This window comes from Chenopodium quinoa, unplaced genomic scaffold, assembly GCF_001683475.1.
Source record: "Chenopodium quinoa cultivar QQ74 unplaced genomic scaffold, ASM168347v1, whole genome shotgun sequence".
NCBI classification, from domain to species: domain Eukaryota; kingdom Viridiplantae; phylum Streptophyta; class Magnoliopsida; order Caryophyllales; family Amaranthaceae; genus Chenopodium; species Chenopodium quinoa.
In genome coordinates, this window is record NW_018744187.1 from 1600499 (window position 1) to 1672587 (window position 72089).

Sequence of the window (72089 nt, forward strand, 5' to 3'; positions counted from 1 at the left end):
CGTCCTTGGCTGATTGCATAGCCAATCAATGGCCCTAAATTCTAGGTCACTTACCCTAAAGGGCACAAATCCCCACCCCAATAAATACCCCATCATTGCTGATGGGAGGGGTGGAATGTGACATAAAATTTAATAGAGCACTAAAAGCTCCCACTTCTCTATACTTTCTCCCTGTACATTTATTCCGTTTCCGGTCACTAACTTGATCGTCGGAGGCGAATATCCGATCACCAAAGATTCGTATTTTACAGGTGTCCTTGTCGCGTTTCCAATCAGTGCGTGACCAGTATTTCGAGGGATTCTTAAAAAAATCCCAAAACATTTGGCGACGTCTGTGGGGATACTCGTCCGTTAGGGCAAGGATGGCCAAACACCAGATGTCGGCCCTCGCCCTGGTGATGAAGGCTTTTTTGAGAGTATAGTCACAACAATTTATTTTAGCGACCCTCTGACCGCTTTATTCCATAAGGCAGAGGATCGTCTAGTTACTAGTAGTTCGCTCTTGCTCGCTTTGAACAAACTCCGAAAGGAGATGGTGGGTAAGCGGCCATCTTCTTCTACGCAGCAGCCCAGGGGAGAAGGAGAGGGCCAGCAAAAGAAGACCCAGAGCAAAGCGACCAATGCTTAAGATGCTAGGAATACCACATACCACCGGCATGAGCGTGTGCCAAGGATTCCAAGGGTAGATATGACTCGGCCCCTTGATAGGATGCAGTTGACTAGAGGGGCAGGCCAGACAGCATTAGAAAGAGATTATTGTGTCGTCTCGTCGTTGGAAAGATGATAGGGATTACCTTCGGCACAAGAAGCGTGAATGAATAGCTTATTCGGACATGACCTCTACACCGTCAATGCCGGATGATTTTTCAAACCATACCTCCTCCAAGCGTACCAGCATGACAAGGACCAATGGAAGCCAAGGTCATCAGACTCAAACGCCAATTCTAATTGCTCCAGTGCAACCGTTTCAATATCCACCATTCCAGAATTTTAATACCTTTCCGCCGACTAACCATGTTGTCTTGGGACAATAAGGGCTGTTCGGTCAGCCGTTCGACTAAGCTGCTTACTTGGCCGGACCATTTGCTTAGCCATATCCCATTGAATGGCAGATTCGCATGCTAAACCTATGAGACAAGCCGCCTCTGTTTTCTCAAGAGATCCTTAACACTCCTCGGCATGCAAAGGTGAAAAGTGTACTTGTGGGTGCCTATGATGGTACGGGCAACCCAGAAGAGCACGTCACTTCGTATTGGAATCTTATGTATTTGCAATGTGTGGATGATGCCACTTGGTGCAGGTGCTTCCCGACCACCCTCAAGGGTGTGGCGTAGGACTGGTTCAACATTTTACTGGCCGGATGCATCAACTGCTTTACTACTTTAAGCATGTTGTTCGTTGGAAATTTTTCATATAACATCCCGCTAGGAAGCCTAGTCTTAATTTGGCTACGGTTGTTCACTCCAAGAATGAAGTTTTGTGTTCATACGTCTAGAGGTTCCATCAAGAAAAAGCCCAAATTCATAATCTACCGGATGAAATGGCCTATTCGGAATTTTTTCGGGGATTAAGGCATAATGGCTTCAAATTTGACTTGGTCCGTAAAAAGGTTCGGACATACGCAGGTGTTCTACGAGAAATCGAAGCCTATATTGAGGCGGCAGACTTCTGTTCAATCACTAAAGCTAAAGTACCGGCCAAGGGGGCTAAGAAGAAACAATCTTCTCAGCAAGACTCGGCTGGGAAAAAGAAAGAGGGAAAAACAAAAGAAAGGAAGACTGGTTATCTGACGACCTAGAAACCAAGTCAAAGAAGCCAAAGACGTACGAATCGCAGTATGAGTTCAACAAGGATTCCTATTGAATTTTGATGGAGATCAAAGATAAGTTTGAATTTGAGAAGCCTATGCCAATGAGAGGATCTGTCAAGTATAGAAAAAAAAAAAAAGAATTATTGCCATTACCACAAGGATGTAGGGCATGATACAAACGAGTGCAATAATTTGAAGAGGTAGCTAGACAAGCTAGCCGAGAAGGGCATGCTCAATTCGTATGTGATGAAGTTTATACACTCGGACAAACAATAAGTTTTAGAAGAAAAGGAAAAATGAGAAGGAAAAAGATGGGAACAGCGCGGACTCTAGTTTCGTAGCTGTCACATTAGGCGGATTTGTTGTAGGCGGCCCAACCATGAGAGGAATTAAGCAGGATGCATGGAATTTAGGAAAAGAAGTAATGCACGTTGAAGAGGTTAAGGTCGAGCCTTTCCTAGAGGTAATAGTGAGTGAGGCTGACCGAGGAGAGGTCAAGGCCGTGGTATTTATTCTGAAGGTTAAGAGGATACTGATTGATACAGGCAGCTTGTCCGACATTATCAGCCTCGCTTGTATGAAAAATTTGAGGTTCCCAAAGGATGCTCTAAAGGACGTCTTTCGCCCGTTGGAGGGACATTAATCCACCCAGTCGGCCAGATTAACTTGCTAGTCTGGCTGGGGAAGGAAGGGGCAGGAAGTGACATGGTCATCCGCTTCCTAGTGGTCAAAGAGCTAACAGGCTACAACGTCATACTCGGCCGCCCCACTCTAATGACAGCTAATACAATCATTTTGTCGCACCTTATGTTGATGAAGTTTGAAAGATCGGACGGGCAGATTGGCTCGATCTAGAGAAGTCAGAAAATGGCAAAATAATGTAATTAATTAGCTATGAAGCCGACTATCCGTGGTCGAGCAAAGTCATCCGAACCAAACTCAGATGAAGGATCACACCAAGCATACCAGGTCGGCCAAAAGAGAAATTGGCCAAGAAAGAGCAAACATAGTAATTAATGACCGTCGGCCAGCCAGAAGAGTTAAGGCCCCAGACGGCCGACAATCACCTGGATATAGTGCTAGATCCTGACCAGCCTAATCGGACGGTCAAGGTAGGCACTATAGCCGTAGGACTGCTTGAGGACGACCTAGTCAAGCTGCTAAGAGAGTTTAAAGATGTGTTCGCATTTGAAGTGAGTGAAATGCCGGGTATTAGCCCAAACTTTGCTATGCATAAGTTATCTGTTAATCTGCTTGTTAAGCCCGTCCGTCAGAAGAAACGAAATCACGAGGAAGAAAGTAATCTGGCGGCCGCATCTGAAGTACGAAAGCTACTGGACGCCGGTTTCATTCGTCAATGTTACAACCAAGATTGGGTAGCCAATGTAGTTCTTGTAAAGAAGCCAAATGGAACATGGAGAATGTGTGTTGATTATACTAACCTCAACAATGTTGTATATTTGGAGTAGCAACTCGAGATATACAAGGGATAAACCAAAGGATAGTTAAGGCTAAAGAACCAAAGGCTTCTTAGATATAGTCACACCACTAAGAAACAGTTTGGATTCCTAAGATCACAAGCCAACTAGTAGCCTAAACTAGCTAACTAAGCAAAGGAAACGAAATTCCAAATCCAAGAATTTCAGGTTTGTTTCTAATCCAAGAAACGAGTGTAAAACAAAGTTGTTTGTTCGAAATAATCTGATTTTTTCATTCACATTTGCTTGCTATTTATAGTAAACAAGCATCCTTAAGTACAAGCTAACTTAAGTGACTTTTCAGCTCACTTGTTACACTCCTAAGCTAAGTACAAGATCAGCTTTTTTTTTATCTAGATACATTAATAAAAGAGGCTTTATTTAACTAGATACATCAAAGAGAAAATGGTGGTTTGTAACCTCCAAATTAAGGCTGAAAATAAAATCAGAAATGAAAGCATAACTCCCCCATGATTCTTACCCAACAAAGCAGCAAACAGAAGTGTAACAGCTCCATTGTTTACGCCCAATTCAAACAGCAAAAAAGAAGTGTAACTCCTCCTTGTTTGAAGCCCTGAAATAAGCTTGAATGTATGTAGACAAGAGTGTATCCGGATGCCTTTTAGATGCTCCTTTGCTGACTGAAAAAACGCCCACTTGAAGGCTTAATTGAAAGCTTGTAACTCCTCATTGAAGATGATTGTAACACCCAAGTTAAAGCCTTGAAATTCCTTTAAAAGGATTTCGGAATCTAGGCTTCTTTCACAAGCTTAAATGGCTGCCTTCTTGATGTATCTTGCACTTGTGCTTTGTGTGAATGTGACATTACATTTTCAAACTTTAATTAGCTAAGAACTAAAGAAAATATAATTAATATGCAAACTTAAAATAAGACTAAAGTTTACAATTTATTCAAAGCATAAAATGAACTAGAATGAACTAGTTAATAAGAACAACAAGAAATTCAAGGGATTGAATATCTTGCTGCACATAGATAGAACACATAGCACCAATGCATGATGCTACATCTTGAACCAAAGAAATGTCCATAACCAAGTTGTTAGGCTTACAGCAAGTCGGGGATCAGATATGGAAGGTCTGTGTGGACGGATGCACATCAGCAACCGGATGCAATGCTGGAATTATTTGTCCGTCTCCTAAAGGAGACAAGTTTGAATGTGAGTTGAGATTTTAATTCCAAGCCTCTAACAACGAGGCTGAGTACGAAGCTCTCCTTGTCGGCCTTAGAATGTGTAAGGCTACAGGAGTAACAAAGATTGATATGTGCTCGATAGATGCCGAGCAAGTATAGACCATTGATAAAAGCTTAACTTGGATGGACGGAATTATTTCCTATTTGAGGGAAGGATTGCTTCCGGACGATCCAAACGAGAGCTGGTTGATGAAAAAGAGAGCGGCCAGGTTCAAGATGAAGAACGGGGAGTTATTCAAGAAAACCTTTGAGAAACCTTATCTGAAATGTATTACCCCAGAGAGGGGGCATGATGTGTTGGACGACCTCCACAAGGGACATTTTGGTTCACATATTGGAGGACGAGCCTTAGCCGAGAAGGCCACCCACCTAGGGTATTACTGGCCGAACTTAAGGGAAAACACCATGCTGATGGTGAAGAAATGCAATAAATGCCAGAAGTTTGCAACCCTAATTCATCGCTCGGATAATAGCTTATCGCACATAAGTAGTCCTCTCCCCTTTTCTAAATGGGCATGGACATCATGGGTCTTTATACACCAGCGTCAGGTTAAAGGCGGTATGTGTTAGTAGTAGTCGACTACTTCATAATGTGGGTTTAAGCCGAGGCCGTTCAAGGAATTAAGTGGACGGACATGTCAGCTTTCATTTGGAACAATATAATTACTCGCTATGGAGTGCCACATGGTGTTCGATAATGAACCCTAATTTGAAACGCGCCAGCTCAAAGAATGGTTGGGAGGCCAAGGCATCACTCATTCTTTTCCCTCGGTCGGCTGACCACAAGCTAACGGCCAAGTTGAGGCCTATAACAAGTTAATCTCCAATGGCATCAAGCGTAAGCTGGAAAAAGCAGGCGGCCTGTGGGCGGATGAGTTGGTTAATGTGTTATGGTCCATACAAACAACATCAAAAAGTTCCACAGGAGAGACCCCATTCTTTTTGGTCTAAGGTGCCGAAGCATTACTCCCAATTGATATGTACGAGCCTACCCTTCGGGTGATGTTATATGATGAATCGGGCAATTGGGAGGCCATGAAGACCGCACTTGACTTCCATCCAGAAGCTAGGGGCAATGTTGCACTTAGACACGAAATCTATCGTCTGGGGATGACAAGGGCATATAACAGCCGAGTGTTTAAGTGTCCGCTAAAGACGGGGGGTCTGGTTCTAAGGAAGATGGAGGCGATAGGCCGAGCTAACGAAGATGGGAAGTAAACCCCAAATTGTAAAGGGCCCTACCGGATCACAGAAGAAGCGAGGGATGGAGCCTATAGTCTTGAAGCCTTGGATAGCCGTCCTATTCCTCGAACATGTGATACGAACAATCTGAAAAAATATTTTGTTTGAAGCTTACTAGCCAAATTTTGCATCACTCTTTATGACCAAGTAGTTTAACTTAGCCTTCATGGCCAAATGATGTAATTAAGCCAAATGGCCACCAACAATGTAAAATTTTGACAAATATTAATGAAAAGTCAAGCATTGTTGTTAATTTTATTGTCTATATTTATGTTCATAATTATAGCGAGCTGAAAATGTCAAATGAAAGTGAAAACATGGTGGCTCACAGATATGCTGGTCCGCCACCACAAAATAAGCCTAACGACCGCTTGAAAAGAGAAACCAATATAGCCTCAACATGGCAACTCGATCTTCCCAAAAGTAGGGCATGAAGGGTGAGCCGTGTAGGACCTTAATGAAAGTCCAGCATAATAGATTGGAACGGCCACACTAAATCGAACGATGATCAGCATCGGCCGAGTGAAAATCTTAACATTAGATACTCGGCCACCAGCCATGCGATGGCCGAGTAAAATAATAAAGAAGGGTATCCTTAGCTAAATCACTCGGCCGCGTTCTGATAAAATGCCGACTACTGAATGTAGCAAGGGCAATATCTGACTAGCCACTCGGAAAATAAGCCTAAGGGCCAGTCTAACCGTTTGACCCCATCAGGATGAATAGTAGACCAAAAGAGAAATAGAAAAAATTGCCTAAGGCATAAATTTCCCAACTAAGGGCAAATATTTCCCTAGGCAACCGAGCCCAATGAATGAAAATTCACAAGTTAAGACCATACTTGGAATTTCTTGGGTCTGTCCGAGCGTTAGCTTCAACGGACGAATCAAATGAAAGGAATAGTGTCTTTCGAACAAGTGTATTATTCTGATAGTGGGTTCAAAATTATTAGAAAGCTAATATATCCAGTAAGGTCAAGTGATCGGAATGCTTGGGTGGAGGCTGCTTTTGATCAGTAATATTAATGCATAATTAATGTTACATCTTAATCTTGATTGAAACCTTCGGGTCACACCCAAGCAACAAACAAGCCAAAGCGACGAATCAATTCGGAAGGAATTAATAAGTCGACCGAGTAATATTTATTTAGACGTCGGAAATTTGAGCTTAGAGCGTCGAAACCGAGCGTCGAAAGTTGAGTAAAAAATAATAAAACATGAGACGTGCAAATAGTAATAAATCAACATAACTTCCAAAATACCCCTAGCATCGGAGTACGCCGAGCAATCGGAGTGCTAGGGGCATAATGCATAGCATGGTGGCTAGCATGCGCACCAAGCCGAGCTTAGGCTGGCTGGTGCGTGCTAGCACACCATTGCTAGCAGCCAAGGACCAGCCTCGGCATATAAGGGCAGGGATCTGCAGCAGCCCGCACTCAGAGTGCGCGACATACTGGCAGCGAGCAGCAGTAGCCCGCACTCAGAGTGTGCGGCTTGCTAGCCGCAAGTAATAGCAACCCGTATCTCCGTGGTGCGGGTAGCTGGGCCATGGGGCGAGTAGCTGGGCCGTGAGCAAGGGATGAGTAAGTGGGAGATTAGTAAAAAGGGAGGACATGTGGCACATGGAGAGGAAGAGAGTGGGGAGCTAGTTTGGTCCCCCCCCCCTCTCCAAGTGGTCCTCACTTGCTCTCTCATGAATAGTTGACACTTGTTGATTTATTATTAGCTTGCTTAAATAATTTTTTTTACCTTTAAAATAAAATGTGAAAAATCTCACTATCCCACATTGGTGGGAGAGACAATCATACTCTCATCATTTCCTATATATACCCAAGAAAGGGCATTGGAAATGATGCTTGAGTAAGAGTTGGAAAAGGGATCACTAGTAAGTGAAAACCTCTGAACTCATGAGTTGGAAAAGGTATCACATTTACTGAAAGCCTTTGAACTCAATTACTCGGGTTTATCGATCGGGTCTTGCTAACCCCAAGACATTGGACCTAGTCGGTATTCGTTGATTGCGAGTGGATTAATGTCGGAGGCTTCGTAATTTCGAAGCTAGCTTTCAAGTAAGAGGCCAAGCGGTCGGGCGAAGCACGCTTTAAAGGTAATCGTTTTGTCTTAATCTTGTGATTTATTTAATTATGTTTATGGTTTTATTTATTGCGAGTGCGGTCTTGTTTTTGGGTTTGTTTCCGCGGTGAGTCGGACTCACCAAACCACAACAGTGGTATCGAAGCCTCGCTCGTTTATATTTTAAAATCGTAATATTTTTCAAGGTGTTTTTATGGTTTAATTTTTCTGGTTTTAAGTTGCTAATTAGATTAGTTGCTCGTTTTATCCATTTTAACCTCGTATTCAAGTTGACTTCAGCTCCCAAACTCAGTTTTTAGCCTAAAAATGACCAGAATGCACTTTTTGAGGGTTTTTTTTTTTTTACAAAAAATTTAAGTCTTTCTAACCTTGAATATTAATTGCATATTTATGGTGGTTATGTAATTGGTTCAATACATATTTTATATGCAATTTTGAAACCTCTCTAGGCATGATTAGTTGATTACTTGGTGGTAATTTGTGTTTAAAAGATTGGTTTTATTTTTTCACATAATTGCAAATTAATTGCATTAAGTGTGAAATTGTTGTTCTTTGAGGCTTCTAAGTACTAAAGATTCAATCTTTAATTATGTTAAGTGATTGAAACTTTGAGTTACTAAATTCAATGAATTTTTGTTGAACTTTGTTTTTTAGTTGACTAGAATCATAACGTTTGAAACTTATGATAGAAATTTTTTTACCTTCATATTGGAAGATATAATTTTTCAAGGATTCACAAGTATTAAAGTTGGAATCTTAATTGAACTTATGTTCATTTTTCCAACTCCCTTTTATTTTGTCAAAAACTCAAGATTAATTTAAATTAATTAAATTGATAGTGAGTAATTACCCTCCTATTTTTGTTATGCCAAGTTAAACCAATTTTATTAAAGAATGGTTCTTGGAAATAATTTTGGTTACATACAGTTGGATGATTTTTTATTTAAGTTAGACTCGTTTAACTTTTCAATTTTGCTCATGAAAATTAGTTATAAAATTAATTTAGAATTAATAAATTTTCACGCAAAATTTGGGGTTCAAATCCCGAGGCTATTGCACACAAATCGAGGCAAAGCATCCCTTGGCTAGTTGGGCTGCATAGCCGCCCACATGTGGCTGCTCTATGCGTGTGGCCAAGTGCGTGGCATGCGCGCCCAGCCACAGCAGCAACGCACCAGCACCAGCCTTGTGCGTGGCGGGCGTGCTGCTGCCGTAGCGCAGCCCATGGCTACTATGGTGCGTGGGTGTGCGAGCGTTTTAGTGCGTGTATGTTCTTGGTGCTTTGGTGTAAAGGGGCATGCAACCGTGGCCTTGTGTCTAGCACCTTGTAACTCGTAGCAAACGCTACTAGGGTGTACCTAGCTAGTGCTACGTGGAATGGTGAAGGCACGTGCGCCAAGTCGTATAGTGCGGGGTTGTTAGACAACCTTGACTTTCATATGGCACGTATGTAGTGCGTGAACCACTTGAGTACAGTTGGCTTTGTGTTTGATTATTTTTCCGTTTAATTATTTTATTAATCTAATTAGGTTTTAATTATTTTAATAAATTTTTGAGGCTAGGCCTCGGTTTTAAAGAGCGGCATTTGTAAAATTTTATTTTGTCAAATAATTGGATTTTACCGGCTTAATTAATTGGATTAATTAAGATGGATGTGGAATTTAGTGAGAGCTTCAAATATTAATTGCGATTATTTACATAATCGGTTAAAACAACATTGACTAGTTTTAACTAGGCGTGTTAATTGGATTAACCACCTAGATTAGTTACATGTATCGCGTGTTTATGCATTATTACTTGTTTTTGTTGTAAAATGCATGGGCCATTCATAAATAGTGAATGGATGAATGGAATGTATATTCTTTCACATGTTTTTATAAAATGGCAACTAGTGGGGCCCGATTAGAACAGAAAATACGGACTGCGATCCGTGATGTATTTTGTAAATCTAAATACGATCTGCGTAATTGATGAGTGTCATTTATGGCACTCATAGGGTAGTGTTTTAGAATATTTTCATTATGCTTTTCATGCTTTTCTTTTACCATTTTGATCATTTCTTCTCTAGTTTATCTATTTCTTCTTCTCTCGTGTTTTACTTTCCTTTATGTGCTTTTCTTTGTGTTTTCCTTTCATATTGCTCTTTTTCTCTTCTATTTTCTCTCCTTGGTTTCTCTTGTAGGTGCCTAAAGACTTAGCTTTGCAAAGGCATCAAGAGGAGTAAAAAGAGCCAAGCAAAGGAGCTTCAAGTCTCATGGAGAGGGCTTGGAGAGGGCTCTCCTCTTTCTCTCTGAGTTGCGAGTGCTGGTCTCATGGGCTGCGGGCGTGGGTTTTGGTGTAAATCTTGGGGAATTTTGGCAGGAACTCTCCGCGCCCTACCCGCGGTCTACTCGCGGGCGCGTAGAGGTTGGAGAGTGCGCTCCGGATCAGAGAGACCGCGACCCCCTGCTTGTATTGGAACAGGGCATTTTTCCGCGCCTTGTGCCATGGGCGCGGGCTTCAGTACCAGCGCGTGCGGGTTTTTCCCTGACTGCCTGCGAGGGCAGTTATAGGTTCCGTACCCATTTCTCCGCGCTCGCGAAGTCTTTGAGGTGAGGGCGCGGTCGATCAGCTTTTGTTCTTTGCTTATAAATCCTTTTGGAGGACAATTTTTAGATAATATTTCATTTACTTAGTTTATAGAGAGAGAAACTAGAGAGAAGTTAGAGAGAAATTTGAGATTGTAATCTTTGGGTTTGAATTGTATTTCAACATTGTTTCTTCAATCAAGTTTGTGATTCTTCTCCAATATCAATCAAAGTTAGTAAGATTTCTTTCCTTTGAATTTACTTCATTGCAATTTACTTTTATGCTTGAATATTTGGTTTGGATTTCGATTTAGTCTTGAGAATTTGTTGATTGATTGTATTTCCTTTTTATTTAGCTTGTGATGAATATGTTTGAGATTGAATTTGTTCTAGTTTTAGATTTCACCATGATTAGTGAGTAGATTAGTTGCTAGGGAGAAGGGGAAGCATGCTTGATTGATGATTATTGTTAGTTGATGATCCTTGATTAATTGATTGTTGCAATTAAATTGGTTGACATAGTTGTGCATGTGATTAATTAGACTAGGAGTGATCAACCTATACGATTAATCTAGATTGCATTGCAAATTCCAATGACATGAACAATTGATTTGGGAATTGCTTTAATTAATTGAATTTGATTGTGATTCTCCTTGTTAATCATTCATAGTGAACCCTAGTTTGGTTTATAGGAGATAACCCTTGAATTCCTTTGATTGCGATTTATGTTTGTCCTTTGCAACGTTTGAGTTAATCGGGTGATCTATCAACTAGCATAATTGTTAAGCTTGCATGTGGTCCCTAGTGTTTAGCAATTTGATTAAATTCTTTATTCTTGTTATCATAGTTACCATACTCAACCTTTAACAACTCTTCAAAACAGCTTGACGTTAGACTATAACATGGTTTTGATTCATTCCTTTGGGTTCGACCCTTAGCTTACCTCTATACTCGTATAAGGTTTGTTAAGCGTTTACAAATTCAGTTTGACTTAGGTGGAATTAGATAGCGACCTAGTTCCAACCCTTGTCATTACCGTTGAGTATTTTTGTACCTTAATATTTAGATTAATCCTAATCGTAGATACTAATATTGCATAATTATTGTCAAGTCTTGAAGACGAAGTTTCTTGGAAGACAAAGCCATGAAGTTGCAAAAGAAGACCTTTTGAAAACTTGAAGAATTCAAGGGGGTCATGCTAGTTGCCAATATGCATCAAAATACTTATGCTTTACATATTAATGATAATTTATATATGAATTATATATTAGATGCATGTTTAGGATTTCGAATGTTGTGAAGATTAATTAAGTTCACTTAAATCAACCAACATAGAAACCGTAGCTCCCTAAATATTGAGTAAAATTGCCATTCCAAAACAACACTTATTGATCTATTTAGAGTAGTGATGGGCTACGCAAAAGCGAGGCATCACTACTACTCTCTAGACTCATAAGGCATACCGAGTATGCAAGTTGGTTTGGTTGTACTCAACGATATGAGTGATGGAGTCCTAACATGTTGTGGCAAAGTGAATAAATTGTTGAGAGAGCATTAGATGCGATGATTTATTCAACTAAGAGTGGCTTGGAGCCATTAGCAAAGTGTTGCTAACCTTAGGAGATTAAGTGTTAAGACAAGCCAAAGCATGCTTAACCACTCTTTGTTTCTTTGGATCTTGGAATCGACTTATTCTTGCCAACTGGGGACAAATTTAATGCGTGGATAAGACGTTTAATAAGATTGAAAATTTGCATGAATACCTTTTAATTTGCAAACTTATTATGTTATTTCCTTGATAAATGGTTATACTTTGCACCTATATTTGTAGAATTTCAAATCAAACTATATTGTATTACATGATTGGTAAAGGAAATCTTTGAGAATGGTTCTCAAAGAAAAGTAAAGCAAATCTAAAATACAATTCTCATAAATGACTTTTATAACAAAGTCTGAAAGGACGGTTGGACATCATGTATTCAAAATACTAGGTAGTTTTGATAAAACATGAAGTATTGAGTTGCAAACTCAAATTGTTAATATTGACAACCAACATATCTTTTACGACGCATTAGATGCTTAATTATGCCTAACAAAGTATAAAAGTCAAAGACTCATAATGAAATGGTTCTTAAATATTATGAGATATAGTATGATAAGAAATATAGGAAACGAGGAACAAAGAGAAGGAATGAGATTCCATTTTACTAAAGAATTCGTGTTATTGAAGTTAACTTAGCAACTCATTATCTTCACAAAGTATCAGATACTGCTTGAGTGTTCCACTTTGAAAGTTACCTCAAACTATTAAAGATAAGCTAAGTTATCGACTTACAAGCTTAGAATGAAGCAAGTGGTCCTACATCATTTGTAAGGTCGTATGCTTTGTTTAAAGACCAAAAGGCTAAGGCTGGAACAAATAAATTGTTATTTTGTTCCATAATCAGCAATTGATCTATTTACACACAGAAAGAATCACATTCAAAAGCAATGAGCAATAGTTGCAATTTTATTAGAATGGCAAGGTTGTCTAAACCATGAGTCAAGAATGCTTGATTATAAACAAACATTTTATTAACATGATAAACTGGCAAAAGCTCAAAGTTATGGGCCTGATTTGCATTCCTAACATCTTTGGCAATGTCACATAGACAAGAACGTACTCAAGGCTCTATTAGATATGCTCTTGATAGTTGATCGATTCGGAATCGTTCTAAGACAAGCAAGTCTTACTTGTTGAAACCAACAAAGTAAAGAGCTATTGTTCTTGGTATAGACTGTTTTTGGTGTTTTTGTCCCTCGGGAGAGTTACGTCACAAAGTCTGGTCCTGCGTGAGCTGTACCTGCAAAATAACAAAGACTCTGATTGGTTGGAGCTCCGCCTCCAAGGATCAAGTTATTAACTTGAATAGGAGTAAAAAGGTGCGGAAATTTAGAAGGGTATCTGCTCGGATTCCAAGCTCGAGATGTCTCTATCAAAGAGTAATTGTGTAATAAATGGTAAAACATGCCTCCAAATGGAAGAAATCTCCCTATTTATAGGGTCCTCGGGAATTGTGCCCCTGATTAGGTCATCAAGCCTTAATCATTGGTGGGCTGCGCCGCATTGCAGCTTTCTCGGGATTTGAGCCATGAAGGCCGCCTTTTTCCCATTTCTTTGGAATGACACGTGTCAAACAGGGGTTGGTCCATTTTGGACTAACCCAAACTTTCTGGTTGGACCACGTGTTGTAACCAAGCCTAACAACTTGGTTATGGACGTTTCTTTGGTTCAAGATGTAGCATCATGCATTGGTGCTATGCGTTCTATCCATGTGCAACAAGGTATTCAATCCCTTGAATTTCTTGTTGTTCTTATTAACTAGTTCATTCTAGTTCATTTTATGCTTTGAATAAATTATAAACTTTAGTCTTATTTTAAGTTTGCAAATTAGTTATATTTTCTTTAGTTCTTTTTAGCTGATTTAAGTCTAAAATTGTAATGTCACATTCACACAAAGTACAAGTGTAAGATACATCAAAAAGAAAGCCATTTAAGCTTGTGAAAGAAGCATGGAATCCGAAATTCTTTTAGAAGGAATTTCAAAGCTTTGACTTGGGTGTTACAATCAGTTTTAATGAGGAATTACAAGCCTTCAATTCAGCCATCAAGTGTCCATTTATTTCATTCAGCATTGGGGCATCTAAAGGGCATCCAAGTACATCCTTGTCCACATACATTCAAGCTTATTTCAAGGCTTGAAACAAGGAGGGGTTACACTTCTTTTGCTGTTTGGATTTGGGCGTGAATAATGGGGTAATACACCTCCAAGTTGCTGCTTTGTTGGGCGTGAATCAAGGGGGAGTTATACTCCAAGTTGCTTCTTTGTTGGGCGTGAATCAAGGGGTAGTTATACTCTCTTATTTCTGATTTTTTTTGGAGGTTACAAACCACCATTTCCTCTTTGATGTATCTAGTTAAATAAGGCTTCTTTTATTAATGTATCTAGACAACAAAAGTTGATTTGTACTTAGCTTAGGCGTGTAACAAGTGAGTTGAAAAGCCACTTAAGTTAGCTTGTACTTAAGGATGCTTGTTTACTATAAATAGCAAGCAAATGTGAATGAAAAAATCAGATTATTCAAAAAAACAAACTTATCTTACATTCGTTTCTTGGATTAGAAACAAAAACCTGAAATTCTTGGATTTGGAATTTCGTTCCTTTTCTTAGTTAGCTAGTTTAGGCTACTAGTTGGCTTGTGATCTTAGGAATCCAAACCGTTTCTTAGTGGTGTGACTTTATCTAAGAAGCCTTTGGTTCTTTAGCCTTAACTATCCTTTGGTTTAACCCTTGTGTATTTCGAGTGCTACTAGAAATATACAACATTTGGCGCTAGAAGGAGGGTGATCTAGCAAAACACATACACATACCCAAACACAAACAATGGCCAGCGTTTCACCACCTAATTGGCAAGAATATGTCAATAAGGTTGAACAAGAGAAAAAAGATATGGAGCAACGAATGCAATATTTGCAAGATCAATTAACAGATCTTTCTACTAAGTTGCGCCATCAAAAAGAGAGACCTTTTCATGATAGAGAAAGGTCACGGCCTAACAATGACATTAAGGCTGACATTCCGGAGTATGATGGCAAACTCGATGCTGATTAGTTTGTAGAATGGCTTAGAACGGTGGAGAGAGTGTGTGATTACAAGCAAACACTAGAAGAAAAAAAGGTGAAGATTGTGGCCTTGAAATTAAGAAAATATGCCTCAACTTGGTGGGCTATTGTGTGCGCCAAATGGGAAAGGCAAGACAAAGAGAAGGTGAGATCGTGGACCAAGATGAAAAAGATGTTGAAACAAAAGTTTCTTCCCACATATTATGTTCAAGAAAACTTTTCCAAGTTCCACAACCTCAAACAAGGTACAAAATCAGTAGAAGAATATGCTAGGGAATTTGAAGGATTTGTCATGAAATGTGGAGTAGAGGAAGATAAACCTCAATAATTGGTGCGCTTTTTGGGAGGACTTGACCCAAAAATAGCCAATGTGGCCGAGCTACACCCTTACACCACCCTTGAAGAGCTCATTATCTTAGCACATAAGATTGAGCAGCAACAAAAAGCAAGAGGAAAAAGTGATTCGTCACGTTTTGCATCTCAAACCTCATTTCCCCAAAAAAAGCAAACAACCAACTTCCCACCTTTCAAACCCACATCCAATCAGCCTACTTCTAAACCACCTTCACAAAACACCCTAAATTCCAACCCAAAACCAACCCCAAGAAGATGTTTTAGGTGTCAAGGCCTTGGACATTTGGCTAGTGATTGTCCAAATAAAAAGATTGTTACTTTGATTGAACATGAAGAGGAGGATGAATTAGAAGTTGAAGAGGACAACAATCTTGAGGAAAATTATGAGTATGTGTGTCTAGGACCGGATGAAGGAGAATGCTTGGTGGTTCGACGTACACTAAGCAATATGATTGGCAAAGAAGGGAGCTTGCAACGTGAGGCAATCTTTCACACTCGTTGGACCATTGGTGGTAAGGTATGCACCTTGATTATTGATGGAGGTAGTTGTACCAATGTAGCTTCACAAGTAATGATAGACAAACTGAAAATAAAAACCGTCCCTCACCCTAAACCTTATGTGATTCAATGGCTAAATCATGGTAAAGGGATTCAAGTAACACAACAAGTCTTGTTATCATTTAGCATTGGTAAAACTTATGAGGAAGAATTATGGTGTGATGTTATACCTATGGATGCATGTCATATTTTACATGGTAGACCTTGGCTATTTGATAGGCGTGTGATGCATGATGGGTATAAGAACACATATTCCTTCACTAAGGATGGACAGAAAATACTCCTTAACTCTCTAAACCTCAAAAACGGCCACCCCACATCTACACCCCCCACTTCCCTTACCACTCTCATAAAATCAGAATTGCATGAGTATAAAGCTCACAAACAATTCATTTTGAGCCAACTTGATACACCTTCCCAACCATCACAAAAAGAACAACACCCACTCCTCACCCCTCTTCTCAAAACCTATTCCCATGTTTTCCCCGAAGACATTCCCCATGGACTACCCCCAAAATGTGACATACAACACAAAATTGATCTTGTTCCCGGATCAATGCTTCCAAACAAACCAGCCTATAAAACCACTCCAAAAGAAACCGAAGAGATTAGGAGGCAAGTGGAAGAATTACTGTCCAAGGGTCTTATTCGTAAGTCTCTTAGTCCATATGCTTGTCCTACTTTGATTGTGCCTAAGAAGAATGGAGAACGGAGAATGTGTGTTGATAGTAGATCAATCAACAAGATCACTATCAAGTACTGGTTTCCTATTCCAAGATTGAATGATTTGCTTGATGATTTGCATGGTTCTAAAGTGTTCTCTAAAATTGATTTGAGAAGTGGCTACCATCAAATTTGAATTTTTGAAGAAGATGAATGGAAGACCGCTTTCAAGACAAAGGAGGGCCTCTATGAATGGCTTGTGATGCCTTTTGGTTTGTCTAATGCACCATCTACATTTATGCGCCTTATGAATCAGGTTATGAAACCTTTCATGGGTAAATTTGTTGTAGTTTATTTTGATGATATTTTGGTGTATAGTAGGGAGGAAGAAGAGCATTCTATGCACTTGCAACAGGTTTTTGAAGCCCATGAACGTGAGAAATTGTATGGTAACTTAGAGAAGTGTCATTTCTTCACTTCCCAAGTTATTTTTCTTGGCTTTAGAGTCTCATCACAAGGCATTGAAGTTGATGAAAAGAAGGTTGCTGCAATTCGTGAGTGGCCCACGCCACAAACAATTCAACAAGTTCGAAGCTTTCATGGACTTGCTTCTTTCTATAGAAGATTTGTGCGGAATTTTAGTACTCTCATGGCAACTATCACCGAGCTAACTAAAAATCAGAAGTTAGTTTGGAATGACAAGGCTCAAAAGGCCTTTGATGAGGTAAAACATCAACTTACTAGAGCACCTATTCTTGCTTTGCCTAACTTTGATGAAGTTTTTGAAGTTGAATGTGATGCTAGTGGAGTTGGTATTGGTGCTGTTTTGTCACAAGTTAGGCGTCCCATTGCCTACTTTAGTGAAAAACTCAATGAAGCACAACGGAAGTATAACACCTATGATAAGGAGTTCTTTGCTCGTGTTCGTGCTTTGGACCATTGGAGACATTACCTTATTTCCAAAGAATTCATCCTTCATTCAGATCATGAAGCACTCAATTATCTTCAAAGCCAACAAAAACTCCAACCACGCCATGCCAAATGGGTGGAGTATTTGCAAGCTTTCCATTTTGTGATCAAGCATAGGAGAGGCGCCATGAACAAACGGCCTGATGCACTTTCAAGGAAATACACACTCTTGAATTCTTTCAAAGCAAGGGTGATGTGATTTTTAGTCCGAAAACTAAGCCTCACAAGGATATGAATCTAACCTAATTCTATACAGAAAATTCACCAAGAATTAAGCAAGAAACTTAGATTAATTAATCAAGAATCCACCTAATTAATCAACCTAGGTGATTGTTTTAACTAAAACAAACAAAACAGCAAATTGGAATCCACCAATCAAGAATTTAAGTAATCCAACTTAAACAAAAGCAATAAGAAATATTATTATGAATGTATGATTAAACTTCTATATTATTCGAAGATTACAACCCTATATTTATAAACTCAATCAATTATCCTAATCCCACTTGAATTAGAATTCTAATCCCCTAACAAAAACCCACGGATTGCATAACTTAATCAAGTTTAGATAACTTTGATTTAGTTATTTAATCCTACTTAAACTCTAACTACTCTTAAGATAAAACTTGCCTATTTTATCCTAACTCAAGCTTGCACTCCAAGCTATTATTGACGCCTACTAGACTAAAACAATTCCTAATGCAATTAGAAATCCTAAGTGCTTAAAACAAGAAAAACCCTTTCAAGTGAAAGGTAAAAACTTGTAAGCAAAAACCTAAGAAAGCTTTTAAAGAAACCTTAAAGAACTATCAAGAAGCTTCAAGAACTCCCAAGAACGCCACCATACAAAGCGTGGCTTTGTCTTGATGCCCCCGATAGTAAGTTTGACCTATTGAAGAAGCTTCCAAGTATAGATTCATGCTTTCTTGACTTTCTTGGAATAATTCTTCAACATGCTCATCGTTCACATTGATGCACGCATCATCCTCCCCTTCTTCAAAAGAATTTGCCCTCAAATCTTCAATAGCACCATCTGGCAAATACTTCACCAAATCCCCAATATTAAATGTTGCGCTTACACCATATTCTCCCGGCAATTCAAGCTTATATGCATTCTCATTGATCTTCTCAATAATCTTGAACGGCCCCTCACTTCTTGGCATCAATTTATTCTTTCGTTTGTTAGGAAATCTCTCTTTTCTCAAGTGTAGCCACACCAAGTCGCCAACTTCAAAACTTTGTGGCTTTTTGTTCTTGTTAGCTCGTGCTTTGTAGAGTTCATTGACACGTTCAATCCTAGCTCTAACTTGTGCGTGTAGCTTTATCATGTACTTGATTTTAGTCTTGAAAGCCGTCTTCCATTCATCTCCTTCCCTCATGCGTATTTGATGATAGCCACTCATAAGATCAATCTTGGAAAATAGCTTTGAACCATGCAATTCGTCTAACAAATCATCAAGTCTAGGTATAGGAAATCTATACTTGATGGTTATGTTGTTCACACTCCTACTATCAATGCACATACGCCAACTCCCATCTTTTTTTGGAACTAACAATGTAGGCACGGCACATGGGCTCATACTCTCTTTCACGTAGCCTCTTTGCATCAATTCCTCTATTTGACGTTGCATTTCCTTTGTTTCTTCCGGATTACTTCTATATGCTGCCTTGTTAGGTAGTGGAGCTCCCGGAATAAGATCAATTTGATGTTCAATACCACGAATTGGTGGTAATCCCGGTGGTAATTCACTAGGAAAAACATCACAATACTCTTGCAATACTACTTCTAATTCCACGGGCCTCTTTTCTTGTTTACTTTCATTCACTTGCACATTGTTAGCCACCATAATATATACTATATTGTTGTTGTTGATCTCTTTCTCCAACTCCTTTTCCCCAATTAAATATGCACCTTTTGAACTAGGGTTAATTCTATGATCAACAAGTGGTTTTAATGCATATGATTTTTCCCCCTTTCCTTTTCGAATTATATACACATTTGTCCTACCATTAAACTTGACAAATCTATCATATTGCCATGGTCTACCCAATAAGATATGACAAGCATCCATAGGGCATACATCACATAAAACTTTATCATGATATTTGCCAATTGAAAAGGTGATTAGGGCTCGTTTCGTTACCTTCACGTCACTAGCATCATTGAGCCAATGTAGCTTGTAAGGTTTTGGGTGATCGGTTGTAGGCCACTCTAATTTGTTGATCAAAGTTGTAGACACCACATTTGTGCAACTTCCCGAGTCTATTATTACGTCACACAATCGATCTTCCACCTTGCACCTTGTTAAAAAGATTTTCTCTCTTTGATTCTCTTCAACGGGCATAGGTTTAGAGTGAAGAGCTCTCCTTAGAACCAAGCTCTTTCCTTGCGTTTCACCATCAACCTCTTCGGCACTACCCTCCTCTTCTTCAAAATCACGTTCTTTCTCGACCACAACCTCCATGTCACTATTTCCCTCGCACCTAGCTTTCTCTTCTTCCCATTCTTGAGCCGTCATAGTGCGTTTTGAGTAGCAATTGCTTGCTATGTGGCCAACACTCCCACATTTGAAACATTTTCTATCTTCGGTCACCTTCTTGCTAGCTTCGTTTCTGGGTTTATTATCTTTAGCATACGGATTAGGAAAAGTCCTATCAAAGGTAGGCTTGTCACTAGCCTTTGTGAACGGTTTCACACTTGAGGTCTTCTTGGCCTTGAATTGCCTTTCAACCTTAATGGCCGCCTTGCATACTTCTTCAAACGAATAGTATTCGTGCAATTCAATCTTCTCTTGAACATTTTCGTTCAAACCTGCAATAAAACGTGCTATTTTGTGCTCTAGAATTTCTTCTAAATCACACAATAAACATAGTTTCTCAAACTCACACAAATAAGCCTCCACGGATTGATTTCCTTGCTTAAAAGTCTGCATCTTGAGATACACTTCTTGCACGTACTCATGGGGCACAAATTGACGCTTCATATATTTCTGCAATTGTGTCCAAGTAGTGATCTTGGATCGTCCCTCCTTGCGTCTCTTTTTCTTGAGATTATCATACCATAAACTCGCATAACCTGTGAGTTTTAATTCAGCAAGTTTGCACCTCTTTCGTTCATCATACTCCTTGTAATCAAAGAGTGTTTCGGCTCTCCTAACCCACTCAAAATATTTTTCGGGGTCTAGCATACTACCATTGAATTCCGGAAAATCTAACCTTATATTTCGGTCATCATCTTTGGCCTTGTTCTTCCGTCTATGCCTTCTAGGTTCATCACTCGAAGATGAATCTTTATGTCGTGATCTACTTGCTTTTCTCCTGTCATATTCGTCTTCACTTGAACTAGAAATTGCAACTGATTTGTTCTTTCTTGAAGATGAAGTTTTGTCACGTTCGTCAAGCCTAGCCAATACTTCTTGCAATTGTTGTGACAATCGCTCTATTTGACGATCCCTCCGCAAGTTATGCGCTTGATCAAGGTTCAAACCCCTTGGAATCCCTGGGATTTCTTCGTCACTCATTGCTCCTACACAAACCAGGTTTGTTTATGCAAAAATCTTGATTAAAAGATCAAATCTTGAAGGAATCTTGAAGCAAACAAAAACCGGACTCCCAACCACAACCCAGTGCAACAACACCAAAAGTTTAAGGCTGTACAGAGTTCGTTACTCAACCAAAAGCTACGAAATTTTATATGGTGATAGCTAGACGTTTTTAGAGACTAATGCAAAAAGAATCACTCAAAAATTCCCAGCCAAACGTTACCAGTTTATTTTCTACCGTAACCTAGCTCTGATACCAAGATGATGTGATTTTTAGTCCGAAAACTAAGCCTCACAAGGATATGAATCTAACCTAATTCTATACAGAAAATTCACCAAGAATTAAGCAAGAAACTTAGATTAATTAATCAAGAATCCACCTAATTAATCAACCTAGGTGATTGTTTTAACTAAAACAAACAAAACAGCAAATTGGAATCCACCAATCAAGAATTTAAGTAATCCAACTTAAACAAAAGCAATAAGAAATATTATTATGAATGTATGATTAAACTTCTATATTATTCGAAGATTACAACCCTATATTTATAAACTCAATCAATTATCCTAATCCCACTTGAATTAGAATTCTAATCCCCTAACAAAAACCCACGGATTGCATAACTTAATCAAGTTTAGATAACTTTGATTTAGTTATTTAATCCTACTTAAACTCTAACTACTCTTAAGATAAAACTTGCCTATTTTATCCTAACTCAAGCTTGCACTCCAAGCTATTATTGACGCCTACTAGACTAAAACAATTCCTAATGCAATTAGAAATCCTAAGTGCTTAAAACAAGAAAAACCCTTTCAAGTGAAAGGTAAAAACTTGTAAGCAAAAACCTAAGAAAGCTTTTAAAGAAACCTTAAAGAACTATCAAGAAGCTTCAAGAACTCCCAAGAACGCCACCATACAAAGCGTGGCTTTGTCTTGATGCCCCCGATAGTAAGTTTGACCTATTGAAGAAGCTTCCAAGTATAGATTCATGCTTTCTTGACTTTCTTGGAATAATTCTTCAACATGCTCATCGTTCACATTGATGCACGCATCAAAGGGTGATTAGTGTTGAAGATGTGAAAGCAAGTTACAAAAATGATCATGATTTTGGTGATTTGTTTTTAAAATGTTATAATCATGCTTACAAAGATTATTACATCTTAGATGGTTACTTGTTTAAAGGAAACAGGTTGTGCATTCCAAGATCAAGCCTAAGAGAATCTCTTATCAAAGAGTTTCATGAAGAAGGAATGGTGGGACACTTTAGCATAGAGAAGACTACTCTTCTTGTACAATAATACTTTCATTGGCCTAGATTGGTCCTTGATGTGGAGTTCATTGTGAAGAGATGTGTGATATGTCAAAAGGCCAAGAGTCATAGTCTTCCTTAAGGCTATCTTTTGCCCTTACATATTCCACAAGCACCATGGGAGGATGTTAGTCTTGATTTCGTTGTGGGACTTCCTGTTACCCGACGAAAGAAAGATTCTATAATGGTTGTTGTGGATCGATTTTCTAAAATGGCTCATTTCATTGCTTGTCATTCAACTTATGATGCTACTCATGTTGCTAACTTGTTTTTCAATGAGATTGTGCGTTTACATGGTGTACCTAAATCCATGGTGAGTGATCGTGATCCAAAATTTCTAAGTCATTTTTGGCTTACATTATGGAGGAATATGGGCACGAAATTGAACTTTAGCAATTCAAGCCATCCTCAAACAGATGGTCAAACCGAAGTGACTAATAAAACTTTGGTATCCTTGTTGCGGTCTTTGGTTACCAAACATCCCAAGTAATGGGAAGAGATGCTTCCTCATGTGGAGTTTGCTTACAACCGTGTGCCTAGCAAGACAACATGTTTGATGCTTGAGAACTCTAATCGCACAATAAATTCACTTTCTCCAAATTCTGAGAACCATGTGCATTCCTCTACTTTTCATTCTCCTCCTGCTCGATTGAATTGGATGGATTCTTTGTTTGAGGGGACTAGGGATAAGAGGTTAGACCTTTCTAGAGGGGAGAAATCTGGTGTTGGGGGTCAGAGTGTGAATGATAGGATACATCTTACTCTTGATGATGTTCAACCATAAATTAATTTCTAGAAATCTGCAATTGTTTGTTACATTGTTTGTGCTAAACCTCCATTGAATATGATTAATGGGTTTATCAGACGTATTTGGGGTAAGTATGGGGTAGAAAAGATTTCAATGATGGATAATGGGGTGTTTTTGGTTCGTTTCAGAACTGTTGATAGTAGGGATAAGGTGTTGAATGCAGGGCATGTTCTCTTTGATAAGAAACACATGGTCATGAAAGCCTGGGAGCCTAGTTTGGATCTAAATAAGAAGAAAGTAAATAAGGTTCCGGTTTGGATTAGGCTAGCAGGGGTTGAGCTTACGTTTTGGGGATGGCCTGCTTTGTTGAAAATTGCTTCATTCATGGGCAAACCAATCAAAACTGATAGAGCTACAGCTACTAAAGAGAGGTTGAACTATGCTCGGGTGATGGTGGAGGTTGAGTTGAATGCTGCTCTTCCAGATATTGTTGGGTTCTTAGATGAGAAGGGTACCTGTGTTATTCAGAAAGTGGAATATGAGTGGAAGCCTATAATATGCAATGTTTGTGGTGGTATGGGGCATGAGGGAATTCATTGTCCCAATCATAAAGTGCAGGCTAGGAAACACTAGAAGAAGCAACCCAAGAGGGTTTGGCATCAAGTTCAAAACCCTAATTCTACTCAGCAGCATTCCGGGGCTATTAAGGGGAGTAGGAGAGTTAATCTGAATGACATTCCTAGGCAAGAGTAGGAGCCTGAGGTTCCGTTATTGTTGAAGCCAGGTGTTGTTTTGGTTGGAGGCAATGGGAATAGGTGTAGTGTGTTTGAGGAAGGGGAATGCTCTCACCCTTTCAATGGATAAAATTGGGTTTTGGAATGTAAGGGGTCTAAACTTGCCTAGTAAGCTATGTGATGTCTTATGGTTCTTGAGACAACATAGTATGGGTTTGTTTGGACTCTTAGAAACTAAGGTGAAGGACACGTTATTTGGTGAGGTGTTTTCTAGGATGGGCGGTGATTGGTCTAATTGTTCCAACTATAGTAAGCATAAGGGAAGGAGAATTTGGGTGGTTTGGCTGCCTCAAATTTGTGATGAAACTGTGATTAGAGTGGAGGTTCAGTTGGTGCATTATAAGGTTCTGCATAAGGTTTCTAGTGTTTCTTTTGTAGTCTCCATGGTGTATGGAATAAATGAGGCAGCTAATAGTGTTTGGCTTTGGGATTAGTTGAAGCAAATTGCTTGGTCCATGACTAGTCCTTGGGTAGTTAGGGGTGATTTTAATAATGTGTTCAACTTGACTGATAGATTTGGTTCACCTGTATCTCTTACTGAGGTTGAACCTTTTAGGCAATGCCTAAGAGATACTAGAATGTTTGACTGGCAAACTGGGGGAATGTTCTATACCTGGAATAATAAGCAAGATGGTTTGAATAGGGTGAGTACTAAGATTGATAGGGTGTTGGTCAATAATGACTTGTTAAATTGCTTCCCTGATATGCAAGCTATGTTTCACCCTAAGGGTCATATGGATCAATGTCCTTGTGTTATCACATTGAGTGAGGGGGGTATGCAGTTGAGAAAACCTTTTAGGTTTTTCAATAAGTGGGTTGAGGCTCCTGGGTTCTTAGAAGTTGTGAGAGATGCTTGGAATATTAATGTGGCTGGGACTGTTATGTTCCAGGTGATTAAAAAGCTTGCTGAAACAAAGAAAGTGCTGAAAAGTTTAAAGCTCACTAAGTTTACTTGTGTGGAAACGGCTTATGCAATTGCAGAAAGGAAGTTGCTAGAGATTCAGACTACTCTCCAAGGTGACCCTAGTAATAATGATCTTATTACTCAGGAAAAAGTTGTCAGGGATAATTTTGGTCTCACTCACAGGGCTAGGTATAAGTTCCTTTAGCAGAAAGCTAAGGCTCACTGGCTTAAGGATGGAGATATGAATTCTGCTTATTTTCATGCCATTTCGAGGAAAAAGGATAGTTCAAAATAGTATCTACTCTGTGATTGGTGATGATGGAGAGATTATTTCTGAGCCTTGAGATGTGTGTAATGCTATTCCGAGGTATTATAAGTCTTTGCTGGGTACTACTGCCGCTACTAGTGGTCAGGTGCATCCTGCTGTTATAGAGGAGGGTAAATTTATGCCTGCAGTTCAAAGGGATAGGATGTGTAGGGGTTTCACTGATAAAGATGTGAAAACTACCCTTTGGAGTATTGAGGATGATAAATCCCCTGGTCCTGATGGGTTTTCAAGCAAATTCTTTAAGGCAACTTAGTCTGTTACTGATTCTGGTGTAACCAAGGATGTGCTTGATTTCTTTGCTAATGGTCAATTGTTAAAGCAAGTGAATGCAACTTTTATCACCTTGGTTCCTAAGGTTGAGAATGCTAATATGGTGACTCAATATAGGCCTATTGCTTGCTGCAATGTCATCTATAAAATCATTTCTAAAATGATTTGTGAGAGACTAAAGGAGGTGTTGCCTGAGCTTATTGATCCTAGTCAAGGGGCTTTTGTTGCTGTTAGGTCTATTTTGGATAATATTTTGGTGTGTTAAGATATGCTGAACAATTATTGCAATAAACGGACCCCCCCAAGATGCACTGAGAAAGTTAACCTTAGGAAAGCTTATGATTCTATAAGTTGGGTGTTTATCAAGGAAATGCTGGTTGCCTTGGGTTTCCCTGGCTAGTTTATTGCCTGGATTATGCAGTGTGTGTGCACCCCTGCTTTCTCTCTTTTGATAAATGGGGGGGTTACATGAATTCTTTGCAGGAAAGAAAGGCATTAGACAGGGTGATCCTATGCCACCTTTATTGTTTGTGATTGTTATGGAGTACTTAACTAGGTTGCTTAGGAAAATTGGTAAGAAAAGAAGATTTAATTTCACCGGAGATGTGAGAGTTTAGGGTTAAACCATCTCATTTTTAGGAATGTTCAAGATCTAGTGAGAGATGAAATATATTTTAGGAATGTTCAAGATCTAGTGAGAGATGAAATTTTGAGGTGTTCTGGGTTTGTCTTGGGAAAAATGCCTTTTAAGTATTGGGGTATCCCTTTAAATGATAAATACTTGAAAGTTGCTGATTATGATGCTCTTGTGGATAAAATGCTAGCTAAAATTCATTGCTGGAGCAGCAGAAATCTTTCTTATATGGCTAGAGTGACCTTGGTTAATACAGTTCTGATGAGCTTTCACATTTATTGGGCTTAATGCTTACTGATACCTAAAATTGTTATGATGAAAATTACTTAACTTTGCAGGGCTTTTCTTTGGGATGGGAATGGTGTTCTAAGTAGAGCTCCTTCCATTTCCTAGGATTGGATTTGTAGACCTAAGTTGGCTGGGGGTTTAGGGATCATAAACTATATTGCTTGGAATAAAGCTGCTTTGGGAAGTTATGTTTGGAAAATAGCAAGGAAGACTGAGTCTCTTTGGGTTAAATGGGTTCATTCAGTTTACATCAAGAGCAAGGATTGGTGGACTTATATCCCTAAGTGAAGTGTTGGTTGGGGCTGGAAGCTTATGTGCAAGGTCAAGGATGAGCTTAAAAATGGTTTTGTTAGTAATAACTGGATAAGTAAGGGGTTTAAGATCTCTGACTTTTACAAATGGTTGCAGTGTATTATGGATACGGTTCCTTGGAGTAAATGGGTGTGGAGCAAATTCAATGTCCCAAAGAATTCTTTTGTTATTTAGTTGGCTATGCTGGGAAGGCTAAAAACCAGGGATAAGCTTAAAATATATAATGCTTGTGATGATGACCTGTGTCTGCTGTGTGGTTTACATGCTGAAACTTGTTCTCATCTATTTTTCAATTATAGTTATAGTACTAGATGTTTGAGTAGCATCACTGGTTAGCTCGGGCTTGATAAGTGGCATTTATGCCACTATTTAGATCCACTAATCGCGGTATTTTTCTACGTTTGTCCCTTGTTTGTACCCCTTTTGTTCCGTTTATCTCTTTATTATGTTTTTGTGCTTTTCCTCGCGTTTTGTAGGCTTTTGGAGTTGATTTTAATAGAATGAAGAGCTTGGAGAATTGGAGTTCATTTGAAGAGCTACAAAGGAAGTTAAGGAGCAAGCAAACAAGGCCATGCGGACAGCGCGGGTCGCGCTTTCAGAATGGCGCGGGCGCGCCAATTCCAGCGCGGGCGTGCCTAACATTGGGGTCGAAAATATTGAAGGAGGCAGAATGTAGGCGCGATTTGGGCGCGGCTTAGCGCGGGCGCGCCTAAGATAGGCGCGGGAGAGCCTAAGATAGGCGCGGGAGCGCAAGGGCCTGAACTCCAAAACCGACCTTTGTTCACTCTTTTAGCCTTAACTTTTGATCTACACATTGGATTGAGGTGATTTAAATTGCGTTAGAAATTCAACTTGAAGAGCTTTCCAACAATAGGTCGCACGCCACAAGAAGCCTCCTAGAACAGAAGTTATGGATATTTTAATTTGAATGTCGCTGCCAGGCCGAAACCCAGATTGGCGCGGGCGCGCCATTCTACTGTGGTTCTATTTTTAGCCCGATTCTCTCCTATTTTTGGGGAAGTTTTGATGGTGGATTTCTTTAGGGGGTTTTCTCTCTCCTCTTTGAGGGATTAAACCCTAACATCTTTCCTTCAATCTTCACATAAATTAGGCTTAGATTTAGATTTAATCTTTGTTTTTATACTTTGTAATGTGGATTAAGAGTAATTTAGGGTATTTTAGAGAGAGAAAGTGAAGAGTTTCAATGGTGGATTAAAGAAGATGAAGATGCAAAGTGACATTGTTTTGGATTCCTTTTCAATACTTCAATGAGCATTCTAAACTCTATCTCATTTATTGTTCTTTCTTAATTTCTTGCTTGATTAGAGTAGTTGTTTAGTTTAATTGCTTCTCTTTGTTCTTCTTACTGGGTTTTGTGTTAGTTGTTCATGATTAGTGAGTAATTCCCTTTACTAAGGGATTGGTGATAACATGTGGTGGAATGTATTAGGCTAGAAAAATGTTGGTTATATGTGATTAAATATACCTTGTAACCATGTTTTACTAATTACTCCATGTGAATGGCCAATCATGTGTTGTAATTGGGTGGATTGAACTAAGTTATGACGATAGTGTAACTTAGGGATATCCATTAGGTGATCGATTCTATGCAAAAACCTTAACTTTCACAGCTTATGACGATAGTATGAGCATGTGTTAAGTTGGGAAAGCCTTTGACCCCGATAGGTGGTTAGATAGTATTGTTGGTATTGCCTTATATGAGATATTTGGTTTGCATGTAAACTCATTTCCATTTCCTAACTTTATTGAAGATCATCGTCATGTTTGACCCTCTCCCTTGGTGTTAGTTTAACTTAATATTAATCTCATTTTGTTTATTGTTCTATCCATCCTATCTCTTTGACCTAGCTTAATTGGTGTGGTGTTGATAGTGTTTATGTCGTCTCCGGTGGTTCGACCCGCTACTTACCACTAAACTTGTTAAGTGTAGGTCTAGGTTTATAAATATTGTTTGGTTGAGGGTAGTTAGTCCAATGACCTAATTATCCTTCACTAAAATGGCGCCGTTGCCGGGGACGGCTTCCATTATTGTTGTATTACCTTATTGAGTCTAGGTCTTTGCGAATATTTTCTTTTCTTTTTGTTTATTTTTTGTTTAAAAAAAAAGAAAAAAAAAGGGGAAATTCCAAAAATATTTGAGCTTTCTTATTTGGTTGCTATTTGTTTTGCCTCATTGAGTCATGGATCAATTTGTCCAAAATGAAATGTCATGTCCTTCTTTGCCTCAATTTTAATATGAGCCCTTTTGGGTATACTTTAATAGGTTTGAAGACTTCTCTAATTACCTTGGCTGTACTTTATGGGAGTCTTGTGAGATAATTTATTGGGGTTTGAATGAGTACACTAGGGGGGTGGTTGAAAACATATTTAATGGTGAATTTCGAGCCACATCTTCGGATGAGGCTTGGGATTTCTATTTGTGGTTTGCTCGGGATAGCAATGAGCAAGATAATTATGATAATTGTCGTGATTTTTCTAACTCTTGCATAAACTCTAATGATGATTCTTATGTTCCCCATGATGATCCCTTGATGCATGATGGCAACCCTTCCCTTTTGTATGCTAATTGTAATGAGATGCATCCCAATGTTGATAATGTTCATGATATTTTTCAATGTTCATCAATTATGTGCATGAATTCCAATGATGCTTCACACACCCCAAATTCTCAAATGCATAATTCTTCATCTTCCTTTCCTTTTTCATACACGATTCCTAATGAGTTCCCCTATGTGTCTAATGAGCCTTTTTGTGAGGGTAATTCAGTGGGGAGATCGAAGGAAGAAGAGTGTATGGAGATGCTTAAGGAGTTTATGAGAAAACAAGATGAAGAGAGGAATAAAAGGGAAGCTTGGATTAAAATGATGGAAAGTAAAATTTCCCAACTAGCCTCATCCCAAGAGGATGCCTTTCCTTCTTCTCCCTCCTCCCATTTGAGTGAGCCTAAGGGTAATCAAGAGAGTGAGACAACTCATTTGGAATTTGAGAATGTGATTGACGATGATGATTTTGAAAGTGATGGAGGGAGTATGGATGGTGAGATTTTTCATGACTTCGTGAATACCAACCCCTCCACCCAATTTGAGCCTCAAAACTCTTCGCAACCCATTGACGATACAAAATTGATGCAATTAAACATTGATTTGAGGTTTCTTAGAGAAAAGTTTGGTTTAGGTGATGATGAGATACCGATGTTCATTCATGGTGACTTGGGGAATGTAAACAATGATGATCATGCTCTTGTTGAGAGTGAAATATCCCAATTGGTGATTGAGAATACATCGAAAATCTTTGAGGGTATTGCAGATGAGTTGGAAGATAAAGCTTGTGATTCAATGCTAGGTGGTATAATTGAGGTGGTGAGTGCGATCCCAATTCAAACCCCTTCAACTTACATCCCTTTTTCAAGGAAGTTTAGCAATACTCCTTCTTTTCCCATCTCACTACCATATTTTCTCAAAAATAAACCAATTGAGGAGCCCCTTGCCTCTCTATACCACTATGGCCTTACTTTTGATTTCAATGATGAGCTTTCACCTTCCAAAATGCAACTAAATGAGTTTGTTTCCTCTTTTTCTTTTTCTTATTTTAATTTTTCTTTTGATTTTTCTTTTGATCCTTTTTATTTTTCTTTTCCCCCTCCCCTCAAGCATAGAGTTTCTTTCAACTTTGTGCTTGCTTGTCATATGAGCATCACTTATGCTCTTTTTCATGAAATATTTTCCGAGGCATATGACAAGCTTTTGCGTTCTTTGTCCGGTTATTTACTAATAAGGTCAATCTTGGACCTTAAACAAGACTTTCTCGGGAAGTAACCCGTGTTTTTATTGATTTTACTTTTCCTTATTTCTTTCAATTTTGTTTTCCTCTTGTTTCTCTTTGTATATAGTTACTTGATGTCTATACTTTTGCGCATGACCTTGGATCGGGAACCATAAGAAGAAACAAACCAAGGAATGCTTGTGATTGGAAGTTGAAGCATCAAAGAAGAGTAATTAGATGGAAATGATGAAAATGAGTTCATTTGCGGGTTTCACACCCACCTATCATTTGGTTCACTCTTTCCATTTTCTTTTTTTTTTATTGCTTTACCTTCTTATTTGCATGTGGTTTGAATGATACATGTTTGTGGTTTTGTTGTTTCCTTCTTCCCTTTCTTGGTCTCTTGATTGCTTGATTTACCCCCTCCATACATACCAAGATTTATTTTTCACTTTGGTTATTCTATATTTGGATGGCCATGAGCGCCTTATTGATTTGACTTTTGGTATACATGGATTTGTTGATCATGCTCTCATCTTGCGCAACTGTATAAACATTCTCAAGTTGTTCTTGTCTTGTGAATATTTGCTTGTATGGAGTCTTTTCCTTTAAAAACAAGGCAAGTTTTCGTATGTGTTTTATTCATTCTTGTTTTGGACTTAATGTTTTGAGCTTGTGTCCTTGAAGGCTTTCCTTCCTAATTGGTAATGGTATGCACGATTTGAGAGTGTTTTGGGTTGAGTTAAACATATTTTAATGCTAAGGTAGCGGTTTTAAGAACTTTGGGATACTTGTAGCCTTAATCCATGGTTGTGGTAAGACGGTGTCGCTCTCCATAGTTGATATGAACCCCTTAGGTCGGTAATTGCTATACAAATCCCGTGTGAGGTTTATTTGTTCTAGCCTTCATCAACTTTGTTGAGTGGCATATTTGGATCCTTGGTTATGCATTTTTCAATCCAGAGTTTGACTTCTATCTACCCGAGATCGTGACCGAACCCTTTAAGGGAGGACATAGACATTTTTCATTTTCTTATCCTTCTTTTTGTTTTGTTACAAAATTGTTTTTCTTTTAAATTTGCCCCTCTTGCTAACCCTTTGAGCCTATTTCCCTTTCTTGATTTTGAGCCACATTACAAACCGAATGACCTTTTGTTCCCCTAAACCTTTTGTTTATGTGAAGCATGTTGGTTTGAGAATTGTTTTGTGTTGATTTTGAACGCAAATGAGAAAGTTCTAGTTCTTTGGTCAAGCAAGTGAGTAAACTGTGTTTCTATTCAGTGAAAAAGAGCAAATGCTTATGAAAAGCCGTCCTTACTCAAATAAGGTAAGGACCAAAAAAAAAAAACTTCATATCCCTCGTGTTTGAGCATTAAGGACAATGCTCCGTTCAAGTGTGGGGGAGTCCTGTTTCTTAGTCTTGTTAGTGTGTGTTTATTGAATAAGTGTGGGGGAATACCACCAAATTTTTAAATTTTTCAAAATTTTTCCCACCTTACACCCCAAGCATACCCTTACAACCAATAAAAGACCTTTAGACCCTATAGAGTTTAGTCTTTATCGATGGAGGAAGATAGCTGTGAAGCTTATAGAGAGAGAGTGCATAGCCAAGACGTCGGGATAACCTTCTCATCGTTTTCATTTCTTTATCTTTTTCCGGTTCCTTCGAGGAACCATGAGAAGCCCACCTAATGGTTGACTTGAAGCTAGTGGAGAGAACGCGGCTAGCTAGTTTGGGATGAAAGGTGAATTGTACGGCTCTTAGTTCTCTATGCTTAGCTTAGTCTATGTTTCTTTCAACCCTAAACATCTTGGAACGTGCATACCCTTATTTGTTTAGAAAGTTGTGCATTCATTGGTGCTTGTTTCGTTCCAAAAAGTCCACCAAGAACGTCTTGTTTTTGTGTTTATTTTATTTGTCTATGCATTGTCTTGTTTGTGTTGCTTTATGTGTAGAGTTATGGGTTAAACTCTTTGGAAACCCTTACGAGATCACACTCGTCCTCATAGGCGACTTTGAGGTTTAAATGGCTTGTTGTTTACGCTAAAAACATCCATGATTCCTACGAAATTGAGTTACTGTATATTCTTTTTCACCCCTCTCCTTTTAGTGTTATTAGATCCTTTTTCTTTCTTTTTGTTTCTGCTTTTGTTCTTGCTTGAGGAAAAGCAAGAGGCAAGTTTGGGGGAATTTGATAAGTGGCATTTATGTCACTATTTAGATCCTCTAATCGCGGTATTTTTCTACATTTGTCCCTTGTTTGTACCCCTTTTGCTCCGTTTATCTCTTTATTATGTTTTTGTGCTTTTCCTCGTGTTTTGTAGGCTTTTGGAGTTGATTTTAATAGAATGAAGAGCTTGGAGAATTGGAGTTCATTTGAAGAGCTACAAAGGAAGTTAAGGAGCAAGCAAGCAAGGCCATGCAGAAAGCGCGGGTCGCGCTTTCAGAATGGCGCGGGCGCGCCAAACCCAGCGCGGGCGTGCCTAACATTGGGGTCGAAAATATTGAAGGAGGCAGAATGTAGGCGCGATTTGGGCGCGGCTTAGCGCGGGCGCGCCTAAGATAGGCGCGGGAGAGCCTAAGATAGGCGCGGGAGCGCAAGGGCCTGAACTCCAAAACCGACCTTTGTTCACTCTTTTAGCCTTAACTTTTTATCTACACATTGGATTGAGGTGATTCAATTTGCGTTAGAAATTAGACTTGAAGAGCTTTCCAACAATAGGTCGCACGCCACAAGAAGCCTCCTAGAACAGAAGTTATGGATATTTTAATTTGAATGTCGCTGCCAGGCCGAAACCCAGATTGGCGCGGGCGCGCCATTCTACTGTGGTTCTATTTTTAGCCCGATTCTCTCCTATTTTTGGGGAAGTTTTGATGGTGGATTTCTTTGGGGGGTTTTCTCTCTCCTCTTTGAGGGGTTAAACCCTAACATCTTTCCTTCAATCTTCACATAAATTAGGCTTAGATTTAGATTTAATCTTTGTTTTTATACTTTGTAATGTGGATTAAGAGTAATTTAGGGTATTTTAGAGAGAGAAAGTGAAGAGTTTCAATGGTGGATTAAAGAAGATGAAGATGCAAAGTGACATTGTTTTGGATTCCTTTTCAATACTTCAATGAGCATTCTAAACTCTATCTCATTTATTGTTCTTTCTTAATTTCTTACTTGATTAGAGTAGTTGTTTAGTTAATTGCTTCTCTTTGTTCTTCTTACTGGGTTTTGTGTTAGTTATTCATGATTAGTGAGTAATTCCCTTTACTAAGGGATTGGTGATAGCATGTGGTGGAATGTATTAGGCTAGACAAATGTTGGTTATATGTGATTAAATATACCTTGTAACCATGTTTTACTAATTACTCCATGTGAATGGCCAATCATGTGTTGTAATTGGGTGGATTGAACTAAGTTATGACGATAGTGTAACTTAGGGATATCCATTAGGTGATCGATTCTATGCAAAAACCTTGACTTTCACAGCTTATGACGATAGTATGAGCATGTGTTAAGTTGGGAAAGCCTTTGACCCCGATAGGTGGTTAGATGGTATTGTTGGTATTGCCTTATATGAGATATTTTGTTTGCATGTAAACTCATTTCCATTGCCTAACTTTATTGAAGATCATCGTCATGTTTGACCCTCTCCCTTGGTGTTAGTTTAACTTAATATTAATCTCATTTTGTTTATTGTTCTATCCATCCTATCTCTTTGACCTAGCTTAATTGATGGTGGTGTTGATAGTGTTTATGTCGTCTCCGTGGTTCGACCCTCTACTTACCACTAAACTTGTTTAGTGTAGGTCTAGGTTTATAAATATTGTTTGGTTGAGGGTAGTTAGTCCAACGACCTAATTATCCTTCACCAGGGCTTACTGTTAATAGCACTAGCATTGAAGATGCTTGGAAAAATTGGAAGAAAACTAGTAAAAACAAAATTCAGCAAGGTGTGATTCTGGCAGTGCTTGCAGGCTTGATTTACCATATGTGGTTAGCTAGGAATCATGCTTTTTGGCATAAAGTTGTTCTGCACCCTTATCTGGTTGTTAAAGCTATTAGGGTTGAAGCTTTGGGCAGAGTTCAGCAGATTATTGATTCTAAATGGAAAGTTGTAGACTTTGTAAATGGTTGTATAATCTCAAGCAGTCTTGAGGTTTGAGTTCATGTAGCATGTCTGGCCTGTCTGCTTGTTTGTATTTTGATAGTCTTTTGTTTAGCTCTAAGTGGGATGTCTGTGTTTGTTGGGGTGGTTTTTTTTATTTCCCTTTTCAGTTGTGTGTTTGTGTCCTTCCTAGAAGGCAGCAAACTACTTCTGATAAGGTTGATCCTTTCTCTTTAAGTTGAACCCTACCTAGAAGGTGGCAACTTACGAGTTAGGAGCTTGGTGTGTGTGTGGCCTTTTGTTCTTGTGTAGCTCTGGAGTTGCCTGTTTTGACAGGCTTGTAAATTTGTACATTTTGTACAGTTTTTTATAGTAAAATATTTGCTTACTTACCAAAAAAAAAAAATGCATTTGACTTTTATTTAATTCTAAAAGCTTTGTTTGAATATATTTGGCTTTCATTTGACTCAATTAGCTTTTTTCAATGTATTTGTCTTTGATTTGATTAAGAATGCTATGTTTGAATGCATATGACTTTCATTTGATTCAAAACACATTATTTGAATGTGTTCGACATTTATTTGAGTCAATTAGCTTTGTTTCAATGTGTTTGACTTTCATTGTAAACAAAAATATTTGTTTGAATAACTTTGACTTTCATACTACTCAATAAGCATTTTTGAATGAATTTAACTTTCATTTGATTCAAAAAGCTTTGTTTGAATGTGTTTGACTTTCATTTGATTCAAAAAGGCTTGTTTATATGTGATAGACTTTAATTTGATTCAATAAGCTTTGTTGAATGCATTTGACTTTAATTTGATTCAAAAAGCTTTGTTTGAATGCTTTTAACTTTCGTTTGAATCAAAAGGCATTATTAGAATGTGTTTCACATCGAATTGATTCAATTTGCTTTGATTCAATGTGTTTGACTTTCATTTGATACAAAAAGCTTTGTTTGAATAAGTATGACTTTTATTTGACTTAATTAGCATATTGAATGCATTTGACTTTCATTTGATTGAAAAAGGCTTAATTTGAATGTGTTTGACTTTCAATTAATTCAAAAAGCCTTGTTTAAATGTATTTGTCGTTTATTTAATTCAATTAGCTTTGTTACATGCATTTGACTTTCATTTGATTAAAAAAGCTTTGTTTTAAATGTTTGGCTTTCATTTGACTCAATTAGCTTTTTTGAATGCATTTGACTTTCATTTGATTCAGAAATCTTTGTTTGAGAAAATTTTACTTTCATTTAATATAAAAGACATTATATGAATGTGTTTGACATTCATTTGATTCAATTAGCTTTGTTTGAATGTGTTTGACTTTCATTTCATATAAAAAACTTTGTTTGTATATGTTTGACTTTCATTTGACTCAATTAGCATTTTTTAATTCTTTTGACTTTCATTTGATTCAAAAAAATGTTTGACTGTGTTTGACTTTTATTTGATTCAAAAAGCCTTGTTTGAATGAGTTTGTCTTTAACTAGATTAAATTAAACTTTGTTGAATGCATTTGACTTTTATTTGATTCAAAAAGTTTTGTTTGAATGAGTTTGACATTCATTTGATTAAAAAAGTTTTGTTTGAATGGGTTTGACATTCATTTTTTCATTTGATTCAATTAGTTTTGTTGAATGCATTAAACTATCAATTGATTCAAGAAGAATTGTTTGAATATGTTTTGCTTTTATTTGACTCAATTAGCTTTTTTCAATGCATTTGACTTTTATTTTATTCAGAAAGCTTTGTTTGAATGCATTTGACTTTCATTTGATTCAGTAAGCTTTGTTTGAATGCATTTGACTTTCATTTGATTTTAAAGGCATTATTTGAATTTTTTGACATCCATTTGATTCAATTACCTTTGTTTCAATGTGTTTGAATTTCATTTGATTCAAAAGGCTTTGGTTGAATTAGTTTTACTTTCATTTGACTTAAATAGCATTTTTGAATGCATTAGACTTTCATTTGATTAAAAAAGCTTTGTTTGAATAGGTTTGAATTTCATTTAATTCAAAAAGCCTTATTTGAATGTGTTTGGCTTTCATTTGATTTAATTAGCTTTGTTGAATGCATTTCACTTTCTTTTGATTTAAAAAGTTTTGTTTTAATATGTTTGGCTTTCATTTGAATCAATTAGCTTTTTTAAATGCATTTTACTTTTATTTAATTCAAAAAGCTTTCTTTGAATGCATTTGACTTTCATTTGAAAAAAAAGGCATTATTTGAATGTGTTTGACATTCGTTTGATTCAATTAGTTTTTTTTTAATGTGTTTGACTTGCATTTTATTCCAAAAACTTTGTTTTAATTAGTTTTACTTTCATTTGACTCAATTAGAATATTTGAAAGCACTTGACTTCCATTTGATTCAAAAAGTTTTGTTTGAATGTGTTTGACATTGATTTAATTAACAAAGCCTTGTTTAAATGTGTTTGGCTTTCATTTGATTCGATTGGCATTGTTGAATGCATTTGAGTTTCGTTTGATTCAAAAAGCTTTGTTTGAATATGTTTGGCTTTCATTTGACTCAATTAGCTCTTCACTAGAGTTGACTTGGGTTCTATTAAGCTTCACTTTAAGGCTTTTCAGAAATTTTCTGAAGTTTCTAGTTTGTCTGCAACTTTGGATAAAAGTGATGCCTACTTTGGGAGCATCTTGGAACATGAAATATGTGAGCTTCAGCAGGTTCTTGGAATGGCTAATGGTACTCTCCCATTTAGGTAGTTGGGTGTTCCCATTTCCTCTAAAAAGCTCACTATTCCTGAATGCAGACCCTTGATTGAAAGGGTTACAAGCAGAATTGACACTTGGGCTACTAAGTATCTGTCTTATGCTGGAAGGTTACAGTTGGTTAAAAGTGTTCTCTTTGGTGTTCAAGCTTTTTGGGATCAGATTTTTATTTTACCAAAGAAAATCATTAGAGAAATGGAATCCAGATTCAGATGTTTCTTATGGACTGGGAAAGGTAACCCCACAAAGAAAGCTCTTGTTGCCTGGAAATTTATGTGCCTCCCCAAGTTTTGTGATGGTTGGAACTTGAATACCTTGGAAGAATGGAATAAAGCAACTATTACTAATGTGCTCTGGGACCTTGCTAGCAAATCTGATAACCTTTGAGTAAAATAGGTTCACATTTACTATTTTGCACGAAAGACATTTTGGACTACTCTTATCCCTTAAAAGGCTTCCTTGATTTTAAAAAAGATCCTAGATACTAGAGATATTGTGAATGACATTAGTGGATGGGATAATGTTACTATCAATGGAAAGATGCAGATTAAGAAAATGTACAGTATCATTAAGCCTCAGGGTCCTAAAGTTCCTTGGAAGAGAATTACTTGCAATAATCAAGCTTCACCAAAGAGCACTTTTATCTCTTGGCTTGCTATTTTGGACAGATTGGTCACTGAGAACAGATTATTAGTCTGGCAGATCCCTTGTGACCCTTGTTTCTTTTTCTGTGCTGGTGCTAATGAAATTGTGAACCATTTGTTCTTTGATTGCAGTTACTCAAAGGTGATCTGGTCTTCAATGATACATGTTCTCGGTTTCACTAGACATGTGCTTAGCTTTGCTTATGAGCTGCAGTGGATTGTAAAATATTGCAGGAAAACTGATGCCAAGAGAAGACTGATTATGATGTGTTTTTCTGAAACTGACTATAATGTGTGGCTTTAGAGGAATGTTTTAATGTTTATAGGAAACTTTAAATCAGATTCTGATTTGATTAGGGAGATTACTTTTCTGGTTGCTTGCAAATGTAATAGCATTGATAGATACTTAATGTATTCTGCTTAGGTTTGTTGTCCTGGTCCTAGTTCTTAGTACCCTTCCTAGAAGGTGCCTAAGTTTCTCAGTCCAGTAGTTTGTTTTGGTCCTTCCTAGAACCCTTCCTAGAAGATTGCTAGGCTTGGGCTGGAATCTGTTTTGTTTCTTGGTTGGCCAGTTTGGTCTTGTGGTGTTTGGGTAGTTACAACTTAGCTTTTTTTTTGTAAGTTGTAACCTTATTCTTTGGTAATAAAATCTCTATTTACCAAAAAATAAAAAAAAGCCAAACATATAAAAACAAAGCTTTTGAATTAAATAAAAGTCAAATGCATTCAACAAAGCCAATTGAATTAAATGAAAGCAAAACACATTCAAACAAGGCTTTTTGAATGGAATTAAAGTCAAACCCATTCAAACAAAGTTTTTTTTTATCAAATGAAAGTCAAATGCATTAAAAAATGCTAATTGAGTAAATTAAAAGGCAAACTTAGTTAAACAGTGCTTTTTGAGACAAATGAAAGTCAAACACATTGATGTGAATCAAGAGACTAATTATTTTGAAGGATCTAATGTACTTTTAGAAGGTCTAAATAGCTTTGTTATAAGCTGCCTAAGCAAGGAATAAACAAAGGAAGGTTTAATAGATCAATTGAGAAAGAAAGAAACTTGATCACCAAGGAAAGAGAAGTGCAGTAGTTTACTTCCGACGACGCTTCCGATCTCCACGCGCCGGCTCCTTGGCACTAGACTGAACCCTGTTACACGCTGGGGTGGCGCGTGTCACTTATGGTGGTGCGTGTGGTGGTTTTTTGGCGGGGATGTGAAATGGATAAATTTCCATATTTAAGTTTTTTTTTTCTAAAGTTTTCTTCCAGGTTTATACCTTTCACTTGAGAGGGTTTTTGTTGGTAAGAACTTAAGATAAGCTTTATTTTCTAATTATTTAATTGCTATAAAGTTCCTAAGTATATTAGGAATGTTTTTAGTCAATTAGAGTTTATTAAGGATTAGTTTTCCTATTCTAATTAGAAGTAGTTTTCTATTCTAGTTAGGATAATTGCAGAGCAAGGTTAGGGGTTCGTCCTAATCCTTGTAGGTATTTTTAGTCAATAAATAGCGGAATTTCGTGGCTCTTAGAGACATGACATGACATAGGAAAATCAGGTTAATTTCAATAAAAAATGTTCAGCTTTGTTTAAACATTTTCTTGCTAGTTTTCAATTAAGGGAGTTGTTTTGATAATTAGACGGTGCAATTCTTAGTTTTAGGAGTAGTCTAAGATTTGTTCATCAAAATACTTAGTTCTATGCGTAGGCTAAGTAGTTTGATTAGGCATTGAATTTGTTCCAGGAGTGGTCGTTTTCAAGGTCATATCCGTTTACTTTCAATCGTTTTTGGTTCGAAGTTCCGACCAAGAACAAAGTTTTATTCTAAGGGTGTGATTGTAGATCATTTATTAAGTTAAAGGGATTATATACACTTCACACATTCAAACAAAGCTAATTGAATCAATTGAATGTCAAACACATTCAAATAATGCCTTTTGAATTAAATGAAAGTCAAATGCATTCAAACAAAGCTTTTTGAATAAAATGAAAGTCAAATGCATTCAAACAAATTAAAGCTTTTTGAGTCAAATAAAAGTCAAATGCATTCAACAAAGCTAATGGAATCAAGTGAAAGTCAAACACATTCAAACAAGGCTTTTTGAATCAAATGAAAGTCAAACACATTCAAATTAAGCTTTTTGAATCAAATGAAAGTCAAATGCATTCAAAATGCTAATTAAGTCAAATGAAAGTCAAACTTATTCAAACAAAGCTTTTTGAATCAAATGAAAGTCAAACACATTGAAACAAAGCTAATTGATTCAAATGGATATCAAACACATTCATATAATGCCTTTTGAATCAAATAAATGTCAAATGCTTTCAAAAATAGCTTTATGAATCAAATGAAAGTCAAATGCATTCAAATAAAGCTTTGTTTCAAAAAGAATTTTTCCACTGCATTTGACTTTCAAAAAGCTTGATTCACATCATTTGATTATAAAAAGCTTTGCTTGAATGTGTTTGACTTTCATTTGTCTCAATTAGTTTTTTAAAATGCATTTATCTTTCATTTTATTCAAAAAGCTTTGTTTGAATATGTTTAACTCTTATTTGACTAAATTAGCTTTTTTAATGCATTTGACTTTCATTTGGTTCAAATGGCATTATTTTAATGTTTTTGACATTCATTTAATTCAATTAGCTTTTTTTGAATGTGTTTGACTTTCATTTGACTCAATAAGTATTTTGAATGCATTTGAATTTCATTTGATTCAAAAAGCCTTGTTTGAATTTGTTAAGCTTTAAAATATTTCAATTAGCTTTGTTTAACGCACACACTTTCATTTTATTCAAAAATCTTTGTTTGAATATGTTAGTCTTTCATCTGACTCAATTAGCTTTTTTGAATGCATTTGACTTTCATTTGATTTAGAAAGCTTTGTTTGAATGCATTTGACTTTCATTTGATTCAAAAGGCATTTGAATGTGTTTTACATTTATTTGATTCTATTAGCTTTGTTTGAATTTTTTTACTTTTATTTCATTCAAAAAGATTTTTTTTTTTTTGGTAAATAGGGATTATATTACCAAAAAGGGCAGTTACAACTTATAGAAGCTAAACTATAACTAACAACAAAGCACCAAAAGACCTAAGCCAGGCCAAACCACCACCAACAGCCCAAAGATCAACCTAGCCACGTTCTAGGAAGGGTTCAAGGGAGACCAAGGGCACCTACTAGACTCAGGTTTCCAGCAAACTTCTACGAAGGATTTTGGGAACCAGGACCAGACAGAAGAAACCAACAGAAAACATGCAGAAAAGAACTACAAACAAAACTAGCCAAAACAGCAAAAAAATATTACAGGATAAACAGATGTCTATCTGCCTTAGAACATATGCAGGCTACAGAAAACAAAATATCTCTAATCACATAATCAGCAGGCTTGTAGCTTCCTGTAAAGATCACATCATTCCTCTGCAACCAAATATGGTAAACAGCTTTCAGCAAAGCACACCTGTAAAGATCACAACATTCCTCTACAACCAAATATGGTAAACAACTTCAGCAAAGCACATCCCCAATAACTTGTTCCTAGGTCTAACCTTCCTGCAAACCTTAGAAACCCAAGTCATCTCAGCATCAAACTGACAGATAGTTCTCTCATTACCCAAGACTTGAAGAACCTGCACCCACACAGTTTTGCTAACAGAATAGTCAAAGAACAAGTACTGCACAGTTTCAAAACTCTGATTACAAAGAAAACAAAGAGGGTCACAGTTGATGTTCCAACTAAGTAACCTATCCTTAGTCAAAAGTATGTTCCTGACAGTAAGCCAGGTGACAAATAAACTCTTTGGAGAGGCAGCATTATTACATACTATTCTTCTCCACCCAACCTTAGAGCCTGTAAGGTGATGCATTGGTAGATTTTTTTGATCTTAACTTTGCCACATTGCATTATAGAATCCCAATTGTCAATAGTGTCAATGATAGCCCTGCATTTCAAAATTCTTTTAAGCACCCAAGAGCATTTCTTAGGAGCAGCCACACCCCACCAAGGTTTCTCTTTGAAATAATAAGTGTGGACCCATTTGACCCAAAGATTGTCAGCTTTGTAGGCCAGATCCCAAAGGAGTTTGGTAATAACAGAAAGATTCAACTTAAGGAGAGAAATAACATTCCATCCACCACTAACCTTGGGAAGACATACCTGGGACCAAGAAACTAAGGACTGCTTAGAGGGATTAGCTTTCCCAGTCCAAAGGAAGACCCTAAATCTTGATTTAATTTCTTTTAGAACTTCTTGGGAAGGACAAAAATTTGTGCCCAATAGGTTTGAATACCAAAAAGGACACTCTTCACCAATTGTAACCTACCACCATAAGACAAAACCCTGGCAGCCCACCCATTGATTCTAGTAGTTACCTTATCAACCAAAGGTTTACACTGAGCAATAGTGAGTTTCTTTGAAGAAAGGGGAACCCCAAGGTATCTAAAAGGGATGTTCCCAGGGCAACACCAACAAAAGATCTAATAATAGTCTGCTCATCTTCAGCTAAACCACCAAAGTAGACCTCACTATTATCCAAATTTGCAGAAAGTCCTAAAGCTTCAAAAAACTTAGAGAAGGCTTGGAAAAGAAGATAAACAGAACCAAAGTCTCCCCTAGAGAACATAAGCAAATCATCAGCAAACATGAGATGAATCAAAATCATTTTCTCACATGTAGGGTTATAATTGAAGTCAGGATTCTGGTTCAACTCAAAAAGACACCTGGATAAATATTCCATCCCAATTGCAAAAAGGAAGGGGGACATAGGATCACCTTGTCTAAGGCCCTTCCTAGCTGGAAAAGGTTTGGAAGGGACACCATTGATCAAAATAGAAAAAGTAATAGTAGAAAGGCATCCCCTAATCCAACTGATAAACTGAGCAAGAAAGCTAAGCTCAGCCATAAAGTTTCAAGAAAGCTCCATTCAACTAAATTATAAGTTTTTTTTAAGATCAACCTTGAGCATACACCTTAGAGTGATGTACTTGTGGCTGTTACCCTTTATTAATTCAGTTGCAAGCAGAATGTTATCACCAATATGCTTGCCAGGAACAAACCCAGCCTGAGCACTGTCAATAATCTCATGAAGCACAAATTCCACCCTAGTAGTCATAATCTTAGAAATCAATTTATACAAGACTATACAGCAATCAATTGGCCTGTAATCTTTGGCATAAGAGGGGTTCTGCACCTTAGGGACTAAGGTAACAGTAGTACAATTCCATTGCCTTATCATATTGCCAGTTTTAAAAAAGTGCATCATGCCAGCATAAACCTCAGAGTTCACAATGTTCTAGGCTCTTTTGAAGAACAAGGAATTGAATCCATCAATCCCAGGAGCCTTAGTATTATCAATACCCTTAAGAGCCAAGTCAATCTCTTCAATAGTTACAGGGGCAATAAGGGAATCTTGAACTGCTCTAGACAACTGCCTTCCCTTCCTCATTGTATTCAGATCCACCCCAAGAAAAACAGAAGCTTTAGAACCTAGCAACTTCTTATAAAAAACAGTAATCTCACCTTCAATAGCAGCAGGAGTCTTCAGCAGAACACAATGTTCAGTATAAATAGTGTCAATTCTATTCCTGCTTTGCCTTTGTTTCATAACTGAGAAAAAATAATGATTATTCCTATCACCAAGCTACATCCAGTCAATCCTAGATTTCTGTCTATAGAAACTTTCTTGAATGCTTAACCAATGTTTCACAGTAGTAATAACTTCCATCTCCAAAATATACAAATCAGTATTAGTGACATCACTAGAGATTTATTGCTGGATATCAGTGAGATGGTTCTAAGCCTGAGTAGAGTCAAGTTTTGCATTAATGTCACCAATTTTCTAAGTATTCAGAGATTTGAGAGCAGCTTTAACATGCTTGAGCATACACCAAATGTCATTCATAAGGTTTCCAGAACCAGAGTTTTGCCAAGCAGTTTCCACAACAGACAAAAAGCTGTCATACTCAGCTAGACAGTTGAGAAACCTGAAAGGTCTCCTTTTCCTAGGCAAAGCATGAAAGATTTCATACACAATTGGGTTATGATCAGAAAAAGAAGGGGGTAAGTACATAGCTTCAACATGACCATACCAGTTAATCCACTCTTGATTAACAAAACCTCTATCAATCCTAGAAAAAGTTCTAGGACCCACATGAGCTTTGTTACACCAAGAGTAAAAAGAACCTTTTCTTTTGATCTCAATAAGAGCCAGCTCATCAATACATTGCTTAAAGTCTCTAGTCTCATACTCAGAGACAAAAGCCCCATTTAGCCTATCATGAGCAGATAAAATAGAATTAAAGTCTCCAGTACATAACCTGTCTTGAATAGTATGTAAACCATACACAAAAGTAATCATAATTTGAGTCTGCAGATCCTTAGTGCTGAGTAAACAGTGAATAAACTGCTCGGTAGAGGAAAGAACATCCAAAGTAAGACACTCAGCCTTCCATCCCACCCAAATTCTATCTTTAGGTGAGAGAGAATAGTTACAGTGCCAGGACCAAGAGATGCCTAACTTCCTCTGAACACTCACACTATTTTTTTTTGCTTAACTTTAGTTTATAAAAGACACATAACATCAATCTTCTGATCAAAGAGTAGCTTCTTGACATAAACTATCTTCCCAGGGTCATTAAGACCCCTTATGTTCCAGGAGAAGACTATCATTTCCCCAAAGAGGGATTATCATCACCCCTGCTAGGATCGTCATTTTCATTAACAATATCAACCACATCATCACTGTCATCAACCAAAGGAAGATATGTTTGAGCTTGAAACAGGGAAAGTAATTTGCCTGTTAGCTTTCTTCTTTGATTATTTGCCAGGAACTTAACATTCTTCTGGTTTCTGAACTTGAGGTTCTGGGGTAACCTTTACAGGTTCAGGAGCTTTATTCTCAACAGGTTTGGCTTGCTTAGGCACCCACACTTTCTTAACCTGAGTTTGAGCAGCTTTTTGATCACCTGTGTGCTTCTTTTTTTTATAGGCTTTTGAGGTGCAACACATTCATGCCCCACCTTATTGCACTTCTTGCAAAATGGTGGTTTCCATTCAAAAAGAACCTTAATCTCAATCAATTCACCAGCAGGGCTCTCAACCCAAACAGAATTAGCCAGGGGCTTAGTAACATCAAGTTCAACAAGAAGTCTAGCAAAAGAAACCCTAAGCTGCCTAGATGTACACTCATCAGCACAGACTGGAACACCAAGTAGAATGTCAATTCTACTTAGAGTTTCAGCTCCCCAGCAGTTCAATGGTATATTAGGAAGTTTAATCCATAATGGAATAGTTCTCAATATTTCAGCATGAAAGTCAAACTTGTCAGACCAAGCTTTAACAATGGCTGGTTTACCAAAGAACATGTGAGGATCAGAACATAAAATAGCATTTTTATCATCATCAGATTTCAGATTAATTATAAAATATCCCTCATCATGCCAAAAAATGTATAGTTTAGCTATATTACTCCAATTATCAGCAATAAACTTATGAACTGCAGAAATAGTAGGAGAATAACCAACAACATAGAAGATAAGAGCATTACCCCATTTCTTGTTGCCCTCACAAATATCAGCAGAGCTAAGCTTAGCAATCGATTTACCATCCCTGATTCTATGAGCAATGAAAGACAGAGAGGTCACTTTTACATTGAGTTTTCCCTTGAATAAATCCTTCCATTCTTCAGCAAAAGCTTCAAGAACTTGATTTGAGTCATTAGGAACTACGGAAGCCTCAGAAATAGCAGCAGAAGGAACCATCGAGCTCTAATTTTGCCCAGAAATCAACAGTAACCGCATTTATACTCGACCAAGTGTCCCAAACAGAGCATGACTTGTGTCACTAGAAGGGGCGCCACCTTGGACCTTCCAGATTGTGACACATATCGCCCTAAGAGACGCCCAAATGGCCTCTCAAGATGTGTGACACGTGTCACTCAGATATCACTTCTAAAATGGTGGTCTTCAAAGGCCAAAACTTTGAGGCGCCGCAAAACGGCCTGCCTTTGTCCCTAGGTCATCAAATTTTAGGGAAGGCACACTTCCCCAATTGACCCTATAAATAGTGACAGTTCCCTCATTTGTATGGGACGTCACATCAACATTTAATACAGAGCTATCGTTCTCAAGAAACAGACAGCACAACACCTAATCATGGAATTCGAGCAGATAACTTTATTTCCTCATGTTTTACTTCGAATACCGTACTAACTTAATCTTCGGAGGCGGACCACCGACATCCTGTTAGAAAAGACTTAAAATTTTTCGTCAACAATTTATGCCATTAATTTCAAGGTTAGAAAAGACTTAAAATTTTTCGTCAAAAACGAAAAACCCCTCGAAAAAGGCATTTCTGGTCAGAATTTGGCTTAAATCACAGATCCCTTAGGGATAAAAACCTTTCCAAAACACGTTTTCCACCCAAAATTCACTAGTCTTATGCGAAAATCTGGGTTCTAGGCCAAACTCGAAATTAAAAACGGGATTAAAATAAATAAAACCGAGCTACTAATCTAATTAGTAACTTAAACCGGAAAAATAAGCCAAAATAAACCTTGAAAAACATGATCATAAAAATAAACGAGCGGGGCTTCGATACCGCTGTTGGGGTTTAGTGAGTCCGACTCACCGCAGAAACAAACCCCGACCCGAGGAACCACTCGCAATAATTAAAATCATAAAGCATAAATAAATAATCACAAGGAAAAGATAACGAATCTTACCCTCGAAGCGAGCTTCGCCCAAAAACCGGGGCTCTTACTTGAAAGCTACGAGCATGTCAAGCGTCGCGCCTCTGACGGTATCCACCCACAAAAGGCGAACACAACTTTAAGGTCCGCTACCTTGGGGTTAGCAAGGTCCGACCAAAACCCGAGTGTTATATGAGTTTAAGAGTTTTCCCAAAATTATGGAATGCTCTTTTTAACTCCCACTCAAGCATCATTTCCAATGCCCCAAGTTGGGTATTTATAGGGAATGATGAGAGTATGAAAATCTCTCCCATCAATGTGGGACAATGAGATTTTCACATTTTATTTTAAAGCTAAAATAAAATTATTAAGCAAACTAGTAATAAATCAACAAGTGTCAAGCATACATGAGGGAGTAGGTGAGGACCACTTGGAGATGGGGACCAAACTTGCTCCCCACTCTCTCCCTCACCTTGCGCCACATGGCAACCCCCACTTAGGCACCAAGGCACCCTAAGTGTGGGCTGCTCGCTGCTGCCATACCTAATGCTCAACAGGCCACGCACATGTGTGTTGGCTGCTTGGTCGAGGCCTGCTGCTAGCAAGCCACGCACCAACATGCGGGCTGCTGGCCATGGCCTGCTAGCATGCCTCGCACATTGTGCGGGCTGCTAGCCGAGGCTGCTAGCACGCCACGCACATTTGTGTTGGCTGCTGGCCAAGGCCTGCTAGCATACCACGCACACATGTGCGGGCTGCTGGCCAGCCTAGCTAGCCAAGGCGCGCTAGCACGCACCAGCCAGCCTAGGCTCAGCTTGGTGCGCTTGCTAGCCACCTTGCTAGGCCATTTGCCCCTAGCACTCGGTTTTCTCGATGCTAGGGGTATTTTGGTAATTTTGTTGATTTATTAGTAATTATCTCGTCTCTTATCATTCAGACTCGACTTCCGACGATCGGTTTCGACGCTCTAAGCTCGAATTACCGACGTCTAAATATTTAACACTCGGGCGACGAATTAATTTCTTCCGAATTAATTCGTCGAGTTGGTTCGTATATTTTGCTTGGGTGTGACCCGAAGGGTTCAATCAAGATTAAGCTGTAATATTAATTATATTAATATTACTGATCAGAAGCGGCCTCTACCCAGGCATTCTGATCACTTGACCTTACTAAATATATTAGCTTTCTAATAATTTTGAACTCGCTATCAGAATAATACACTTGTTCGAAGGACACCATTCCTTTCAATCTCCTACTTGTCCATCCGGACAAGTGTGCATTTAGTGTATAGCCCTTATCCTATGTCTCTTCATGAACTACAGAGTAAGATTACTAGTCATCTTTGTTACGTCCAAAAGTGTTTCTCAAAATCCGAGTTTGACTGTTAATAAGCAAATGATTTCTAAAATCCATCTGAGCACGGCCATGCATTTTTCACAGTCTCGCTCTTCGAGAGGCCTTGTAAACAACAAGACATGTTCCCTATTGTTAGTAGGGGGACATTTTCAGTCTTGTAATGTAGCTTCTCTTACTAAGAGAACTCACCCGCCCGATATTTGTCTTTATAATCCCCAGTTACGGCAGACGTTTGGCGGATACCAAAGTGGACTAGTACTCAAACAAGAGATCTCCCACTACTCATGGTCAAAGGAAAAGAGTTCCGATAGTAATAATGAGAAAATACTTATGACGATTTTTAAATCTCTTAAAGTATCCTCATAGGTCGATCCAGTATGGTTCTAAACCAATACCTGTGCAAGTGATTTATATCCTCATAGCACAAGAAACGGTGCTACAAATTATACTACACACTAATCTCTGATGGTCATCAATCGTCCACAAAATAATGACCTTGATTAGGGATAATTTTTGATTAAAATATTCAATGTTCACTTAATAGGTGTTTCTTTATCCAAGCCATTGACTTGATACCCTATTTTGAATATTTATTAAAATCGAATGGACTCATTATTTAATTCTAAACCACAATTAAATAGAGACGGAGTGATTTAAATTGCATGAAAATTTTAATTACTCCAAAACTGAATGGTTCATCATGGTGCTTTACATCAACATTGTTCAAAATTTGATTAAAACACTATAAAATGGAATTCAAAGCCAGTTCATGACATGCTTGATTCCCATTGCCTGAATGTGTTTGTTGTGCTTCACTTGAGACAAAGGTTTAGTAAGTGGATCGGCTACATTGTCATCCGTTCCAACTTTGCAAATTCTGATTTCACCTTCTGACTTCCATTCTCGAATCATGTGAAATCGCCTCTGGACATGTTTGACCTTCTGATGTTCCCATGACTCTCTAGCCTGAGCAATAGCTCCATTGTTGTCACAATAGAGGTCTATTGCACCCTTGATGGAGGGTACAACACCAAGTTCATCAATGAACTTGCGAATCCAAACTGCCTCCTTGGTTGCCTCAGATGCTGCCAAATACTCGGCTTCAGTTGAAGAATCAGCGGTTGTGCTTTGCTTTGCACTCTTCCAACTAAACGCTCCTCCATTGAGACAGAATATGTATCCTGATTGTGACTTGAAGTTGTCTCTGTCTGTCTGGAAGCTTGCGTCAGTATATCCCTCAACAACCAATTCATCTTTACCACCAAAAACCAGGAATTTATCCTTGTTCCTTTTTAGGTAATTTAGAATATTCTTGGCCGCAGTCCAATGCGCCTCTCCTGGGTCTGATTGGTATCGGCTCGTAGCACTTAAGGCATACGATATATCTAGCCTAATACATATCATGGCATACATGATCGATCCAATAAGCGAAGCATATGGAATTCGACTCATCCTTTCTCCCTCATCAAGTGTCTTTGGACACTGCTTCTTGCTTAAGGTTATCCCATGTGACATGGGTAGGTGCCCTCTCTTGGCTCCTACCCATTTGGAATCGAGCCAGTACCTTATCGATGTAAGTACTCTGACTCATTCCAATTATCCTTTTTGATCTATCCCTATAGATCTTGATGCCTAATATGTACTAAGCCTCTCCCAAGTCTTTCATTGAAAAACATTTCCCGAGCCAAGTCTTTACAGACTCTAGCAATGGAATGCTATTTCCAATGAGCAAAATGTCATCGACATATAAGACTAGGAAGGCGATGTCACTCCCACTGACCTTCTTGTAGACACAAGACTCATCTGGATTTTTGATAAAACCAAACTCACTAATGGCTTCATCAAATCGCAGATTCCAACTCCTGCTTGCTTGCTTTGATCCATAAATGGACTTCTTAAGCTTGCATACCTTCTTAGGATTATTCTGGTCGACAAAACCTTCAGGCTGTGTCATATACACAGTTTCTTCCAAAATCCCATTGAGGAAGGTGGTTTAGACGTCCATCTGCCATACTTCATAATTGTAATATGCAGCAATCGCTAGAAGAATTCAAACGGACTTAAGCATAGCAATTGGAGAAAAGGTTTCATCATAATCAACGCCGTGAATTTGCCTGTAACCTTTTGCTACAAGCCTTGCTTTTTAAATAAATACATTTCCATCTTTGTCGGTTTTCATCTTGATAATCCATTTACATCCGATAGGTGTGTAACCTGCGGCTAAATCAACCAAGTCCCATACTTGATTTTCAAACATGGAGTCCATTTCGTATTTCATGGCCTCTTGCCATTTTGCAGAGTCGGGGCTCGTCATAGCTTGCTTGTAGGTTGCCAGCTCATCTCCATCCACTACTAGGATGTCCTGATCTTCGGTTAATACAACACCGAGATATCTGTCAGGTTGAGATCTTGGCCGAGTCGACCTACGCAGGGTAATGGACTGAGCATTTGTATTGTCGGGTTGACTTTGCATATTTTGACTTTGACCAATGTCAACAGCTGATTGGTAAGCACTTTGATTGTCAACTTGTCCTTGTTGCTCGTCCTCTCGAACTTCGTCGAGTTTGATTTTCCTCCCACTTGTCATTTAGGAGTGATGTTCCTTCTCCAAGAAGACACCATCACGAGCAACAAACACATTGTTCTCGGATTTGTTGTAGAAGTAATACCCTTTGGTTTCTTTTGGATAACCCACAAAGTAAAGCTTGTCAGATTTTGGATGAAGTTTGTCAGAGATGAGTTTCTTGACATATGCTTCGCATCCCCAAATCTTGAGAAAAGACAACCTTGGCGGTTTGCTTGTCCATAATTCATATGGAGTCTTTTCCACTGCTTTTGACGGAGCACGATTTAGAGTGAGTGCCGCAGTTAAAAGGGCATGTCCCCAGAAAGAGATTGGAAGTTCAATAAGACCCATGGTAGATCGGACCATGTCTAACAGGGTTCGATTCCTCCTTTCAGATACTCCATTCCATTGAGGAGTTCCCGGAGGTGTCAACTCTGAAAGTATTCCATGTTCTTTCAGATGGTCATCGAACTCTTGGCTCAAATATTCGCCACCTCGATCCGATAGAAGCGCTTTGATTTTCTTGCCAAGTTGGTTTTCAAATTCTTTCTGAAATTCTTTGAATTTATCAAACGATTCAGATTTGTGCGACATTAGATAGACATAACCATATCTACTAAAGTCGTCCATGAAGGTTATGAAATACCGATAACCACTCCTTGCGGGTGTACTCATTGTTCCACATACATCAGTGTGTATTAGTCCCAACAAGTCACCGGCCCTTTCTTTTAACATGGAGAATGGTTGCTTTATCATCTTGCCTAATAAACATCCTTCGCAATTTTCAAAGGATTCTAAATCAAATGAGTCAAGAATACCTTCTTGTAGAAGTTTCTTGATGCGTTTGATGTTAATGTGGCCAAGGCGACAATGCCACAAGTAAGTTTGACTAGACTGTGTAGTCTTAGCTTTCTTTGCAGGATTATTAACGTTATAAATTTCCTTGTCTAGTGATAACACATAAAGACCATTTTCTGAATGTGTCGTACCATATAAAACATTATCGAGATAAAATGAACATGATTGGTCTTTAACTCGAAATTCAAAACCTTTGGCGTCCAACGCCGAAATTGAAATGATGTTTTTGGTAATGTTTGGAACACAATAAACATTGTCAAGTTCCAAAACTAGCCCCGTGGGCAAAGACAAACTAAGAGATCCTATGGAAATAGCAACAATCCATGCTCCATTTCCTACCCGGAGCTCGATCTCTCCCTTCGCTAGCTTCCTAGTGTTCCTTAGTGCCTGTGAATTGGAACAAAGGTGTGAGCCACATCCGGTATCTAATACCCATGAAGTCGAGCTAGTGAAGTTAAAGTCTATAACGTAAATACCAGATGTAGAAGCAACAGTTCCGTTCTTCTTATCTTCCTTGAATTTGAGGCAGTCTCTCTTCCAATTTCCCTTCCTCTTGCAATAGAAGCATTCGGAATCAGACTTAGAAGATGCTACCTTTTTCTCCTTGTTGTCTTAGGTAGCTTTCGGCTTAGGCGGAAAGTTCTTCTTCCCTTTCCCCTTAAAGCCCTTCTTCCTTTTGCCTGCCCTTTTGAACGGCTTACCCTTCTTAACCATGAGCATATCATGCTTTCCCTCATCCTTGAGCGTCTGCTCAGCTTGCTTCAACATCCCATGAAGCTCGGTGAGGGTTTTCTCTGTGCTATGAATATTGTAGTTCATCTTGAACTGGTCATAGCCTTTGTGAAGGGAATGGAGAATGATGTCAATAGCCATTTCAGTTGAATACCCCGCATCAAGCCTTCCCATGTTATCAAATAATCCTATCATTTTGAGCACATGTGGGCTGACTGGCTCTCCTTTCTTGAGCTTAGTCTCAAAGACCTGCCTGTGGGTTTCAAACCTTTCAGTTCAAGCCTGCTCTTGAAACATATTTTGTAACTCAGAAATAATCTCATAGGCCGATTCCTTCTCGAAGAAGGTTTTCTGAAGTTCAGGAGACATAGTGGCTAGCATTACGCACTTGACATCCCGATCGGCTACTTGCCATCGGTTAAGGCCGCTTGAGTTACATCCTCATTGGGAGAGTTGGGCATTTCCTCATCAAGGACATACTGTTTCTGTTCTTGCATAAGAACGATGCGCAAATTCCTTTGCCAATCAAGGAAATTGGTACCACTCAACTTCTCCTTGTCGAGAATTGAGCGCAATGAAAACTGATTGTTTGGGGTTGAAGACATGATTCTACAATTGAAAGAATTTTAATGAAAAATCATTCAAAAATACTTAAATAAGATTGAATTTTATTCATGCAAATTTTCAAAACTTATTTAACGTCTTATTCACATGTAAAATTTGTCCCTATTTTGTGAAAATAAGGCGATTCCAAGATCCGAAGAAACAAAGAGTGGTTAAGCATGCTTTGGCTTGTCTTAAACACTCAATCTTCTTGGGTAAGCATTGCCTTGCTAATGGCTCTAAGCCACTCTTGGTTAGATAATCGTCGCATCTAATGCATCTTTGACGATGTATCTCTTTTGCCACGGTATGTGAGGACTCCTCACTCATACCGATGAGTTAAACCAAAACCAACGTGCACACCCGGTGTGCCTTATGCCCCTTGGAGAAGTGATGGCACCTCGCTTTGGCGTAGCCTACCATCACTCTCGTTCGGTTAGTAAGTGTTGTTTTGGAAAGGCAAGTTTGACTCAATATTATTAGGGACCTAGGATTTCTATGTTGGTTGATTTAAGTGAACTTAACTAATCATCGCAACATCAAGAAAACCTAAACATGCATCTAACGAATAATTCACACATATATATATAAGCATAAAATATAAAGCGAAATTATAGATGCATATTGGCAACTAGTATGACCCCTTGAGATCTTCATATCTTCAAAAGGTCTTCATTTGCAATTCAAGGCTTTGTCTTCCAAGATACGCCGTCTTCAAGACTTAACCAAACTATGCAAAAACTAGTGTCTACAACTAGGAATAATCGAAATATTAAAGTACAAAAATACTTAACGGTGCGTAGGCCGTATTTAGATTTACAAAAATACATAATGGCACGTAGTCCGTATTTCTATCCTAGTCGGGTCCCACTAGTTGCCATTTCATAAAACCTGTGAGAGAGAATATATATATTCCATTCATCCATTCACTATTTGTGAATGGCCTATGCAATTTACAAAATCAAACAAGTAAAATGCATTTAAACAACGCGCGCACTAGTAACAAACTAGGTGGTTAATCCGATTAACACGCCTAATTAAAACTAGTCTAAGTTGTTTAACCGATTATATAATTTACGGATTAATAATTGAAGCTCCCACTAAATTCCGCATTTCCTTAATTAATCTAATTAATTAAGTCGGTTGCACCCAAACTTGTCAAAATAAAATTTTGCCAATGCCGCTCAAAACCGAGGCCTAGCCTCCCAAAATTTTAATTAAAATAAACAAAATTAATTAAAATAAATAAAACGGCAAAATAAGCAATATTACGGCTAGTCACCTCACCGCACCAAGCATACGCACATGCCAAAAAACACGAACACACGACCCACGGCACACGCCCGCGAGCTGTTGTCACGCGTGTGCTGCTGCCGTGCGTGGCTGCTGCCGCGCGTGTGGCCGTAAGCAAGGCGGCGCTGCCACCTTGGCAGCCACATATGGGATGCTATGCGCATTGCCTCGTTTTGCGTGCCACAACCTCGGGATTTGATCCCTTTTCGCGAGACAACAATAATTAATTCTAAATTAATTTTAGAACTAATTTAGAGAGCAAAATAAAATTTTAAACAAGTCTAACTTAATAAAATTTTCATAGTGCAAATAACCAAAATAATTCCAAGAACCATTCTTAATTAAATTGGTTTAGCTTGGTGCAACATAAAATTGAGGCAATTTCTCACTTTCAATTTAATCAATTTAAATTAAACTTGAGAATTTGACAAAGTAAAGGGAAATTGAAAAAATATGAACTTTAATGTTCATAATGAAAATTCCAACATCTAAATTTTGTGAATCCTTGAAAATTATATCTTCCAACATGAAGATAACCAAATTTCTATCATAAAAATCGAAACTTTATGTTTCCAATCAACTCAAAATGATTAAAACATCAAAGTTTAACACAAAATAACATGGAATTTAGTGGTTTTTAAAGTTTCAATCACTTATCACAGATAAAGATTGAATCTTTAACACTTAGGAAGCCTCAAAATAAAACTTTCACACTAAAAAGCAATTAGTTTGCAATTATGTGAAAATAATTCAACCTTTAAGCATCAAATACTACCAAGTAAGTGTGCTTTAAGGGGACATAAAAATGCAGAAAATAATGCAAATAATCAACCATATAATCAACAATTTATGCCATTAATTTCAAGGTTAGAAAAGACTTAAAAGTTTTCGTCAAAAACGAAAAACCCCTCGAAAAAGGCATTTCTGGTCATAATTTGGCTAAAATCACATAACCCTTGGTGGTAAAAACCTTTCCAGAACACGTTTTCCACCCAAAATTCACTAGTCTTGGGCAAAAATCTGGGTTGTGGGCCAAACTCGACATTGAAAACGGGATTAAAATAAATAAAACCGAGCTACTAATCTAATTAGCAACTTAAACCAGAAAATTAAGCCAAAATAAACCTTGAAAAACATGATTATAAAAATAAACGAGCGGGGCTCCGATACCGCTTTTGGGGTTTAGTGAGTCCGACTCACCGCGGAAACAAACCCTGACCCGAGGAACCACTCGCAATAATTAAAATCATAAAGCATAAATAAATAATCACAAAGAAAAGATAACGAATCTTACCCTCGAAGCGAGCTTCGCCCAAAAACCGGGGCTCTTACTTGAAAGCTACGAGCACGTCAAGCGCCGCGCCTCCAACGGTATCCACCCACAAAAGGCAAACACAACTTTAAGGTCCGCTACCTTGGGGTTAGCAAGGTCCGACCAAAACCCGAGTGTTATATGAGTTTAAGAGTTTTCCCAAAATTATGGAATGCTCTTTTTAACTCCCACTCAAGCATCATTTCCAATGCCCCAAGTAAGGTATTTATAGGGAATGATGAGAGTATGAAAATCTCTCCCATTAATGTGGGACAATGAGATTTTCACATTTTATTTTAAAGCTAAAATAAAATTATTAAGCAAACTAGTTATAAATCAACAAGTGTCAAGCATACATGAGGGAGTAGGTGAGGACCACTTGGAGATGGGGACCAAACTTGCTCCCCACTCTCTCCCTCACCTTGCGCCACATGGCAACCCCCACTTGGGCACCAAGGTACCCCAAGTGTGGGCTGCTCGCTGCTGCCATACCTACGGCCCAACAGGCCACGCACATGTGTGTTGGCTGCTTGGTCGAGGCCTGCTGCTAGCAAGCCACGCACCAACATGCGGGCTGCTGGCCATGGCCTGCTAGCATGCCTCGCACATTTGTGCGGGCTGCTGGCCGAGGCTGCTAGCACGCCACGGACATTTGTGCTGGCTGCTGGCCAAGGCCTGCTAGCATGCCACGCACACATGTGCGGGCTGCTGGCCAGCCTAGCTAGCCAAGGCGCGCTAGCACGCACCAGCCAGCCTAGGCTCAGCTTGGTGCGCTTGCTAGCCACCTTGCTAGGCCATTTGCCACTAGCACTCGGTTTTCTCGATGCTAGGGGTATTTTGGTAATTTTGTTGATTTATTAGTAATTATCTCGTCTCTTATCATTTAGACTCGACTTCCGACGATCGGTTTCGACGCTCTAAGCTCGAATTACCGACGTCTAAATATTTAACACTCGGGCGACGAATTAATTTCTTCCGAATTAATTCGTCGAGTTGGTTCGTATATTTTGCTTGGGTGTGACCCGAAGGGTTCAGTCAAGATTAAGCTGTAATATTAATTATATTAATATTAATGATCGGAAGCGGCCTCCACCCAGGCATTCCGATCACTTGACCTTTCTGAATATATTAGCTTTCTAATAATTTTGAACCCGCTATCAGAATAATACACTTGTTCGAAGGACACCATTCCTTTCACATCCGTCGATTCATTTTCTTTGCAGGTACAAGCGACCTTGCGGAATCCAGTCTTAAGTTGTAACTCTCCCGAGGGACACCAAAAACCCCAAAACACTTAGCATCTTCATTACTGATAACTTTCATAATAAGATGATTAAATTTGATAGTGGCATGGATTATATGGGATTTAGGATTTATTGTCCAAGTGATGGCTCCCACTCATTTTTATGATTGAGACCTTCAACTTGACAACCTACAATCATTAACGTTCAGCAACGAACTTTCCATAGAACATCTTCTTTATTATCGCCATTAAGGCAACAATATTCTCAACATATATTTTAGTAGACTTCCTGATGATGCTTTACTTGGGTTTCACTCCAAACGGCTCACAATTATCTGGGATACCCTAATCACTTGTGATCATGGAAGTTTTCCTTAAATTCGTGCACATTACACATGGATGCATGTCCATTTTACCATTCTCAAGCAACGACCTATTGTTAGCTCGTGCTTATAAATCGATTCCTTATTAAGGATCTAATCCTTGTTAAGGTTTGTGCTTGCAACATCAATTCTCAAATTATATTTGTTTCCACAAGTTAAGAACACATCTTGTTACTTATCCAAGTACTTTAGATGTTCTTGGCCACAATCTATGGATATATTACATAGATTCAGGTTGCCTGGTACTACATACATACTTCACATGCTCTAAGAAAGTAAGTCATGCGACGATTCCATGTCACAACGTACATGATGGATTAAATTGCAGAGTAATTCTCATTCTTATTCCATCCATGTGACATTTTAGCTCATCAGTTTCACTGAGTCTTGCTAAACCGTTTGCTGTGTAGTATTGTTGAAAGTCTCTATTAGAGTTTTTCATGTTTGACTTGGTATTTAGCCTAGCTTATACTTAGTTCAAACATTTACTTAGTTTTATACATACGGGTCGAAATTCTTTCAATGTCCTTCAATTCATGGTAAATTCATTTACACGTTCAAACATTTTATTAAGTCTATACAATAGATCTTAATACCAATATGTACTAAGTATCGTCTTTTGCTTTGTCCATTGATGAAAATACTTTCAAATCTAAGCATTTAGCATTTGATAGTTTTTCACTATAGAGTTCATAAACTTTTCGTTAGACCTTTATATAATTTACTTTTTCTCCCACTAAACATCTTATTCATAAGAATTTCTATGTTTCTCCATAAGTCAATCCTCTTATTAACTTCATGAGAAAACATGTTCCAATTCCTATATTCAATGCTTCTATTAATCCCATGATGGATTCCTTGAGCTTGCTTTTAAATCTAGCATTTATTTAGATTTTTAAAACCCTTAGACTATTTTCATAGTCACATCCAAAATCCTATTTTAGAAAGGCGATTTTGTTATCTATTTTGCCATATTTCATATGAGCAATTTTGCTAAAACAATCACGCAAAGACTTTAGCATTCTGATTGGTGAATGGGTTTTTATTAAAATCAACTCCGTGAATATATTTATATCCTTTTCAACCAATCTTGCTATGTATGAATATACATTTCCACATTTGTTAGTTTTCTACTTAAAAAATTAGTTGCAATCAATGGGTCTTTCACCTTTCATGCAAATTAATCAAGTTTCAAACATAATTTTCAAACATGGGGTCTGTTTCGGATTTTCATGGCCTCTAACCATTATTCGGAATTTTAATTTGTCGTAGCTATCTTACAATAAATTATTCATTTTCTATGTAATAGTAAATAGTATGCTTGTAAGTTTTAGGTTTATTTCTAACTTAATTGAAATTTATAGGATTCAATCCAAGCCTTTGGTGAATTCTATACCTATACGAGGCAATTGCATTAAACACTGAGTTTCAAGGCGCTTCAAAAGCCCTTTGACATTCTTGATCTTACTCCAACTTTTCAAAAGTTTTGTGAGAAATGAATTCTCTTTTAAGGCACTTGTAAAGTCCTTTTGAATATTCTTGATGAATTATTCTCATAAAGCCCTTTTAAGGTCTTCCGAGATTCTCAGTTCTAGTTTGTTGTTGAGCTTGATTTTCATCGAGTTCATTTTCCTCGCACTTGTCATTTTGAAAATGTGTTACTTTCCATAAAGAAACCACTTAGAGCAAAAAATACTATGTTCACAATTACGTTATGGAGGTAATGCCCGTGGTCTCACATGAATGCTTACAAAGTGACATGTATATTGTCTTTGGGTAAAGGTTTGTTGAGTAAAACAAACAGTTAACTCCCACTTGAGCTATCTTAGCCTTTAATGAGCCATTAAGCTCCCTCTCAACTACCTCGCTCTTGCTAAGCTGGTAAGCTCCCACTGAGTCACTTAGCTCCCACTGAGCTAGTGAACTCCCACTATGGCTAAGATCGAGTTTTAGACATATACTTGAAAAGACATTTAGAAGTTAATTCTATCCATAACTAAATATGGCGTCCTTTCTTAGCTTTGACATTTTATTTAGTGTAACATTAGTCCTTCGTGCAAATCTTAAGAACTTTATAGGAAGGGATGTGATCCATCATTGTTTGAGTCATTTTTAAATGGCATCGAGGTCTCCGTGAAGTGACACTATGTTCTTCGTGGAGTTATTTATGAAAATTTCAATTTCATAACTTTGTGATGGTCACGCTTGGCTCAAGCAAATATCGCTCTAACTAATCTAGACGTTTTGATATCTTGCCAAGTCGATTCTGTACTTCACTGAACTCTTGAACAATTCAAGATCAAGTTGTTCACATTTGATGAATATAGTCATATTCTTTCAAATTCTTTGTGAAACATTGAAGTAAATGAATCCTCTTAAGCTTTCAGAGTCCATTATCTATACCAAGAACAATAGCTCTTTACTTTGTCGGTTTCAACAAGTAAGATTTGCTTGTCTTAGAACAATTTCGAAATGATCAACTATCAAGAGCCTATCTAATAGACGCTTGGGTATGTTCTTGTCGATGTGAAATTGCTAAAAATGTTTGGAACGCAAATCATGCCCATGACTTTGAGCTTTTTCCAGGTTATCATGTTCAGAAAATGTTTTTTTATAATCAAGCATTCTTGACTCATGGTTTAGACAACCATGCCATTAAAATAAATTTGCAACTATTGCTCATTGCTTTGAATGTGAGTCTTTCCGTGTGTAAACGGATCAATTGCTGATTAAGGAACACAATAATCATTTATTTGTTATAGCCTTAGCTTAAAGGTCTTTAAACAAAGCATACAGCCTTACAACTGATGTAGCACCACTTGCTTCATTCTAAGCTTGTAAGTCGATAACTTAGCTTATCTTCAATAGTTTGAGGTCTCTTTTAAAATGGAACACTCAAGCAGTATCCGATACTTGTGATGATAATGAGTTGCTAAGTTAACTTCAATAACATGAATTTTTTTAGTAAAATGGAATCTCAATCCTTTTCTTTGTTCCCCATTTCCTATATTTCTTATCATACTTTATCTTATAATCTTTAAGAACAATTTCTTTAAGAGTCTTTGAATTTTATACTTTGTTAGGCATAATTAAGCATCTAATCCGCCGTAAAACAAAGTTCCATCTTTTCCTTTAATTCATGCTCGAATTACTACATCAATGAGTCCTACTCATCTATATATTAAGTGAAAAGATATGTTGGTTGTCAATATTGACAATTTGAGTTTGCAACTCAATACTTCATGTTTTATCAAAACTACCTAGTATTTTGAATACATGATGTCCAACTGTCCTTAAAAGTCATTTATGAGAATTGTATTTTAGAAATGCTTTACTTTTCTTTGAGAACCATTCTTAAAGATTTCCTTTACTAATCACTGAAAACAGTACAGTTTGATTTAGAATTCTACAAATATAAGTGCAAAGTATAACCATTTACCAAGTAAATAACATAATAAGTTTGAAAATCAAAAGGTATTCATGCAAATTTTCAATCTTATTAAACGTCTTATCCACGCATTTAATTTTGTCCCCATTTTGCGAGAATAAGTCGATTCAAAGATCCAAGGAAACAAAGAGTGACTAAGCATGCTTTGGCTTGTCTTAGCACTAAATCTCCCAAGGTAAGCAACGCTTTGCAAATGGCTCCAAGCCACTCTTAGTTGAACAAATCGTCGCATCTAATGATCTCTCAACAATTCATCCATTTTGCCACAACATGTTATGAAACCAAAACCAACTTTCATACCCGGTATGCCTTATGAGTCTAGGGAGTGGTAGTGATGCCTTGCTTTGGTGTAGCCCATCACTACTCTCAGTAGGTCGATAAGTGTTGTTTTGGAATGACAATTTCACTCAATATTTAGGGACCTAGGGTTCTATGATGGTTGATTTAAGTGAACTTAATTAATCATCACAACATTTGAAATCCTAAACATGCATCTAACATACAATTCATATATAAATAATCATGAATATGTAAAGCATAAGCATTATGATGCATATTGGCAACTAGCATGACCCCTTGAATTCTTCAAGTCTTCAAAAGGTCTTCTTTTGCAACTTCATGGCTCTGTCTTCCAAGAACCTCCATCTTCAAGACTTGACCATAATTATGCAACACTAACATCAACGACTAGGATTAATCTAAATATTAAGATACAAAAATACTCAATGGTACGCAGATCGTATTTAGATTTAAAAAATACATCACGGATCGCAGTCCGTATTTTCTATCCTAATCGAGCCCCACTAATTGCCATTTTTATAAAACCTGTGAGAGAATATGCATTCCATTCATCAATTCACTACTTGAATATCCAATGCATATTTAAAAAATAAACAAGTAACAATGCATAAACACGCGATAACTAGTAACTAATCTAGGTGGTTAATCCAATTAAATCGCCTAATTTAAACTAGACAAAGTTGTTTTAACCGATTATGTAAAAAAGCGCAATTAATATTTGAAGCTCCCACTAAATTTCGCATCCAACTCAATTAATCCAATTAATTAAGCCGGTAAAACCCAATTATTTGCCAAAATAAAATTTTGCACATGCCGCTCATAAAAATCGAGGCCTAGCCTCCAAAATTTATTAAAATAATCAAAACCAAATTAGATTAATAAAATAATTAAAACGGAAAAATAAGCAAAACTTCACGTATTCCAAAATATCCAAGTGCCTAGCACTAAGATTTGGAGTGCTCACAACTCGCACATAACTCGCACGATCTCATTGCACCACATTGCTTCTTAAGAAATGTGTACGCATATTCCCCTTAATGATGTACCAAGCTATGCACAAAAAAAAATTCCTCAAGTATGCTCTAATGCAAGCACCCTAGGCGGCTTACCCACGACAAGCCACAAGGCTGCCATGGTGCGCCAAGGGCTGCACGTGTAACAACCACCACGCGCACATGCACCATTTCGAGGCGCCTAGCAGCCTCGGCAGCCCCATGTGGGTTGTGTTAGCAACCCGGCTGGCCGAGAGCATGCTTGGGGCTCTTAGGCCTCGATTTGTTGCTCATGCTTCGGGAAAAATCCCGACTTTGTGTGACATATTTAATCAATTTCTAAGTTAAATTTAAATTAATCTTGAGTTTTGACAAAATAAAAGGGAGTAGGAAAAATGAACATAAGTTCAGTAAAAGATTCCAACTTTAGTACTTGTGAATCCTTGAAAAATTTATGTTTTCCAATATGAAGATAAACAAATTTCTATCACAAGTTTCAAACTTTATGATTCCAATCAACTAAAAAATGATTAAATCAACAAAGTTCAACAAAAATTCATAATTTAGTAACTCAAAGTTCCAATCACTTAACATAATTAAAGATTGAATCTTTAGTACTTGGAAGCCTCAAAGAACAACAATTTCACATGTAATGCAATTAATTTGCAATTATATGAAAAATAAAACCAAATTTTAAACAAAAATTACCACCAAGTAACCATGCCCAAAGAGGTTTAAAATTGCATATAAAATATGTATTGAATCAATTACATAACCACCATAAATATGCAATTAATTTTCAAGGTTAGAAAGACTTAAAAGCGAGTCTTAAAAGCGTAAAACCATTTCTAGAACGCCTTTTCCACCCAAAATTTACTAATTTTTGGTCGAAATCTGGGTTCGGGAGCTGAAGTCAACTCTAATAAGAGGTTAAAATGGATAAAACGAGCTACAAATCTAATTAGCAACTTATAACCAGAAAAATTAAGCCATAAAAATACCTTGAAAAATATTATGATTTTAAAAATATACGAGCGAGGCCCTGATACCGCTGTTGGGGTTTGGTGAGTCTAACTCACCGCGGAAAAAACCCAAACCAAGGATCCACTCGCAATAAATAAAATCATAAAAGCATAACAAATAAACACGTAGGGTGTTTGGAGTGTGCTTTGCGCGACCAAATGGGCTCTTACTTGAAAGATTAGCCCCGAAAACACGAGAGCCCCCAACGGAAATCCACCCGTAAGAACGACTACCGACATTTAGGTCCGTTGCCTCGAGGTTAGAGAGGCCCGACCAAAACCCGAGTATCATATGAGTTTAAGGGATTTTGCAAATGCAATGCCCTATTGAACTCCTACTCAAAAAAAAATCCTCAAGCCATGCTTTGGCTATTTATAAGGAAGGATAGCTTGTGAACTCCACTCATCTTTCAATGTAAGACTTTTTCACTAGAAGATCCCACATGGAAAGATTGATGAATTCAACCCTTAGTTAAATAGACCAAGGAACAAGTAACAAGTGTCACATGGTTAGGTGAGGACCACTTTCTCACTTGGTCCCCAAGGCATTTCACATGCATTATGAACTAACCATGTATAATTCAACCTTGAGCCCTAAGTTGGGCTCGGTTGGGCCACTTTCTTTTGGCCCGTGTCCATAACCCATCACCCGGGTCCACGACCCTTACCACATGCGCTGCCACCGCTGCGTGCGGCGTTTTTCCATGTGTGCTGCCACGTGGCACGCTCCTATTCGTCGCGCTTTCCTAGCCTTTCGCATGGCTAGGATTTTAATTGTTACTTAAAGTATTTTCCTGTCTCACCAAATCCTACATTTTGGCTCGACATTTGAGATTCTCCGACACTCGGTTTCGACAATCCAAGCTCGAATTTCCGAGGTCTAAATATTATTACTCGGGCGACTCATTAATTTCTTCCGAATTAATTCGTCAAGTCGTTTCGTTCATTACTTGGGTGTGACCCGAAGGGTTCAGTCAAGATTAAGTTGTAATATTAATTATACATTAATATTACTAATCGGAAGCGGCCTCACCTAGGAATTTCGATCACTTGACCTTACTGAATATATTAGCTTTCTAATAATTCTCAACCCACTATCAGAATAATACACTTGTTCGAAGGACACCATTCCTTTCAACCGAGCCCCTTAAGGCTAATGAGCGCCTTGAATGGGCAATAATGTGTCTCACGTTCCTTAGGGTTAATGAGCCCCTTGATGGGCGATGATGTGTCTGACGCCCCTTAGGGCTAATAAGCCCCTTGAATGGGCAATGATGTTTCTAACACCCCTTATAGATAATGATCCCCTTGGATGGGCGATGATGTGTCAGACGCCTTTTAAGGCTAATGAGCCCCTTAGATGAACGATGATGTGTCTGACACCCCTTAGGGCTAATGAGCCCCTTGGATGGGAGATGATGTGTATAAAACCCCTTTTGGGTTAATGAGCCACTTTTAGATAGGCGATCATGGAAAACTTTGATCCATTCGACCCACTGAAATTGCAACTAAAGGGCAAAATATGAAATATATCTTTGTCGCGTGCTTAGCCTGACAAATTGGGCTCTTACTTGAAGCTTAGCTCAGAAAACACTAGAGCCTCCAACGGAGAACCACCCGCAAAAATAACTACCGACATTTAGGTCTGTTACCTCGAGGTTAGCGAGGTCCGACAAAAATCTAAGTATTATACGAGTTTAAGAGTTTTCACAAAATGCAATGCTCTATTGAAACCCTATTCAAGCACTCTTCCCAAAAACTCAAGGTGGGTATTTAAAGGGAAGAGTGAGACTGGGAATTTCTATCCCATCAATGTGGGATCATTAAATTCTACAATTTATTTTAAAGTTAAAATAAAATAAACAAGCACACTAATATTAAATCTACAAGTGTCATAAATACATGTAAAGGGAAGTGAGGACCACTTGGACAGTAGGGGACCATACTTGCTCCCCACTCCATACTCTCTTTGTGCCACATGTCCCTCACCCCACATGCCTCCCATATGCTCGGCCCTAGCTACCCGCACCTAAGCCCAGCCACGGCCTAGCCCCGCACTTGGAGTTGCGGGATGCTGCTGATGCTAGCAAGCCACGCACTTCAAGTGCGAGCTGCTGCACTTTGGGTGCTACGGCTGCTAGCTATGGTGCGCTAGCACGCACCGGCCAGCAAGCCTTGGCTCGGCATGGTGCGCATGCTAGCCACCTATGCTAGCACATTATGCCCCTAGCTCTCGGATGCTTTGGGCATTATGATGCTAGGGGTATTTTGGGAAATATTTTGGAGATATTACTATGTCGTGCTATGATGTGTCTAACATCCCTTAGAGCTAATGAGCCCCTTGAATGGGCGATGATGTATCTAAAACCCCTAAGGGTTAATGAGCCCCTTCTTAATAGGAGATCATGGAAAACATTTATGCATTCGGAAAACCGAAATTGCGAAAAAGGCCTCTACCATGGTGAAAATGCCATTTTTCTGATTACGGTCACATTTTTAGGTATGTTAGGGTTTTGTGAGTTCCACTCACCGCTGAAAAAACCCTAACCAAGTATCACGCTCGCAATAAATAATATCACTAATGCATAAAAAAAACACTAAAGGGAAAAATATGAAATATATCTTTGTCGCGTGCTTAGCGTGACAAATTGGGCTCTTACTTGAAAGCTTAGCTCAGAAAACACGAGAGCCTCCAACAGAGAACCACCCACAAAAACAACTACCGACTTTTAGGTCTGTTACCTCGAGGTTAGCGAGGTCCGACAAAAACTCAAGTATTGTATGAGTTTAAGAGTTTTTGCAAAATGCAATGCTCTATTGAAATCCTACTCAAGCACTCTTCCCAAAAACCCAAGGTGGGTATTTATAGGGAAGAGTGAGAGTGGGAATTTTTATCCCATCAATGTGGGATCATGAAATTCCACAATTTATTTTAAAGTTAAAATAAAATAAACAAGCACACTAATAATAAATCTACAAGTGTCATTAATACATGTAAAGGGAAGTGAGGACCACTTGGAGAGTAGGGGACCATACTTGCTCCCCACTCCATACTCTCCTTGTACCACATCTCCCTCACCCCACATGCCTCCCATATGCTCGGCCCTAGCTACCCGCACCTAAGCCCAGCCACGACCTAGCCCCGCACTTGGAATTGCGGGATGCTGCTGCTGCTTGCAAGCCACGCACTCCAAGTGCAAGATTCTGCACTTTGGGTGCTACGGCTGCTAGCCATGGTGCGCTGGTACGCACCAGCCAGCCAGCCTTTGCTCGGCATGGTGCGCATGCTAGCCACCTATGCTAGCACATTATGCCCCTAGCACTCGGATGCTTTGGGCATTCCGATACTAGGGGTATTTTGGGAAATATTGTGGATTTATTATTATTTGCGTGTCTCGTCATTTACTATTTTTTACTAGACTTCTGACGCTCGGTTTTGACGCTCGATGCTTAAATTTTTGACGTCTAAATATTTAATACTCAAACAACTCATTAATTTCTTCCGAATTAATTCGTCGAGTTGGTTGTTTAATTGCTTGGGTGTGATCTGAAGGGTTCAGTCAAGATTAAGTTGTAATATTAATTATACATTAATATCACTGATCGGAAGCGGCCTCCACCTAGGCATTCCAATCACTTGACCTTACTGAATATATTAGCTTTCAAATAATTCTAAACCTAGTATCAGAATAATACACTTGTTCGAAGGACACCATTCCTTTCACGGATCACCCCTTAATGAGCTCCTAGGATGGTTGATGATACAATTTACGCATTCTAAGAAGCCTCCTGAGTGACAAGTGTTTGTGAAGAAACACGTAGACTTATTTATTTGAAGCAACATCAATGAAGAAACAAATTGTTAAGGGTAACTTCTGTATACTTGTATTTATTGTTATGTATGACGCCCTTTGGGGCGGCCGAGCCTCTTAGGGGATAGGGCGATATATTTTTGGTGCCCCTTCGGGCTTATAAGCCCCTTGGATGGGCAATGATGTGCCTGACGCCCCTTAAACCTAATGAGCCCCTTTGATGGGCGATGATGTGTCTCACGCCCCTTAGGGCTAATAAGACCCTTAAATGGGCGATGATGTGTCTGACACCTTTAAGGGTTAATGAGCACATTGGATGGGCGATGATGTATTTGACACCCCTTAGGGTTAATGAGCCCCTTCAAGATAGGCGATCATGGAAAAATTTGATGCATTTGGCCCACCAAAATTGCGAAAAAGGCCTGTAGCATGGTGAAAATGCAATTTTTCTAATTATGACCTTATTTTTTGGCATGTCTTGGAACAGTACGTGCTCGGATCACCTCATAATGAGCCTCTAGGATGATCCATGATATAATTAACGCTTTCTTAGAGCCTCCTGGGTGACAAGTGTTTGTGAAGAAACATGTAGAATTATGTATTAGAAACAACATCAATGAAGAAACAAATTGTTATGGCTAAATTATGTATACTTGTATTTATTGTTAGTTTTGACGCCTATAAAGGCGACCGAGCCCCTTGGGGGGGGGGGCGATATATGTCTGTTGCCCCTTCGGGCAATGAGCCCCTTGGATGGGTGATGATATGCCTAGCGCCCTTTAGGGCTAATGAGCCTTTTTTATGGGCAATGATGTGTTTTATGCCCCTTAGGGTTAATAAGCCCCTTGGATGGGCGATGATGTGTCAGACGCCTTTTAAGGCTAATTAGCCCCTTGGATGGGCGATGATGTATCTGACACCCCTTAGGGCTAATGACCCCCTTGGATAGGCGATGATATATCTGACACCCCTTAGGGTTAATGAGCCCCTTCTCGATAGGAGATCATGGAAAACTTTTATGCATTTGGCCCACCGAAATTGCGAAAAAATGCCCCTATTAGAATGGTTAAAATGCTATTTTTCGGACTAAGGTTTCATTTTAGGCATGTCTTGGAACGGTACGTCCTCGGATCACCTAGTAATGAGCTCCTAGGATGGTTGATGATATAATTTACGCTTTCTAAGAAGCCTCCTGGGTGACAAGTGTCTGTGAAGAAACATGTAGACATATGTATTTGACAAACATCAATAAAGAAACAAATTGTTATGGCTAACTTATGTATACATGTATTTATTTTTAAGTTTGACCCCCTTTAGGGCGGTCGGGCCCCTTGGGAGGCGATATATGTTTGGTGCCCCTTGGGGCTAAAATTCCCTTGGACGGGCGATGATATGCCTAACGTCTCTTAGAGCTTATGAGCCCTTTGGATGGGGGATTATGTGTCTCACGCCCCTTAGGGCTAATGAGACCCTTTGATGGGCGATGATGTATACGACGCCCCTTAGGGCTAACGAGCCTTTTGGATGGGCTATGATTTTCCTTACACCCCTTAGGGTTAATGAGCCCCTTCTTGATAGACGATCAATTAACTTTATTGCATTTGGCCCACTAAAAATGCGAAAAAGGCCACTAGCATGGTGAAAATGCCATTTTTCTAACTACGGTCTCATTTTTAAGCACGTCATGAAATGGTACGTGCTCGTATTACCCCATAATTAGCCCCTAGAATGGGCGATGATATAATTGACGCTTTCTAAGAGCCTCCTGGGTGACAAGTGTCTGTAAAGAAACATTTACACTTATGTATTTTAAGAAACATCAATTAAGAAAAAAATTGTTTTGGAAAACTTATGAATACTTGTTGTTTATTGTTAAGTTTGACACCCTTTGGGGAAGCCGAGCCCCCTGGGGTGGGGGGCGATATATGTTTGGCGCCCCTTCGGGCTAATGAGCCCCCTTGGATAGGCGATGATGTGCCTGACGCCCCTTAGGGCTAATGAGCCCCTTGGATGGGCGATGATGTGTCTAAAGCCCCTTAGGGCTAGTGAGTCCCTTGGATGGGCAATATTGTGTCTAACACCCCTTAGGGCTAATCAGCCCCTTTGATGGGCTATGACGTGCTATGATGTGTCTGACACCCCTAAGAGCTAATGAGCCCCTTGGATGGGCGATGATGTATCTAACACCTCTAAGGGTTAATGAGCCCCTTCTTAATAGGCGATCATGGAAAACATTGATGCATTCGAACAACCGAAATTCCGAAAAAGGCCTCTACCATGGTGAAAATGCCATTTTTCTGATTACAGTCACATTTTTAGGCATGTTGGGGTTTTGTGAGTTCCACTCACCGCGGAAAAAACCCTAGCCAAGGATCACGCTCGCAATAAATAGTATCACTAATGCATAAAATAAACACTAAAGGGAAAAATATGAAATATATCCCTGTCGCGTGCTTAGCCTGACAAATTGGGCTCTTACTTAAAAGCTTAGCTCAGAAAACACAAGAGCCTCTAATGAAGGATAATTAGGTCGTTGGACTAACTACCCTCAACCAAACAATATTTATAAACCTACACCTACATTAAACAAGTTTAGTGGTAAGTAGAGGGCCGAACCACGGAGACGACATAAACACTATCAACACCACCACCAATTAAGCTAGGTCAAAGAGATAGGATGGATAGAACAATAAACAAAATGAGATTAATATTAAGTTAAACTAACACCAAGGGAGAGGGTCAAACATGAAAATGATCTTCAATAAATTTAGGCAATGGAAATGAGTTTACATGCAAACCAAATATCTCATATAAGGCAATACCAACAATACCATCTAACCACCTATCGGGGTCAAAGGCTTTCCCAACTTAACACATGCTCATACTATCGTCATAAGCTATGAAAGTTAAGGTTTTTGCATAGAATCGATCACCTAATGGATATCCCTAAGTTACACTATCGTCATAACTTAGTTCCATCCACCCAATTACAACACATGATTGGCCATTCACATGGAGTAATTAGTAAAACATGGTTACAAGGTATATTTAATCACATATAACCAACATTTGTCTATCCTAATACATTCAAGATTCACCACATGCTATCACCAATCCCTTAGTAAAGGGAATTACTCACTAATCATGAACAACTAACACAAAATCCAACAAGAAGAACAAAGAGAAGCAATTAAACTAAACAACTACTCTAATCAAGCAAGAAATTAAGAAAGAACAATAAATGAGATAGAGTTTAGAATGCTCATTGAAGTATTGAAAAGGAATCCAAAACAATGTCACTTTGCATCTTCATCTTCTTCAATCCACCATTGAAGCTCTTCACTTTCTCTCTCTAAAATACCCTAAATTACTCTTAATCTACATTACAAAGTATAAAAACAAAGATTAAAACTAAATCTAAGCCTAATTTATGTGAAGATTGATGGAAAGATGTTAGGGTTTAACCCCTCAAAGAGGAGAGTGAAAACCCCAAAGAAACCCACAATCAAAACTTCCCCAAAAATAGGAGAGAATCGGGCTAAAAATAGAACCGCAGTAGAATGGCGCGCCCGCGCCAATCTGGGTTTCGGCCTGGCAGCGACATTCAAATTCAAATATCCATAACTTCTGTTCTAGGAGGCTTCTTGTGGCGTGCAACCTATTGTTGGAAAGCTCTTCAAGTCTAGGTTCCAACGCAGTTTGAATCACCTCAATCCGATGTGTAGAACAAAAGTTATGGATAAAAGAGTGAACAAAGGTCAGTTTTGGAGTTCAGGCCCTTGCGCTCCCGCGCCTATCTTAGGCGCGCCTGCGCCTAAGCCGCGCCAAAATCGCGCCTACATTCTTCCTCCTTCAATATTTTCAACCCCAATGTAAGGCACGCCCGCGCTGGGTTTGGCGCGCCCGCACCATTCTGAAAGCGCGACCCGCGCTGTCCGCATGGCCTTGCTTGCTTGCTCCTTAACTTCCTTTGTAGCTCTTCAAATGAACTCCAATTCTCCAATCTCTTCATTCTATTAAAATCAACTCCAAAAGCCTACAAAACACGAGGAAAAGCACAAAAACATAATAAAGAGATAAACGGAGCAAAAGGGGTACAAACAAGGGACAAACGTAGAAAAATACCGCGATTAGAGGATCTAAATAGTGGCATAAATGCCACTTATCAAATTCCCCCACACTTGCCTCTTGCTTGTCCCAAGCAAGAAAAAAAGCAGAAACAAAAAGAAAGAAAAGGATCTAATAACACTAAAAGTAGAGGGGTGAAAAAGAATATACACTAACTCACTTTCGTAGGAATCACGGTTGTTTTTAGCGTAAACAACAAGCCATTTAAACCTCAAAGTCGCCTATGAGGACGAGTGTGCTCTCGTAAGGGTTTCCAAAGAGTTTAACCCATAACTCTACACATAAAGCAACACAAACAAGGCAATGCATAGACAAATAAAATAAACACAAAAACAAGACGTTCTTGGTGGACTTTTTGGAATGACACAAGCACCAATGAATGCACAACTTTCTAAACAAATAAAGGTATGCATGTTCCAAGATGTTTAGGGTTGAAAGAAACATAGACTAAGCTAAGCATAGAGAACTAAGAGCCGTACAATTCACCTTTCATCCCAAACTAGCTAGCCGCGTTCTCTCCACTAGCTTCAAGTCAACCATTAGGTGGGCTTCTTATGGTTCCTCGAAGGAACCGGAAAAAGATAAAGAAATGAAAACAATGAGAAGGTTATCCCGACGTCTTGGCTATGCACTCTCTCTCTATAAGCTTGACAACTATCTTCCTCCATCTATAAAGACTAAACTCTATAGGGTCTAAAGGTCTTTTATTGGTTGTAAGGGTATGCTTGGGGTGTAAGGTGGGAAAAATTTTGAAAAATTTGGTGGTATTCCCCCACACTTATTCAATAAACACACACTAACAAGACTAAGAAACAGGACTCCCCCACACTTGAACGGAGCATTGTCCTCAATGCTCAAACACGAGGGATATGAAGTTTTTTTTTTTTTTTTTTTTTTTTTGGTCCTTACCTTATTTGAGTAAGGACGGCTTTTCATAAGCATTTGCTCTTATTTCACTGAATAGAAACACAATTTACTCACTTGCTTGACCAAAGAACTACAACTTTCTCATTTGCGTTCAAAATCAACACATAACAATTCTCAAACCAACATGCTTCACATAAACAAAAGGTTTAGGGGAACAAAAGGTCATTCGGTTTGTAATGTGGCTCAAAATCAAGAAAGGGAAATAGGCTCAAAGGGTTAGCAAGAGGGGCAAATTTAAAAGAAAACCAATTTTGTAACAAAACAAAAAGAAGGATACGAAAATGAAAAATGCCTATGTCCTCCCTTAAAGGGTTCGGTCACGATCTCGGGTAGATAGAAGTCAAACTCTGGATTGAAAAATGCATAACCAAGGATCCAAATATGCCACTCAACAAAGTTGATGAAGGCTAGAACAAATAA

At 38.4% G+C, this 72089-nt stretch overlaps 3 protein-coding genes across 3 annotated transcripts; 2 read left to right on the plus strand and 1 right to left on the minus strand.

The window, feature by feature from the left end:
* The first annotated feature begins 24459 nt into the window (after positions 1 to 24459).
* On the plus strand, positions 24460 to 37748 carry LOC110694010. The gene is made up of 5 exons (XM_021871169.1): positions 24460 to 25097; positions 25276 to 25480; positions 25556 to 25762; positions 37167 to 37351; positions 37403 to 37748. Exons 1-5 carry the CDS (start codon positions 24460 to 24462, stop codon positions 37746 to 37748), a joined length of 1581 nt encoding a protein of 526 aa, XP_021726861.1.
* Positions 37749 to 37901: 153 nt separating this feature from the next.
* On the plus strand, positions 37902 to 38309 carry LOC110694011. The gene has a single exon (XM_021871170.1). The coding sequence runs from the start codon at positions 37902 to 37904 to the stop codon at positions 38307 to 38309; it is 408 nt and encodes a 135-aa protein (XP_021726862.1).
* A 6361-nt stretch (positions 38310 to 44670) lies between these two features.
* LOC110694012 lies at positions 44671 to 45765 on the minus strand. Its single transcript, XM_021871171.1, has 2 exons — positions 44971 to 45765; positions 44671 to 44868 (listed from the first exon to the last, which is right to left on the minus strand). Exons 1-2 carry the CDS (start codon positions 45763 to 45765, stop codon positions 44671 to 44673), a joined length of 993 nt encoding a protein of 330 aa, XP_021726863.1.
* Between the last annotated feature and the right edge of the window lie 26324 nt (positions 45766 to 72089).

Bases quoted from the DNA above. Each gene is read 5' to 3' on its own strand.
- LOC110694011 (XM_021871170.1), top strand. From the start codon at position 37,902: ATGCAGATTAAGAAAATGTACAGTATCATTAAGCCTCAGGGTCCTAAA.
- LOC110694010 (XM_021871169.1), top strand. From the start codon at position 24,460: ATGACTAGTCCTTGGGTAGTTAGGGGTGATTTTAATAATGTGTTCAAC. The intron at 25,481-25,555 runs GCAACTTAGTCT...CAATTGTTAAAG, and splicing joins TTTCAAGCAAATTCTTTAAG to CAAGTGAATGCAACTTTTAT. The intron at 37,352-37,402 runs GTAGTTGGGTGT...TCCTGAATGCAG, and splicing joins AATGGTACTCTCCCATTTAG to ACCCTTGATTGAAAGGGTTA.
- LOC110694012 (XM_021871171.1), bottom strand. From the start codon at position 45,765: ATGGTTCCTTCTGCTGCTATTTCTGAGGCTTCCGTAGTTCCTAATGAC. The intron at 44,869-44,970 runs GTGATCAAAAAG...AGGTTACCCCAG, and splicing joins TAAAAAAAAGAAGCACACAG to AACCTCAAGTTCAGAAACCA.